General features: G+C 41.7%; 1 protein-coding gene across 1 annotated transcript; it reads right to left on the reverse strand.

Annotated features, from left to right (window-relative positions):
* Positions 1–50,939: 50,939 nt before the first annotated feature.
* Positions 50,940–56,585, reverse strand: LOC311148582 (forkhead box protein F2-like; the record flags this gene model as incomplete). Its single annotated transcript, XM_084185566.1, has 2 exons — positions 50,940–51,109; positions 55,613–56,585. 2 exons carry the CDS (start codon positions 56,583–56,585, stop codon positions 50,940–50,942), a joined length of 1,143 nt encoding a protein of 380 aa, XP_084041692.1.
* Between the last annotated feature and the right edge of the window lie 15,504 nt (positions 56,586–72,089).

Raw genomic sequence — 72,089 nt, forward strand, 5'->3', positions numbered from 1 at the left:
GTCTCTGATCACTACTTTGTTTCCTTTTCTGTCTCCCTTTCCTCCAATCCTAGCCACTCAGATCCTACCCAGATGGTCATGCACCGTCACAATCTTTGCTCTCTCTCTCCCACTACTCTATCCTCTTCTATCTTATCATATCTCCCTTCTGCTAAATCCCTCTCCCTCCTGTCTCCTGATTATGCCTCGTCAACCCTACTCTCCTCCCTTTCCGCATCCTATGACTCGCAATGTCCCCTTTCTTCACGGACGGCTCGGCCCTCCCCTGCTGCTCTGTGGCTGTGTGACTCATTGCGAGCTTATAGAACAGGGCTGCGGGCAACTGAGCATAAAATGGAGGAAAACTAAACTTCCGGAGGACCTATCATCCTTCCACTGTATCTGCTGCTAAAGCCACTTTCTATCACTCTAAATTTCAACCCTAGGAAACTCTTTCCCACCTTCTCCTCCCTCCTTAATCCTCCACCCTATCCCACTACCTCCTCCCTCTCAGCGGACGACTTTGTCAACCACTTTGAAAAGAAGGTTGACGACATCCGCTCCTCATTCACTCAGCCTATTGATTCCACTGGTCCCACTCACACAGAACTACCCTATGCCTTTACCTCTTTCTCCCCTATCTCTCTTGATGAAATCTTGTGACTAGTGAGGTCCGGCCAACAGACAACCTGCCACACTCGATCCCATTCCCTCCTCCCTTCTCCAGACCATCACTGGAGACCTTCTCCCATTCCTCACTTTCCTCATCAACTCATCGATCACCAGCTAGCTAGCTACCTAAAATAGTCCCTTTCCTAAATTAGCCATGGATGGAGATAGGGATTTGGACTTGTTGTTTTACTTAATTCTCCGTACTGGCCAATGATTATAACACCGATTCTGATCAAACCATGAATTCAACCTGGCCTAAGAGGATGGAAGTTCAACATGTAGCTAGATGTAGTAACGTTAGGCTAATGTTAACTAGCTGGCCTGGCGCATCGTTGCCCATGAAAGGAAGTTAGGCTAGCGAGCAAGCATTTTAGCCAGGTAGCCTACGACAACAAAAACTAAAAGCGTGTATGACAGTCATAGACCGTTTAGGCAACATGAAAGAGGAGATTGGCGTTTCTCTACAAAGGGTGAGTCAACATGTTTTTTCTACTTGTATACTCACACACACACACACACACACACATCTACATTTTACATTTTAGTCATTTAGCAGACGCTCTTATCCAGAGCGACTTACAGTTAGTGAGTGCACACAGAAATCAGTGCATGGACATCCACATCATATTTAGCTTATGTTGATTGGACTAAATCGTTTTTGGTATATTTTAGTTGTCACTGTATTAGACTACAGAACGCAGCCCCTGTTTTCTTTGCGACTTGCGGTAACTCTCTGTGGTTCTAAATCAATGGTTGTTTAGCAGTCCGAAAATGTCAGAAACATTAACTTGCTTGACCATGCTGTAGGTCATGTAACTGTTTGTTACATGGAATATATTTTGTGGACTTCACCGGACAGATGTTGCTCTCCGGTTTTGTGATGAAACAAAGGTGTGGTTGAATTTATTCTGCCACTGTGTCTTCTTATTGTCTAGGCTTTAGGCCTATATATCACGGTGTCAAGGCATATTAACTAACAGGTTATAGAGCAAACAACGCAATTATCACAACACATAGGTTGTACAATGGCTTTTTTCTTTTGGCTTCCCCGGTGATTTTACCCACGCAACGCTACTGCTACATTCACCTTGGTCACACAACTACATGAAGCCCCCTTCTTCAAGAGAGACCCAGTTAGGTACAGTATCTCATAAGGTCTGGATGACTGAGCCCACTGCAACTTGTGAGGTGTCACTGCCCCCATGTGTTTTAATTCCTGTATTGCATTCTATAAAAACTCCACAGGTCACCCTGTAAAACTCTCTCAGCACTTTGGCACCCTGTAATGTTACACACACACACACACACACACACACACACACACACACACACACACACACACACACACACACACACACACACACACACACACACACACACACACACACACACACACACACACACACACACACACACACACACACACACACACACACACACACACACACACACACACACACACACACACACACACACACACACACACACACACACACACACACACACACACACACACACACACACACACACACACACACACACACACACACACACACACACACACACACACACACACACACACACACACACACACACACACACACACACACACTGTAGAGCAGGCTTTCTGTTAACACACTATGTCTCCATCAGCCAGAGAATACCCCACTTTGACACCATTGCTCTCATCTGTACCTCCGACTGTATACCCACTCCAAACCCAATCACTCCTCCCTCGCCTCCCCTTATGTACACACACACACACACACACACACACACACACACACACACACACACACACACACACACACACACACACACACATATACTTTATGTGGTCCTTTACATGTGGGATGTGTCATATCTGAGAAAAAGTCAATTTACAATAAAATTATTTATAATCACTGTTCTAACTGCACAAACACCTTTTAACTTGTTGCTATACGGTTCTATCTGCAATCCAATCACAATGCTGGGCTGTCAACAAAAAATTATTGTATTTAAGGTGATATACAATGCATTCGGAAAGTATTCAGACCCTTTCACTTTTTCCACATTTTTTTTTACTTTACAGCCTTATTCTAACATTTATTAAATGTTCCCCTCATCAATCTACACACAATACCCCATAATTACAAAGCAAAAACATGTTTCTATACATTTTTGCTAATGTATTAAAAATAAAAATACGGAAATATCATATTTACATAAGTATTCAGACCCTTAACTCAGTACTTTGTTGAAGGACCTTTGGCAGTGACTACAGCCTCAAGTCTTCTTGGGTATGATGCTACAAGATTGGCACTCCTGTATTTGTGGAGTTTCTCCCATTCTTCTCTGCAAATCCTCTCAAGCTCTGTCAGGTTGGATGGGTAGCGTCGCCGCACAGCTATTTTTAGGTCTCTCCAGAGATGTTTGATATGGTTCAAGTCCAGTCTCTGGCTGGGCCACTTAAGAACATTAAGAGACTTGTCCCGAAGCCAATCCTGTGTTATCTTAGCTGTATGCTTAGGGTAGTTGTCCTGTTGGAAGGTGAACCTTCGCCCCAGTCTGAGGTCCTGAGCGCTCTGGAGCAGGATTTCGTCAAGGATCTCTCTGTACTTTGCTCCGTACATCTTTCCCTCGTCTCCCAGTCCCTGCCACTGAAAAACATCCCCACAGCATGATGCTGCAACCACCATGCTTCACTGTAGGGATGGTGCCACGTTTCCTCCAGACTTGACACTTGGCATTCAGGCCAAATAGTTCAATCTTGGTTTCATCAGACCAGAGCATCTTGTTTCTCATGGTCTGAGAGTCCTTTAGGTGCCTTTTGGCAAACTCCAAGTGGGCTGTCATGTGCCTTTTACTGAGGAGTGGCTTCCATCTGGCCACTCTACCATGAAAGGCCTGATTGGTGGAGTGCTGCAGAGATGGTTGTCCTTCTGGAAGGTTCTCCCATCTCCAGAGAGGAGCTCTCTCAGAGTGACCATCGGGTTCTTGGTCACCTCCCTGACCAAGGCCCTTCTCCCCCAATTGCTTAGTTTGGCTGGGCGGCCAGCTCTAGGAAGAGTCTTGGTGGTTCCAAACTTCTTCCATTTGAGAATGATGGAGGCCACTGTGTTCTTGGGGATCTTCAGTGCTGCAGAAAGTTTTTGGTACCCTTCCCCAGATCTGTGCCTTGACACAATCCTGTCTCTGAGCTCTACGGTCAATTCCTTCGACGTCATTGCTTGGTTTTTGCACTGACATGCACTGTCATCTGTGGGACCTTATATAGACACCTTTCTAAATCATGTCCAATGAACTGAATTGACCCCAGGTGGACTCCAATCAAGTTGTAGAAACATCTCAAGGATGATCAATGGAAACAGGATGCACCTGAGCTCAATTTCTAGTCTCATAGCAAATGGTTTTAATGGATACGTAAATATACTTTTTTTGTCTTCGTTTTTTTCGCTGTGCAGCGACGCTCCCCATCCAACCTGACAGAGCTTGAGAAGATTTACAGAGAAGAATGGGAGAAACTCCCCAAATACAGGAGTGCCAAGCTTGTAGCATCATACCCAAGAAGACTTGAGGCTGTAGTCACTGCCAAAGGTCCTTCAACAAAGTACGGAGTTAAGGGTCTGAATACTTATGTAAATAGGATATTTCCGTTTTTTTACTTTTAATACATTAGCAAAAATGTATAGAAACATGTTTTTGCTTTGTAATTATGGGGTATTGTGTGTAGATTGATTAGGAAAATGTTTTATTTAATCCATTTTAGAATAAGGCTGTAATGTAACAAAATGTGGAAAAATCAAGGGGTCCGAATACTTTCGGAATGCACTGTACTTATTTAGTCACGTAAGAGGAATACATCACAAAACAGTTCTGAGATCTGGGAAAAATACTCATTATTATTGCCTAACGGCAATTACAGCATTTCGCCTCAACTGGCATACGATGCTTCTTCCGTCTACATACACTTGACACATGTCCAAATAGTTTACATTCATTTGGGCATGAAGGCTCTTACAGGGTATCTCACATTACCCAAATATGCGTCCGAAGGGAGAGACTCTGCTTCAAAGAACAAAATAATGGATGGACTGGGCTTCCTCACTCCATCAACTATATGGGTCAGTCAGCGTGCACCAACCACTGCATCTATTTCTTCCATTACATCATTTACACTCACTTCTAGCATCACTCCAGAGATAACCCCCTTGATATGCACCCTGCTTCGCAGATCCACACAAGACACATTCCAATCCAATATCTTTTCAGGTTCCAAGCACGATCCTTCTGCTCCTCGGACACACACACACACAAAAAAAGCCCACTTCTTGTTATCCTCACTGACGCAACTTCATCCAATGCATCTATAATTTTCATTGAGATGTCAAACGGATCTCAGAGATAACGCCATCGATCCAAAACCCTCACTAGGTTTGGATTTACTAGATTCCATGACCACTTTACTTCTCTTATTTCCTTTTTTGTTCGCCACTTTAATTCATTCCATCTCACTCTCATCTCCACTCAGTGGTGGAAAGTACTTAAGTACAAATAATTTAAAGTACTACTTAAGTAGTTTTTTATGGAGGACTTCACTTTTGACAACTTTTACTTTTACTTTTACAACATTCCTAAAGAAAATAATATACTTTTTACTCCATACATTTTCCCTGACACCAAAAAGTACTCGTTACATTTCGAATGCTTAGCAGGACAGGAAAATGGTCAAATTCACACACATCAAGAGAACAGCCCTGGTCATCCCTACTGCCTCTTATCTGGCAGACTCACTAAACACAAATGCTTTGTTTGTATATATTATGTCTGAGTGTTTGAGTGTGCCCCTGGCTATCCGTAAATTAAAAAAATATATATCATGCCGTCTGGTTTGCTTAATATAAGGAACGTGAAATAATTTATACTTTATTTTTACTTTTGATCAGGGGCGCAACTTTGGTTTTAGAAGTGGGGGGGATATAACTTTTATTTATTTATTGTTATTTATTTTTTACCCAGTCAGATAAACACTCCAAACAGCCTACCGGACCGCTCGGAGGCGTCCGCATGGTCCTAAAGCACACCCTTGCCTCGTATTGTATCACATTCCAATTATAAATCTGGGGGGACAGAAATGCAATTTCAGAATGTGGGGGGGGGGGGGGACATGTCAATGAAAGTTGTGTCCCTGCTTTTGATACTTAAGTATATTTTAGCAATTACATTTACTTTTGATCCTTAAGTATATTTACAACCAAATACTTTTAGACTTTTACTCAAGTAATATTTTACTGGGTGACTATTATCTATTAAGGTATCTTTACTTTTATTCAAGTATGACAATTGAGCACTTTTTCCACCAGTCTCCACTCGACACGCAATCAGTTTCAAACCAAACATCCGCTTCCACTATCTTCCATCCCAAACTCAACTTTTCGCTTACCTTTTTGCTGAACTGCCCAAACACACACTCACACAATAATTACACTTTTCAAGTAGCAGAGAAATGTTAGAAGCTAACTGATTTGACAATCACTGGTCCGCTTCCAGCTGCCATGTGGACATTTGTGGTCAAGTCTGCAACGCACACACATTTCGCTCTGCAAATAGGAGTGAAAATCGGCTTCCATAAAGTTGTGCAAACTTCCATTGCATTCCAACAATATTGCCAGATGATCAACAAGAGGCTATGTGTTCTATGGAAAATAATGAGCGACGTGGAAGGTGTGTAGCTTAGTGGTTAAGAGTGTTTTGCCAGGAACCGAAAGGTCGCTGGTTCTAATCCCTGAGCTGACTAGGTGAAAAATATGTCGATGTGCCCTTGAGCAAGGCACTTAACCCTAATTGCTCTGGATAAGAGCGTCTGCTAAAATGGCAAAAAATGTTTTTTTTTTAAATGTGTGTGGAACTAACCTTCCATGGAGTTGTGTTATTATCCAGAGAACACATAGAGCCACGAGTTGATTATTCCTTTTATGCCATGGCTATAATTTAACACATTTGCCGCAAGAAATGTGTTTATTTGCCTCTAGAAATGTGTTCAACATCCACTGAAGTAGCTAACAAGTTTACTAGACAGACAGTAGTTGCCTAGGTAACCAAACAGACTTGCTAGTTTAGCTAACCAAACCATCAGTCCGAGCTTGCTATTATGTTTTCAATTTGACTTTTGCTTTCAAAGGCAGCTCAAACATAGAACATGTAAGAATGAAGTATAGCCGTTGAATTCTAAATATACTGTGCGTTTATACTGTGCGTTATAGGGAAATAATTTACGCTCTAGAATGCCCTTCAAGCAAATCATAAACAAGTATTCAACAATGCCATGGTATAAACAACATTATAAACTGGGTGGTCGAGCCCTGAATGCTGATTGGCTGATTGGTATACCACGGGTATGACAAAACATTTATTTTTACTGCTCTAATTACGTTGTTAACCAGTTTATAATAGCAATAAGGCTCCTCGGGGGTTTGTGATATATGGCCAATATTCCACGGCTAAGGGCTGTATCCAGGCTGTGAGCCAGGCGAGCTATGATACCACAGATGAAAGGGGACTGATACTGTAGCTAGCTAAAAACATCAAGCTAAGGGGTAATGTGATGTAGCATGTCAGAGGAAGATGTGCATAGCTTACGTTAGCTAGCTACCTTGCTAACAACAGCTAACTGTAGCCCATTGGCATTTAGGGTCAATACAGGGCAGGAACATGGATACTAGCTTGCTATCTAATCATAGGATGTAGCCAGCTTGCTTTCAATAATGTTTCAACTCAAACTGGCTAGCTAACGTTAGCTAGCTAGCCAACTCATTTCAACTTGGACAAAGTAATGATAACTAACCTGGATTTGCAAGTTAGGTAGCTAGCTAGCTAGCATTCGGGGCTTTGTCTGCTAACCCAAAACAACATGCTTGTTCTCATAAAAGTTTATTGTGTATTTTCTAGGGCAAAAATAAATGAAGGATGGTACTTGTCTACTACAAATACAGTTATGGCAGCAAATAGCAAAACGTATCAGCAAGCATTCAGCAACGTACACAGCTGGTTGCATAGTAACGGCATCCATCAGCGTCACCGGCTTGAATCTATTATGTAGTTACAGTCCCTCTATTAGCATATAAATATTATATTTTTCTCGCTATACCTTTATTGACTGATTATATTTTATTTCATTCACAGTCTACGTACAAAACCAAGTGGAGTTGTTGTTCAGCAGCGTTGTGAGAACCCCCCCACCATATCAGGAGTTACAGTGGGGATAAAACAAGTATTTAGTCAGCCACCAATTGTGCAAGTTCTCCCACTTAAAAAGATGAGAGAGGCCTGTAATTTTCATCATAGGTACACGTCAACTATGACAGACAAAATGAGAGAAAAAAAATCCAGAAAATCACATTGTAGGATTTTTAATGAATTTATTTGCAAATTATGGTGGAAAATAAGTATTTGGTCAATAACAAAAGTTTCTCAATACTTTGTTATATACCCTTTGTTGGCAATGACACAGGTCAAAAGTTTTCTGTAAGTCTTCACAAGGTTTTCACACACTGTTGCTGGCATTTTGGCCCATGCCTCCATGCAGATCTCCTCTAGAGCAGTGATGTTTTGGGGCTGTCGCTGGGCAACACAGACTTTCAACTCCCTCCAAAGATTTTCTATGGGGTGGAGATCTGGAGACTGGCTAGGCCACTCCAGGACCTTGAAATGCTTCTTACGAAGCCACTCCTTTGTTGCCCGGGCGGTGTGTTTGGGATCATTGTCATGCTGAAAGACCCAGCCACGTTTCATCTTCAATGCCCTTGCTGATGGAAGGAGGTTTTCACTCAAAATCTCACGATACATGGCCGCATTCATTCTTTCCTTTACATGGATCAGTCGTCCTGGTCCCTTTGCAGAAAAACAGCCCCAAAGCATGATGTTTCCACCCCCATGCTTCACAGTAGGTATGGTGTTCTTTGGATGCAACTCTGCATTCTTTGTCCTCCAAACAAGACGAGTTGAGTTTTTACCAAAAAGTTATATTTTGGTTTCATCTGACCATATGACATTCTCCCAATCCTCCTCTGGATCATCCAAATGCACTCTAGCAAACTTCAGACGGGCCTGGACATGTACTGGCTTAAGCAGGGGGACACGTCTTGCACTGCAGGATGTGAGTCCCTGGCGGCGTAGTGTGTTACTGATGGTAGGCTTTGTTACTTTGGTCCCAGCTCTCTGCAGGTCATTCACTAGGTCCCCCCGTGTGGTTCTGGGATTTTTGTTCACCGTTCTTGTGATCATTTTGACCCCACGGGGTGAGATCTTGCTTGGAGCCCCAGATCGAGGGAGATTATCAGTGGTCTTGTATGTCTTCCATTTCCTAATAATTGCTCCCACAGTTGATTTCTTCAAACCAAGCTGCTTACCTATTGCAGATTCAGTCTTCCCAGCCTGGTGCAGGTCTACAATTTTGTTTCTGGTGTCCCTTGACAGCTCTTTGGTCTTGGCCATAGTGGAGTTTGGAGTGTGACTGTTTGAGGTTGTGGACAGGTATCTTTTATACTGATAACAAGCTCAAACAGGTGCCATTAATACAGGTAACGAGTGGAGGACAGAGGAGCCTCTTAAAGAAGAAGTTTCAGGTCTGTGAGAGCCAGAAATCCTGCTTGTTTGTAGGTGACCAAATATTTATTTTCCACCATAATTTGCAAATAAATTCATAAAAAATCCTACAATGTGATTTTCTGCAGAAAAAAAATCTCTATTTGCCTGTCATAGAAAATTACAGGCTTCTCTCATCCTTTTAAGTGGGAGAACTTGCACAATTGGTGGCTGACTAAATACTTTTTTCCCCCACTGTATTACAGAAGGCTGAGGCACCAGTCCCACTTCAGAGTAATGGAGGACACTTGAATCAGGTTGGTCACATTTGATCTAGTCAATGGTCAGAATACTATCTGTCCTGGAATTCACCTAACCACCATAATGTAATCAGTGCTGTATGTACTGTATGTGTGTTTTGTATGTTGTAAGGAGGTGCCACATTCCACTGTGCCAATGGACTACTTCTGGGCCCGAGTGAGTAATGCCAACCAGTCAGTGCCAAACAGGATCTCAGATTGGCTATGTTCAACCGTGTATTTACTGTTGGCTTTCATGACTGTATGGTGACAGTCTTTCTCTCTCTCCTTCCCTCTTTAATATAGGAGCTGGGTCGGATATAGGAGCCAAAATCGCGCTCCTTCATGACCAGTAAGTGTGACGTGAGGGGTTTGGAGCTGATCTACATTGCCATTCCCTTCCAGTGTTGGCAAACCGTGACCTTAGGACTATAAGGGTCTATCTGACATTTTGGTAAAAAATAAGTTATTCACATAGAGTTTCTCTTTAGGTGGTCCTTTACATGTCAATCTTAATGGGTTATGATAGAACAGTAGAAAAAACAGTTCTGAGATCTGAGGGGGTGGGGGGACCCTGTTTATTCTTCAAACATGTCAGGGAACCCCTGTCTTATACTGGACAGATATTATATTTTCACATTGTTATATTAGCAGAACACTGCTTCTACAATATTAGGTGAATTATGGTTTATTCTACATGGAACTGTAACACTTGAAAGTTATTCAAAACACTTTGTTTAGAATATCTACACAAGTTCAGCAATTGCACTCATCCGGGAGGATACTTTGTATTGGTCAGTAGCCTACAGAGTGATGTGCAATAATTAAGGCTACTGGCTACAGTGCCTTGCAAAATAATTCATCCCCCTTGGCGTTTTTCCTATTTTGTTGCATTACAATCTGTAATTTAAATGGATTTTCATTTGGATTTCATGTAATGGACATACACAAAATAGTCCAAATTGGTGAAGTGAAATGAAAAAAATGAATAACGGAAAAGTGGTGCGTGCATACAGTTGAAGTCAGAAGTGTACATACACTTAGGTTGGAGTCATTAAAACTTCTTAACAAACTATAGTTTTGGCAAGTCGGTTAGGACATCTACTTTGTGCATGACACAAGTAATTTTTCCCAAAAAAAATTACAGACAGATTATTTCACTTATAATTCACTGTATCACAATTCCAGTGGGTCAGAAGTTTACATACACTAAGTTGACTGTGCCTTTAAACAGCTTGGAAAATTCCAGAAAATGATGTCATGGCTTTAGAAGTTTCTGATAGGCTAATTGACATCATTTGAGTCAATTGGAGGTGTACCTGTGGATGTATTTCAAGGCCTACCTTCAAACTCAGTGCCTCTTTGCTTGACATTATGGGAAAATCAAAAGAAATCAGCCAAGACCTCAGAAAAAAGATTGTAGACCTCCTTTGTTTGGCCATCGTTATGTTTGGAGGAAAAAGGGGTGGTTTGCAAGCCGACGAACACCATCCCAACCGTGAAGCACGGGGGTGGCAGCATCATGCTGTGGGGGTGCTTTGCTGCAGGAGGGATGGTGCACTTCACAAAATAGATGGCATCATGAGGAAGGAAAATTGTGTGGATATATTGAAGCAACATCTCAAGACATCAGTCAGGAAGTTAAAGCTTGATCGCAAATGGGTCTTCCAAATGGACAATGACCCCAAGCATACTTCCAAAGTTGTGGCAAAATGGCTTAAGGACAACAAAGTCAAGGTATTGTAGTAGCCATCAGAAAGCTCTGACCTCAATCCTATAGAAAATGTGTGGGCAGAACTGAAAAAGCGTGTGCAAGCAAGGAGGCCTACAAACCTGACTCAGTTACACCAGCTCTGTCAGGAGGAATGGGCCAAAATTCACCCAACTTATTGTGGGAAGCTTGTGGAAGGCTACCCGAAACGTTTGACCCAAGTTAAACAATTTAAAGGCAATGCTACCAAATACTAATTGAGTGTATGTACAACTCTGACCCACTGGGAATGTGATGAAATAAATAAAAGCTGAAATAAATCATTCTCTCTAGTATAATTCTGACATTTCACATTCTTAAAATAAAGTGGTGATCCTAACTGACCTAAGACAGGGAATTTTTACTAGGATTAAATGTCAGGAATTGTGAAAAACTGAGTTTAAATGTATTTGGCTAAGGTGTATGTAAACTTCTGACTTCAAATGTATGTATTCACACCCTTTGCTATGAATCCCCTAAATAAGATCTGGTGCAACCAATTACCTTCATAAGTCACATAATGAGTTAAATAATGTCCACCTGTGTGAAATCTAAGTGTCACATGATCCTAGTGTACATAAACACCTGTTCTGAAAGGCCTCAGAGTCTGCAACACCACTAAACAAGGGGCACCACCAAGCAAGCGGCACCATGAAGACCAAGGAGCTCTCCAAACAGGTCACGGACAAAGTTTTGGAGAAGTACAGATCAGGGTTGGGTTATTTATAAAATATCTGAAACTTTGAACATCCCACGGAGCACATTAAATCCATTATTTAAAATGGAAAGAATATGGCACCACAACAAACCTGCCAAGAGAGGACCACCCACCTAAAAATACAGACCAGGTAAGGAGGGCATTAATCAGAGAGGCAACAAAGAGACCAAAGATAACCCTGAAGGAGCTGCAAAGCTCCACAGCGGAGATTGGAGTATCTGTCCATAGGACCACTTTAAGCCGTACACTCCACAGAGCTGGGCTTTACGGAAGAGTGGCCAGAAAAAAGCCATTGCTTAAAGAAAAAAATATGTAAACACGTTTGGTGTTCGCCAAAAGGCATGTGGGAGACTCCCCAAACATATGTAAGAAGGTACTCTGGTCAGATGAGACTAAAATTGAGCTTTTTGGCCATCAAGGAAAATGCTATGTCTGGCGCAAGCCCAACACATCTCTTCACCCTGAGAACACCATCCCCACAGTGAAGCATGGTGGTGGCAGCGTCATGCTGTGGGGATGTTTTTCATCGGCAGGGACTGGGAAACTAGTCAGAATTGAAGGAATGATGGATGGCGCTAAATACAGGGAAATTCTTGAGGGAAACCTGTTTCAGTCTTCAAGAGATTTGAGACTGGGATGGAGTTCACCTTCCAGCAGGACAATGACCCTAAGCATACAGCTAAAGCAACACTCGAGTGGTTTAAGGGTAAACATTTAAATGTCTTGGAATGGCCTAGTCTAAGCCCAGACCTCAATCCAATTGAGAATCTGTGGTGTGACTTAAAGATTGCTGTACACCAGCGGAACCCATCCAACTTGAAGGAGCTGGAGCAGTTTTGCCTTGAAGAATGGGCATAAATCCCAGTGGCTAGATGTGCCAAGCTCATAGAAACATAGAGAGACTTGTAGCTGTAATTGCTGTAAAAGGTGGCTCTACAAAGTATTGACTTTGGGGGGGGTGAATAGTTATGTACGCTCAAGTTTTCCGTTTTTTTTTGTCTTATTTTTTGTTTGTTTCACACCAAAAAATATTTTCTATCTTCAAAGTGGTAGGCATGTTGTGTAAATCATATGATACAAACCCCCCAAAAATCCATTTTAATTCCAGGTTGTAAGGCAACAAATAGGAAAAATGCCAAGGGGAGTGAATACTTTCACAAGCCACTTTATAATTTGAGCTTTAGAATGGCACATGATTCTGTCCGATGGTTTTATATGCTTTAGAATGACACTTCTGGTTTTGGCGGGAAGTGATTTATTCTCGGGATGTAACATATGTAAAATACCGGCAAAATATTAACCTTAGTCTTCACCCCCTTTGATTTTTTTTAACATTTTGTTGAGTTACAAAGTGGGATTGAAATGAATTATTATTATTATTATTATTAATTTTTTCATTGATCTTCACAAAATACTCTGTAATGTCAAAGTGGGAAAAAAATTCTAACATTTGAAAATGAATGAAAAATAAAACACTAATATACCTTGATTAGATAAGTATTTACCCTCTGGGTGTTAGAAACATGTTAGAAACACCTTTGACAGCGATTACAGCTGTGAGTCTTCTTGGGTAAGTCTCTAAGTGCATTGCACACCTGGATTGTGCAATATTTGCCCATTATTCTATTAAAAATTCTTCAAGCTCTGTCAAGTTGTTGGGGATCATGGCTAGACAGCAATTTTCAAGTCTTGGCATATATTTTCAAGCAGATTTAAGTCAAAACTGTAACTTGGCCTCTCAGGAACATTCGCTGTCTTCTTGGTAAGCAATTCCAATGTACGGGAGATCTGGCCTTGTGTTGTATGTATTTGTTCTGCTGAAAGGTGAATTCCTCTCCCAGTGTCTGGTGTAAAGCACTCTGAAGCAGGTTTTCCTCTAGGATTTTGCCTGTGCTTAGCTCCATCCCGTTTCTTTTTATCCTGAAAAACATGATGTTAAGCATACCCATACCATGATGCAGCCATCACCATGCTTGAAAATAAGGAGGCTGTTACTCAGTGATGTGTTGTGTTTTTTTTGCAGTATTACTTTAGTGCCTTGTTGCATACAGAATACATGTTTTGGAGTATTTTTATTCTATATATTTGTATTCTTCTTTTCACTCTGTCATTTATGTCATTATTTTGGAGTCAATACAATGTTGTTGATCCATCCTCAATTTTCTCCCATCACAGCCACTGAGCTCTGTAGTTGTTTTAAAATCACCAATGGCTTCATGGTGACATCCCTGAGCAGTTTCCTTCCTGTCATGCAGCTCAGTACAGAAGGACAACTGTGTCTGTGTGGTTTAATAAATCATCCACAGCATAATTATTAACTTGACCATTCTTAATGGCATCAGACCAAGGCCTTGTGCTCTTAGACCTTAGTGCCACTTTTGACACCATCGATCACCACACTCTTTTGGAGAGATTGGAACCCCAAATTGGTCTACGCGGACAATTCCTGCCTGGTTTAGATCTTATCTGTCGGAAATATATCAATTCATCTCTGTGGATGGTCTGTCCTCTGACAAATCAATGGTAAATATCGGTGTTCCTCAAGGTTCCGTTTTAGGACCACTATTGTTTTCACTATATATGCTAACTCTTGATGATATCATTCGGAAACACAATGTCAACTTTCACTGCTATGTGGACGACACACAGATGTACATTTTGATTAAACATGGTGAAGCACCAAGATTGCCTACCCTGGATGCCTGTATTTCAGACATAAGGAAGTGGATCATAGCAAATGTTTAACTAGTTCTAGGTCCCAACAAACAAAGAGATCTGGTGTTTGATCTGACAATTCAATCAAATTTCAATTCAATGTATTTATAAAGCCCTTTTTACATAAGCAGATGTCACAAAGTGCTATACAGAAACCCAGCCTAAAACCCCAAACAACAAGTAATGCAGATGTAGAAGCACGGTGGCTAGGAAAAACTCCCTAGAAAGGCAGGAACCAAGGAAGAAACCGAGAGAGGAACCAGGCTCTAAGGGGTGGCCAGTCCTCTTCTGGCTGTGCCGGGTGGAGATTATAAGAGTACATGGCCATTAAGGCCAGATTGTTCAAACGTTCATAGATGACCAGCAGGGTCAAATAATAATCACAGTGGTTGTAGAGGGTGCAATAGGTCAGTACCTCAGGAGTAAATGTCAGTTGGCTTTTCATAGCCGAGCATTCAGAGGTTGAGACAGCAGGTGCGGTAGAGAGAGAGAGAGTCGAAAACAGCAGGTCCGGGACAAGGTAGCAGGTCCGGAGAACAGGTCAGAGTTCCATAGCCGCAGGCAGAACAGTTGAAACTGGAGAAGCAGCATGACCAGGTGAACTGGGGACAGCGAGGAGTCATCAGGCCAGGTAGTCCAGAGGCATGATCCTAGAATTAGAGGGACATACTTCAATTCACACAGGACACCAGATAAGACAGGATAATTACACTAAATATAACAGACTGACCCTAGCCCCCCGGCACATAGACTATTGCAACATAGATACTGGAGGCTGAGACAGGGATGGGTTGGGGGACACTGTGGCCCCGTCCGACGAAACCCCCGGACAGGGCCAACTAGGCAGGATATAACCCCACCCACTTCGCCAAAGCACAGCCCCCACACCACTAGAGGGATATCAACAGACCGCCAACCTACTACCCTGAGACAAGGCTGAGTATAGCCCACGAAGATCTCCTCCAACGCACAAGCCCGAGGGGGTGCAAAACCGGACAGGAAGATCACATCTGTGACTCAACCCACTCAAGTGACGCACCACTCCTAGGGACGACATGGAAGAGCACTAGTAAGCCAGTGACTCAAACCTCGTAACAGGGCCACAGGCAGAGAATCCAGTGGAGAGAGGGGAGGCAGCCAGGCAGAGACAGCAAGGGCTGTTCGTCACTCCAGTACCTTGCCGTTCACCTTAACACCCCTGGGCCAGACTACACTCAATCATAGGACCTACTGAAGAGATTAGTCTTCAGTAAATACTTAAAGGTCGAGACCGAGCCTGCGTCTCTCACATGGAAAGGCAGACCATTCCATAAAAATTGAGCTCTATAGGAGAAAGCCCTGCCTCTAGATGTTTGCTTAGAAATTCTAGGGACAATATGGAGGTCTGCGTCTTGTGACCGTAGCATACGTGTAGTTATGTACGGCAGGACCAAATCGGAGAGATAGGTAGGAGCAAGCCCATGTAATGCTTTGTAGGTTAGCAGTAAAACCTTGAAATAAACCCTAGCCTTAACAGGAAGCCAGTGTAGAGAGGCTAGCACTGGAGTAATATGGTCAAATATTTTGGTTCTAGTCAAGATTCTAGCAGCCGTGTTTAGCACTAACTGAAGTTGATTTAGTGCTTTATCCGGGTAGCCAGAGTAGAGCCTTGCAGTAGTCTAATCTAGAAGTGACAAAAGCATGGATGAGCTTTTCAGCATAATTTCTGGACAAACATTTTCAGATTTTTGCAATGTTGCGAAAATGGAAAAAAGCTGTCCTTGAAATATTATTGATATGTTTGTCAAAAGAAAGATCAGGGTCCTTTGGAGGTCAATTGAAATTTGCTTTCGTAAATGTTAGCAACACCTCCGCCTTTGCGGGATGCGTGGGGGGATATGGTCACTAGTGTAACCAGGAGGAGAGGCCTCATTTAACACAGTTAATTCATCAGGCTTGAGCCATGTTTCAGTCAGGCCAATCACATCACGATTATGATCAGTGAGTCAGTGGAGGCTTCTGAGAGGAGGAAGGGGAGGACCATCCTCCTCAGTGAAATTTCATAAAAATAAAATTGTGAAACACTAAAAAAGTTATCCTTTTTAGATAAAACTATACTAAATATATGCATATGTCACCAAATAATTGATTAAATCACACTGTTTTGCAATGAAGGTCTATAGTAACTTCAACAGCACTCTCTGGGGTAGCACCATGGTGTAGCCAGAGGAAAGCTAGCTTCTGTCCTCCTCTGAGTACATTGACTTCAATACAAAACCTAGGAGGCTGGTAGGCCTCACTCCCTTCCATAGACCTACATGGTAATTATGACCACTTCTGGAGGACGACCTCCAACCAATCAAAGCTTTTGCAGTATGAACTGACATGTTGTCCACCCAATCATAGGATTAGGATCAGAGAATGAACCTAGTGTGTGTTGTATTGGGGTTGTGCCACATAGCATTATGATGGGGGGGGGGGGGTTCTATGTGTTGAGAAGCTTGGTGAGTTGGTGACATTATTGGATAAAGATTAAAAAGTGATAGTTGAGCATTTTTGGGATATAGATTATAAATTGTTTTCTTGGTTTTAGAATTTTATTTTTGTGCAATTTATTTCAATTTGCCTTGCTAACTTCAGTAGCAAGTAATCTGGATATAAGGTGAATGCACCAATTTGTAAGTCGCACTGGATAAGAGCGTCTGCTAAATGACGTAAATGTAAATGTAAATGTAGCAGTAGCTAGCTACCAGCTCAAGTGTGCAGTTTTCGCCGCCAACACTACCAACAATTTTGTTGACTTTTTGTTGAAGAACCCCTTTCATTCTCTAGGGTACACGGAAAATGTGCAAATTCAAACCGAGGGTCGACCTCTGCCTGAGATCAGTTTCATGAAGAAGGATGAAAAGGTTCAATACCAATTGGTATCAGAAGTATAGCTGGTTAACAGGGAGCCTTTCATCAAGCGGCCTGTATAGCTGGCCTTGCCTGCTTTTTGGAAAGTCTGAGCCTTGGGCGAAAGGGGGGTATAGTGGCCTGAAGAACATCTATCGTTCAGCTAAAAGCTAAACGGCAAAACAAAAGCAGGGAGCATATAAATGCCCACATCAGACTCAAGCTTCAGGGAAAAAGCTGCATCGATCATGACGAAGGTCTGCATATGCAAACTGAGCAACACAATGAGAAAGTATGAAGAAACAGGGATGTTCTCAAGCGGCTTATCAACACCACTGCGGTTTTGGGCATACAAGAATAGGCTTTTAGAGGACATGACAAGAGGGAAAGTTCTGCTAACAAGGGCAACTACAAGGAGCATGATACGATGCTTTACTTGATGAATATATGGAACTTTCAACTGTATTTTCTGGGATGTCGAAATCAATTCAGAATGATAGCTTCCATCGCACCATCCATTAAACGTTAGATTAAAGAGGGAGGTTGACGCAGGCCATTTTTTCACACGTTCTCAAGTAGGTTTCCACTTTCCTCCAGAATTGATTTAGCAAAGATGATAACGCATAATCACTCCGGACAGACACAAGCAAAAACTCATTAGATAAATGTTGCAGCAGCCTAGGCTACACCTAAACATTAGAGATCTGACATGCTGTATGGGATGAAAATGAGACAATTTTTCAGTCTGATCAACTGTAGGCTACTAATAAGTGCAGCTGCATATACAGCCTATGTGCGCTGTCCATTTGGTCAGGGTAAACGAATTGTTATGTATTTACAGTCCATTTGTGTTTCAGGAGAAAATGTGAATGTCATCAAATTTGGTTTATATTCAAAATTGGGATGGTTAGGCTGCCTATACAGTGGGGAGAACAAGTATTTGATACACTGCCGATTTTGCAGGTTTTCCTACTTACAAAGCATGTAGAGGTCTGTAATTTTTATCATAGGTACACTTAAACTGTGAGAGACGGAATCTAAAACAAAAATCCAGAAAATCACATTGTATGATTTTTAAGTAAATAATTTGCATTTTATTGCATGACATAAGTATTTGATACATCAGAAAAGCAGAACTTAATATTTGGTACAGAAACCTTTGTTTGCAATTACAGAGATCATACGTTTCCTGTAAGTCTTGACCAAGTTTGCACACACTACAGCAGGGATTTTGGCCCACTCCTCCATACAGACCTTCTCCAGATCCTTCAGGTTTCGGGGCTGTCGCTGGGCAATACGGACTTTCAGCTCCCACCAAAGATTTTCTATTGGGTTCAGGTCTGGAGACTGGCTAGGCCACTCCAGGACCTTGAGATGCTTCTTACGGAGGCACTCCTTAGTTGCCCTGGCTGTGTGTTTCGGGTCGTTGTCATGCTGGAAGACCCAGCCACGACCCATCTTCAATGCTCTTACTGAGGGAAGGTTGTTGTTGGCCAAGATCTTGCGATACATGGCCCCATCCATCCTCCCCTCAATACGGTGCAGTCGTCCTGTCCCCTTTGCAGAAAAGCATCCCCAAAGAATGATGTTTCCACCTCCATGCTTCACGGTTGGGATGGTGTTCTTGGGGTTGTACTCATCCTTCTTCTTCCTCCAAACACGGCGAGTGGAGTTTAGACCAAAAAGCTCTATTTTTGTCTAATCAGACCACATGACCTTCTCCCATTCCTCCTCTCGATCATCCAGATGGTCATTGGCAAACTTCAGACGGCCTGGACATGCGCTGGCTTGAGCAGGGGGACCTTGCGTGCGCTGCAGGATTTTAATCCATGACGGCGTAGTGTGTTACTAATGGTTTTCTTTGAGACTGTGGTCCCAGCTCTCTTCAGGTCATTGACCAGGTCCTGCCGTGTAGTTCTCGGCTGATCCCTCACCTTCCTCATGATCATTGATGCCCCACGAGGTGAGATCTTGCATGGAGCCCCAGACCGAGGGTGATTGACCGTCATCTTGAACTTCTTCCATTTTCTAATAATTGCGCCAACAGTTGTTGCCTTCTCACCAAGCTGCTTGCCTATTGTCCTGTAGCCCATTCCAGCCTTGTGCAGGTCTACAATTTTATCCCTGATGTCCTTACACAACTCTCTCTTCTTGGCCATTGTGGAGAGGTTGGAGTCTGTTTGATTGAGTGTGTGGACAGGTGTCTTTTATACAGGTAACGAGTTCAAACAGGTGCAGTTAATACAGGTAATGAGTGGAGAACAGGAGGGCTTCTTAAAGAAAAACTAACATGTCTGTGAGAGCCGGAATTCTTACTGGTTGGTAGGTGATCAAATACTTATGTCATGCAATAAAATGCAAATTAATTACGTAAAAATCATACAATGTGATTTTCTGGATTTTTGTTTTAGATTCCGTCTCTCACAGTTGAAGTTTAACTATGATACAACTTACAGACTTCTACATGCTTTGTAAGTAGGAAAACCTGCAAAATCTGCAGTGTATCAAATACTTGTTCTCCCCACTGTATGTTTTCAATCCAAAATTATTAACTGGAATGAATCAATCAACATAATGGTGATGACAGATGTGAGTCATTTTTTTATAAGGCCTACAGTTGCATAGGCCTGCATGAAGCAAACATGCATAAAGCAAGCTCTGCCCTGTGAGTTCTATTGTCTATGAGTTGTTGTCTAAATATAATTCATATGAACAAGTATGAGGTTGCTGAAGTTTGACAGGGTTTTCACCCCCCCCCTCCCCCCCAGCCAGGAGTTTTTTTCAGTTTTTTTAAAACCATGTGACCTGATTAGGAAAAACTGGTCAAATCATAAAACCTTTTTACAACTGAATAATCACTGTCATACTTTATAATGTCCATAATTTCCCTGGTTAGGTTAACAGATAAGGAAAAACTCCAGGCCCCATGGGGTAAAAATTGCCCCACCACTCTGGGACCTATGGTGCCACCAGTCTGCTTGCAGTTGACAGTTATCGTCAGGTATGTGGATGGTCACGGCTTTATTCAGGAACGTTTATGTGGGCTACTTTGATGTGTCAAGTGGGCGAGATGCACTGTCTGTTTGACTTTGTGAATTTTGAGATGTCTGAGTTTAACTTCATGGAGAAACTTGTTGTTCAAACCTACGATGGCGCAGCTGTAATGGAATGTACCTGCTATTTGTATTTACAGCTAAGTCCCCTCCTGTTCCCTGATGAAGAGGTGATGACCACTCCACTACCATTGTCAACTCTCTCCTGACATGAACTGAAGCCATGTCTCATGTGCCCTCTCATCCACTGGCACATTGAATGTTTCCTCTCGAAGCACTGTGAGTACCCCTATCAATTTTCTCTCATTACTGTCAATCACATACACAAACACAATCACATTATTACACATCAATGATTTTACTCCTTGCTTGGACTAACTCATTCTTAGCTCTTTGGTCTAACTGTGTAGTGTTTTGTGTTATTGTTTTTTGTCTTCCCAGTCAAATCCTGTCCTGCACTGAAGTCAAGCCTCTGCAGACCTCAACTCATGCCTCATACCCTCATTCAATCACTGCTGTGATCCCTTCCCAACACTGTGTAAGTAGCCCTCTCATTCCCATTCCCTATAATATTGTACTATAAATGTCTTTATTAAATACTTTAGGTTAAAATAATTAGTCTTTGACGATTTTTGAAACACACTTGGTCATCTCCATGCGTTCCGCACCTATACGGGTCTCCCATCCTCCTCAATTTTTCAAGTCACCAGCCTCCACTGCAGTGATTAGTTCATTGACTATGACTGCCTTCGAAGTGAGGGATCTAACATTAAGTAGCCCTATTTTAAGATGTGAGATATCACAATCTCTTTCAATGATGACAGGAATGGAGGAGGTCTTTATTCCAGTGTAATAGCTAAGGCAAACTTTAGTTTTGCTCAACATAGATCGAGGCACAGACACGGTCTCAATGGGGATAGCTGAGCTGACTACACTGTGCTAGTGGCAGACTCCATTAAGCTGGCAGGCTGGCTAACAGCCTGCTGCATGGCCTGCACCCAATCTCATTGTGGAGCTAGAGGAGTTAGAGCCCTGTCTATGTTGATAGTTAAGATGAGAGCACCCCTCCAGCTAGGATGGAGTCCGTCACTCCTCAGCAGGCCAGGCTTGGTCCTTTTTGTGGGTGAGTCCCAGAAAGAGGGCCTATTATCTACACATTTGATCTTTTGGGAGGGGCAGAAAACAGTTTTCAACCAGCGATTGAGTTGTGAGACTGCTGTAGAGCTCATCACTCCTCCTAACTGGGAGGGGGCCAGAAACAATTACTCGATGCCGACACATCTTTCTAGCTAATTTACGCGCTGAAGCTATGTTGCGCTTGGTGACCTCTGACTGGTTCATCTTAGCATCGTTGGTGCCAACGTCGTTAACAATATCCCTATACTTTCTACACTCGCCAGTTTTAGCCTTAGCCAGCACCCTCTTCAGATTAGCCTTTATGTCGGTAGCCCTGCCCCCTGGTAAACAGTGTATGATCGCTGGATGATTCTTTTGAAGTCTAATATTGCGGGTAATGGAGTCACCAATGACTAGGGTTTTCAATTTGTCCGAGCTAATGGTGGGAGGCTTTGGCGGCTCAGACCCGTAACGGGTGGAGTAGAGACCTGAGAAGGCTCGGCATCTGACTCCGACTCGTTGCTTAATGGGAAGAACCAGTTGAAAGTTTTTGTCGGCTGAATGAGCAACACCGGTTGAGCATGCCGACAGCATTTCTTTCCAGAAGCCTTGAGAAAATTGTCCGGCTGCGGGCACTGTGTGGGGGTATACAACTATCTGTACTTACTGGTGGCACAGACGCTGTTTCATCCTTTCCTACACTTAAATTGCCCTTGCCTAATGATTGCATCTGAAGCTGTGCTTGCAACATGGCTATCCTCACCATAAGGCGATAGTTATCCTTTATATTATTATCTCAATGGTGGTACAGTCATCTAAAATAAAACTGTGAAGGACCTCAGCGTTATTCTGGACCCTGATCTCTCTTTTTCCAAATAGCATCTTTGTAACGTTGCAAAAATGCTGATTTTGCCTGGCCAGCTCCCCTCTCTCCACTGGGATTCTCTGTCTCTGACCCTATTACGGGGGCTGAGTCACTGGCTTGCTAGTGCGCTCCCATGCCGTCCCTAGGAGGGGTGCATCATGTTGCTATACTCGTCTTGAGTGGGTTGAAACACTGACGTTATCGTCCTGTCCGGTCTTGTGCTTCCTCGGGCTTGTGTGGTGGGGGAGATCTTCGTGAGCTACACTCCGCCTTGTCTCAGGGTAGTAAGTTGGTGGTCTGTTTACATCCCTCTGGTGGTGTGGGGGCTGTGCTTTCGCAAAGTGGGTGGGGTTATATCCTGTCTGGTTGGCCCTGTCCGAGGGTACTGTCAGACGGGGTCACAGTGTCCTCTGACCCCCCTTGTCTCAGTCCCCAGTATCTATACTGCAATAGTCTATGTGCCGGGGGGCTAGGGTCAGTCTGTCCAATCTGGTGTATTTTTCTTGTCTTACCTGGTGTCCTGTGTGGTCTTAAGTATGCTCCCTCTAATTATCCCATCTCTCTCTCACTCTCTTGCTCTTCCCTCCCGGAGGACCTGAGCCCTAGGACCATGCCTCAGGACTATCTGGCCTGACGACTCCTGGCTGTCCCCTTCCCCAGTCCACCTAGTCATGCTGCTGATCCAGTTTCTGCTGTTATGCCTGCAGCTATGGAACCCTGAAATGTTCACCGGATGTGCTACCTTGCCGTGCTGCTGATCCAGTTTCTGCTGTTCTGCCTGCGCTATGGAACCCTGACCTGTTCACCGGATCTGCTACCTCATCCCGGACCTTTTGTTTCGACATCTCTCTCTCTCACTCTCACTCTCACTCTCAATTTCACTCTCACTCTTACTCACCTGCACCTGCTGTCTCGACCTCTGAATACTCGGCTATGAAAAGCCAACTGACCTTTACTCCTGAGGTGCTGACCTGTTGCACCCACTGTAACCACTGTGATTATTATTTGACCCTGCTGGTCATCTATGAAGGTTTGAACATCTTGAAGAACAATCTAGCCTTAATGGCCATGTACTCTTATAATCTCTACCGGCAAAGCCAGAAGAGGATTGGCCACCCCTCAGAGCCTGGTTCCTCTCTAGGTTTCTTCCTAGGTTCCTGCCTTTCTAAGGAGTTTTTCCTAGCTGCTGTGCTTCTACATCTGCATTGCTTGCTGTTTGGGGTTTTAGGCTGGGTTTCTGTATAAGCACTTTGTGACATCTGCTTACCTAAAAAGGGCTTTATAAATACATTTGATTTATTTATTTATTTATTTTTACCCATCTTCCAATCACTGCCCTTCTTTATGAGGCTTTTGAAAAGCTATCAAGTTGAATCTGTGCTTGAAATGCAATACTTGACTGAGGGACCTTACAGATGTTGTATGTATGGGGGACAGAGGAAGGTGTAGTCATTTATGTGATTTGTTACGCTAAATGTTACACCTGAACTAATTTAGGCTTACCTAAACAAAAGGGGTGAATAGCAACAACTATATTTTTGTAATTTAATAATTTGTATTAATTTGTTAACATTTGTAGAATGTCCTTTTTACTTTGACATTATGGAGTGCATATATCAATGACAAAAAAATTAAAACTAAATCCATTTCAATCCCACTTTGTCAAGCAACAAAATGTGAAAAAATCCAAAGGGGGTGAATACTTATGATACCCGCTGTATTTATTACAATATCACCATATCTGTCACTTCAATGTGCCAGATAAAAGTAATGAAAGAAAAACCTCTATATATATAGAAATGAATTGCACAATAATTATAGATTTATGGATTTTCTATGCATTGTGTTCTCTTTATTCTAACCGCCCACCACCCACCCGCCCTTCATCCACACAATATTTCATGACCCTAAAGACACCCACCCCGGGGATTGCGGGTTATGAGTCAACCCGTGCTTCACTAACACACAGAGTGAAGCAAAGTGTCTCATTCAGCCATTTCTTGAGATAACACTTTCTAGCTAGAATAATAAAAAACAACTTCATGAAATGTGTGTATAATGTTTATTTATTCAACAAATTATGTTAAAATGTTCAACAAATTACTTTCATTGTTAAATTCGACCATTTGGGCATGCAATGCCTATTGTGTGCTTTTGACATCAGCCCACTAGCCGAGCTACCTAGATAACATTGGACACTACCGATATCTCATCAGCTGTTTAGACAAACAACCAAAGTTAAACTAACTACTGTAGTTAATTGTTAATTCAGGAATGTGTCTATTATGAAGAACCACTCAGTTTTTAAAATCCTCAATTGGTGATCTGGCCAGCCAGCTAATGAGAAATGTTGCAAATCATATCTGTTTTCTTTCAGGGACTAAACAGGGAAATTGATGCTTTGGCAGGACAAAGCACTTTCCCGACTGGCGTGGTTGTAAGAAATTGTCAAATAGAAATTCCTCTAGCTGTTTTCTGCGCAGTTGACGTTTATTGTCATGAGTCTTGTCCTGGAGGAAGAACTGAGCGATTCCCCCTTAGATAGGCCAGCTGCAAAGTCAAAATTGGCTATATTGTAAAAATTCATGAAAACAAAAATGTGCTTTTTGCTCTTAATTTAAGGTTAGGGATAGGCATTAGGGTTAGCAGTGTGGTTAAGGTTAGGGTTAGGTTTAAAATCAGATTGTATGACTTTGTGGCTGTGCCAGCTAGTGACCACTCTGTAGAGCTGCCTCCAGAACAAGATTAATTACGAAAAACGCTAACCTGCATTTTCTGCTCCATGTAGGCTTGCTTGCTAGCTAGCCAAGTCATTTGTTGTGCATCCTTAGCTAAATTTACTAATATGTTGTTTCCTAGTCAATACATGCTTTCCGTGTCTGATTACTGTCAGTCAATCAAAGACAGTACAGATGAAGATAGGCAGTAACTGCTTCTCCAATAGAAATGCCTGATCACGCTTGTAGGCGATGTCATGGTGATGTTGGCTAGCTAAGCTCATGCACAGAAACATGTCATGGGGTCTAACAGTTGGCTTGCGCCGAACTGCGCATGTGCAGGCCATCAAATCAAAGGCACTCCTTCGATATAACGTTTTTATGAAAATTAAAACATGTCACTTCCATGACGTTGGAGTAATGACATGTTCAACTACTGTAGAATTTTAAATTAAATTAAAATAAATCACTATCTTAGAAAAAGCCCATCAAAAATCTTCAAGGTAAAGAAGAAAATAACATTTAGGAACTTAAGCTGGAATGCGATCTTTGACTTTTGAAGAGAGCCAACAACTACAGGTTAAACTCAAATAAAGTATACTACTTAATGGCAAATAAACCTGCTAAATGTCTTGCAGCTCTCACAAAACGAATACATGCTAAACCAGTTATAATTTTAAAATATAAAGATACAATAGCGGTAATTAGCAACAACAACGTGATTAATTACAATTTTAAAAGCTTCTATCAGAATTAAACAATAGTTGGACGGATCCTATAGCCTCCTTAGACTCAACAAATCTGAAGAAATTATCAGCAGACTAAAAATTATCACTGAAAACAGATCACCCAAGAATAAATATTAGATACTGTTAAAACAAAGCACCAGGAATGTATGGCTTTCGCAGAGAATTCTGTTCAACATTTTGGGACAAAGTAGCTCAATTCAGTATGTAGTTCCATGTATCAAACAGTTATTTCAGTTATATTAAAACGAGGGAAATCTGGAGAGTCCCCTTCTGATTATAAACCCATAAGTTTAATAAATTGTGACAATAAAATAATCACAAATCTTATAAGCAATAGAATGCCAAAAGTCTTGCCAGACTTGATGCATATCAATCAAACATGGTTTATTAAAAATAGACACTTACAAACAAATAAAAAAACGTGTTTCAGTTTAATACAATACGCAAAAAAACAAGATATGGATTTATCAATAATGGCTGTTGATGCCAAAAAGGCATTCGACTGTCTTGAATGGCCTTTTCTCTTCAAAACTTTGGAAGCTTTCAACTTTCCAGCTGAAATAATAAATATAATAAAAATGTTGTATAAATGTCGTAAAGCAAAATAAACACAAGTAATACATTGTCTGATGAAATTGCTTTAGAAATGGCAGAAGACAGGGATGTCCCCTCTCCCCCCTCCTGTTTGCAACGGCAATTGAACCGCTAGCAGAAATAATTATACAGGAGGACCCAAACCTAACAGGTTTCAGTATTGGTAAACATGAATATAAACTAAACTTATTTGCAGATGATCTCCTGATATACCTGACCAATATTGAAAACTCAATGCATCCTTTGCTAAAAAAAAAATCTGAATACTCAAAAATATCAGGATATAAAATGAACGTGGGAAAAAAATGAAATAATGGCAATAGGAAAAAGTAAATAAATAAATCTACAGTAATCCTTTAAGTGGACCACAAAAAATATTAAATAGTTAGGAATGCTTAATAAGTGACAACAAACAACAAATATAAAAAGATATCTGTTTTCCATTACTCAACCATATGAAAGCAGATCTAATTAAATTGAATAATCTTCCCTTAAATCTTACAGGGAGAAAAAAACGATTTAGAATGGCATGGCTGCCAAAGTTTTAGTAATTATTTTCGGTAATACCAATTACCCCACCGAAGACATTCTTTAAAAAAGTATACTCGTTCATAAAGACTTTATATGGGCAAATAAAATTCATAGAATGAAAAAGGAAAGTTTTACATATTCTCTACCCAAGGCTTTTACTTGCACCATATAGTTAAATGCACTAAGGAGGAACAATGGGTACATATCGAAGATGAGCATGGACAAAGCTAAGAACATTAACAACTTCACAGTTAAGAACACTATAACAATATGGAAGAAAATAAAATGTATTCTACAATAACCAATATCACTTCCTAAAAACACAACCTTATGGAACAATCCTTGGATATCTTTTCAGAATTCATAAATAAATTGGTCCACGTGGAAAACTAAAGGCATAGAAACTGTAAAAGACTTGGTAACAGGAAATGTATTTATTTCCATGACAGAATTATAAAAGTAATTTTGGACTGACCAATGTAGATAGTTTCAAATGCATACAACTTAAAAGTTATTTTGATTTGAAATATTTTGGACATCAGAGCAACCTTGAGAGAATCTTATTTGAGTTAGAAAAGGATGTTCATATGTGACCGACCACCTCGATTCGGTCTTATGTACAGTGGGGGAAAAAAGTATTTAGTCAGCCACCAATTGTGCAAGTTCTCTCACTTAAAAAGATGAGAGAGGCCTGTAATTTATTTTCATCATAGGTACACGTCAACTATGACAGACAAAATGAGAAAAAAAAATCCAGAAAATCACATTGTAGGATTTTTAATGAATTTATTTGCAAATTATGGTGGAAAATAAGTATTTGGTCAATAACAAAAGTTTCTCAATACTTTCTTATATACCCTTTGTTGGCAATGACACAGGTCAAACGTTTTCTGTAAGTCTTCACAAGGTTTTCACACACTGTTGCTGGTATTTTGGCCCATTCCTCCACGCAGATCTCCTCTAGAGCAGTGATGTTTTGGGGCTGTCGCTGGGCAACACAGACTGTCAACTCCCTCCAAAGATTTTCTATGGGGTTGAGATCTGGAGACTGGCTAGGCCACTCCAGGACTTTGAAATGCTTCTTACGAAGCCGCTCCTTCGTTGCCCGGGCGGTGTGTTTGGGATCATTGTCATGCTGAAAGACCCAGCCACGTTTCATCTTCAATGCCCTTGATGATGGAAGGAGGTTTTCACTCAAAATCTCACGATACATGGCCCCATTCATTCTTTCCTTTACATGGATCAGTCGTCCTGGTCCCTTTGCAGAAAAACAGCCCCAAAGCATGATGTTTCCACCCCCATGCTTCACAGTAGGTATGGTGTTCTTTGGATGCAACTCAGCATTCTTTGTCCTCCAAACACGACGAGTTGAGTTTTTACCAAAAAGTTCTATTTTGGTTTCATCTGACCATATGACATTCTCCCAATCCTCTTCTGGATCATCCAAATGCACTCTAGCAAACTTCAGACGGGCCTGGACATGAACTGGCTTAAGCAGGGGGACACGTCTGGCACTGCAGGATTTGAGTCCCTGGCGGCGTAGTGTGTTACTGATGGTAGGCTTTGTTACTTTGGTCCCAGCTCTCTGCAGGGTTTGGTTCTGGGATTTTTGCTCACCGTTCTTGTGATCATTTTGACCCCACGGGGTGAGATCTTGCGTGGAGCCCCAGATCGAGGGAGATTATCAGTGGTCTTGTATGTCTTCCATTTCCTAATAATTGCTCCCACAGTTGATTTCTTCAAACCAAGCTGCTTACCTATTGCAGATTCAGTCGTCCCAGCCTGGTGCAGGTCTACAATTTTGTTTCTGGTGTCCTTTGACAGCTCTTTGGTCTTGGCCATAGTGGAGTTTGGAGTGTGACTGTTTGAGGTTGTGGACAGGTGTCTTTTATACTGATAACAAGTTCAAGCAGGTGCCATTAATACAGGTAACGAGTGGAGGACAGAGGAGCCTCTTAAAGAAGAAGTTACAAGTTAATATTGCTTGTTTGTAGGTGACCAAATACTTATTTTCCACCATAATTTGCAAATAAATTCATAAAAAAATCCTACAATGTGATTTTCTGGATTCTCTTTTCTCAATTTGTCTGTCATAGTTGACGTGTACCTATGATGAAAATTACAGGCCTCTCTCATCTTTTTAAGTGGGAGAACTTGCACAATTGGTGGCTGACTAAATACTTTTTTCCCCACTGTAGCAACATTTGAAATGGTGTTTTTTACATTGGATAAAAGTAGAGACTCAGAACTAGAAATGGTATATTACTGCAGTTGAGGAACAATGGGGTAGAATTTCTGGTTTGAAAGTTGATAAACTTGTAACCCCACATTTGAGAAAATGGCCCTTGAATGTTTTGGTACCCCTCCTGGAGAGCTCTTCTTTGTCTACACCCATTCAACATCGTTCACACCCTCTTAAAACCTCTTAAGGATCTGACCCTTTTTTCAATTTTTGCCTAAAATGACATACCCAAATCTAACTGCCTGTAGCTCAGGACCTGAAGCAAGGATATGCATATTAATGATACCATTTGAAAGGAGACACTTTGAAGTTTGTGGAAATTTGAAATTAATGTAGGAGAATATAACACATTAGATCTGGTAAAAGATAATACAAACAAAAAAATATGCGTTCTCATTTATGTTTTTTGTTACATCATCTTTGAAATGCAAAAGAAAGGACACAATATAATATTACAGTTTAGGCGCAATATAGATTTTGGCCACTAGATGGCAGCAGTGTGTGTGCAATGTTTCAGATTGATCCAGTGAAACATTGCAATACTGGACTATTTTGTATCAAGTCTGCCCAAATGTGCATTATTGGTCAATTGATACCTTTTTAAGTACATAACTATAGAGAACATACACAAATGATATGGTAATACAAAATGTAAGTTTACACACTCCCAGGAATGTCATAAATGATGGATCATTAGCTTATACACTAACTTTCACATATATAGATAGCCGGGCGGGGTGGGTGTGGAGCCAGAGACAACATGGGTTCAAACTGTAGAACCCAGTTCCTACATTTGAATATAAAAATGGATTTTATCAAACAAAACTATGCTACATTTTATCTCTGGGACCCTTAGAATGACAAATCAGAGCAAGATTACTGAATGTAAGTACATTATTTACCTTCAGAGATGAATGTATCAAACCAGTTGCTGTGATACGTTTTTTGTTGTTGTGCACTCTCCTCAAACAATAGCATGGTATTTTTTCACTGTAATATCTACTGGAAATTGGACAGTGCAGTTAGAATAACAAGAATGTAAGCGTTCTGCCCATATAAGACATGTCTATGTCCTGGAAAGTTTGCTGTTACTTACAACAGTCATGCTAATCACATTAGCGCACGTTAGCTCAACCGTCCCGTATACGGGACACCGATCCCGTAGAGTTTTATTTTTTTTATTTTACCTTTATTTAACCAGGTAAGACAGTTGAGAACAAGTTCTCATTTACAACTGCGACCTGGCCAAGATAAAGCAAAGCAGTGCAATAAAAACAACAACACAGAGTTACATATGGGGTAAACAAAACATAAAGTCAAAAATACAACAGAAAAGATATATACAGTGTGTGCAAATGTAGCAAGTTATGGAGGTAAGGCAATAAATAGGCCATAGTGCAAAATAATTACAATTTAGTATTATCACTGGAATGATAGATGTGCAAGAGATGATGTGCAAATAGACATACTGGGATGCAAATTAGCAAAATAAATAACAATATGGGGATGAGGTAGTTGGGTGGGCTAATTTTAGATGGGCTGTGTACAGGTGCAGTGATCGGTAAGGTGCTCTGACAACTGATGCTTAAAGTTAGTGAGGGAGATAAGAGTCTCCAGCTTCAGAGATTTTTGCAGTTCGTTCCAGTCATTGGCAGCAGAGAACTGGAAGGAATGGCGGCCAAAGGAGGTGTTGGCTTTGGGGATGACCAGTGTGATATACCTGCTGGAGCGCAAACTATGGGTGGGTGTTGCTATGGTGACCAATGTGCTAAGATAAGGCAGGGATTTTCCTAGCAGTGATTTATAGATGACCTGGAGCCAGTGGGTTTGGCGACGAATATGTAGTGAGGACTAGTCAACAAGAGCGTACAGGTCACAGTGGTGGGTAGTATATGGGGATTTGGTGACAAAACGGATGGCACTGTGATAGACTACATCCAATTTGCTATTTTGTAAATGACATCGCCGATGTCAAGGATCGGTAGGATAGTCCGTTTTACGAGGGCATGTTTGGCAGTATGAGTGAAGGAGGCTTTATTGCGAAATAGGAAGCCGATTCTCGATTTAACTTTGGATTGGAGATGCTTAATGTGAGTCTGGAAGGAGAGTTTACAGTGTAACCAGACACCTATGTATTTGTAGTTGTCCACATACTCTAGGTCAGACTAGCCGAGAGTAGTGATTCTAGTCGGGTGGGCAGGTGCCAGCAGCGTTCGATTGAAGAGCATGCATTTAGTTTTACTAGTGTTTAAGAGCAGTTGGAGGCTACGGAAGGAGTGTTGTATGGCATTGAAGCTCGTTTGGAGGTTTGTTAACACAGTGTCCAATGAAGGGCCAGATGTATACAAAATGGTGTCGTCTGCGTAGAGGTGGATCTGAGAGTCACCAGCAGCAAGAGCGACATCATTGATATACACAGAGAAAAGAGTCGGCCCGAGAATTGAACCCTGTGGCACCCCATAGAGACTGCCATATGTCCAGACAACAGGCCCTCTGATTTGACACATTGAACTCTATCTGAGAAGTAGTTGGTGAACCAGGCGAGGCAGTCATTTGAGAAACCAAGGCTATTTAGTCTGCCAATAAGAATGCGGTGGTTGACAGAGTCGAAAGCCTTGGCCAGGTCGATGAAGACGGCTGCATAGTACTGTCTATTATCGATCACGGTTATAATATCGTTTAGGACCTTGAGCGTGGCTGAGGAGCACCCATGACCAGCTCGGAAATCAGATTGCATAGTGGAGAAGGTACTGTGGGATTTGAAATGGTTGGTCATCTGTTTGTTAACTTGGCTTTCAAAAACCTTCGAAAGGCAGGGCAGGATTGATATAGGTCTGTAACAGTTTGGATCTAGAGTGTCACCCCCTTTGAAGAGGAGGATGACCGCGGTAGCTTTCCAATCTCTGGGGATCTCAGACATTACGAAAGAGAGGTTGAACTGGCTAGTAAAAGGGGTTGCGACAATTTAGGAGGCTAATTTTAGAAAGAAAGGGTCCAGATTGTCTAGCCCAGAGGATTTGTAGGGGTCCAGATGTTGCAGCTCTTTCAGAACATCAGCTGTCTGAATTTGTGTGATGGAGAAGCGGGGGGGGCATGGGCAAGTTGCAGCGGAGGGTGCAGAGCTGGTGGCCGGGGTAGTGGTAGCCAGGTGGAAAGCATGGCCAGCCGTAGCAAAATGCTTGTTGAAATTCTCGATTATTGTAGATTTATCGGTGGTGATAGTGTTTCCTAGCCTCAGTGCAGTGGGCAGCTGGGAGGAGGTGCTCTTATTCTCCATGGACTTTACAGTGTCCCAAAACGTTTTGGAGTTAGTGCTACAGGATGCAAATTTCTGTTTGAAAAGGCTAGCCTTTGCTTTCCTAACTTCTTGTGTATATTGGTTCCTAACATCCCTGAAAAGTTGCATATCGCGGGGGCTATTCGATGCTAATGCAGTATGCCACAGGATGTTTTTGTGCTGGTCAAGGGCAGTCAAGTCTGAGGAGAACCAGGGGCTATATCTGTTCTTAGTTCTGAATTTTTGGAATGGGGCATGCTTATTTAAGATTGAGAAGAAAGCACTTTTAAAGAACAACCAGATATCCTCTACTGACGGAATGAGATCGATATCCATCCAGGATACCTGGGCCAGGTCAATTAGGAAGGCCTGCTCGCTAAAGTGTTTTAGGGAGCGTTTGACAGTGATGAGGGGTTGTTGTTTGACCGCAGACCTGTTATGGACCCAGGCAATAAGGCAGTGATCGCTGAGATCCTGGTTGAAGACAGCAGAGGTGTATTTAGAGGGTAAGTTAGTCAGGATGATATCTATGAGGGTGCCCATGTTTACGGATTTAGGGTTGTACCTGGTAGGTTCCTTGATCATTTGTGTGAGATTGAGGGCATCTAGTTTGGATTGTAGGATGGCCGGGGTGTTAAGCATATCCCAGTTTAGGTCACCAAGCAGTACGAACTCTGAGGATAGATGGGGGGCAATCAATTCACATATGGTGTCCAGGGCACAGCTGGGGGCTGAGGGGGGTCTGTAGCAAGCAGCAACAGTGAGAGACTTATTTCTGGAAAGGTGGATTTTTAGAAGTAGGAGCTCAAACTGTTTGGGCACAGACCTGGATAGTATGATAGAGCTCTGCAGGCTATCGCTACAGTAGATTGCAACTCCGCCCCCTTTGGCAGTTCTATCTAGACGGAAAATGATGTAGTTGGGGATGGACATTTCTGAATTTTTGGTGGCCTTCCTAAGCCAGGATTCAGACACTGCTAGAACATCAGGGTTGGCGTAGTGTGCTAACGCAGTGAATAACTCAAACTTAGGGAGGATTCTTCTGATGTTAACATGCAAAAAACCAAGGCTTTTACGGTTACAGAAGTCAACAAATGATAGCGCCTGGGGAGTAGGAGTGATACTGGGGGCTGCAGGGCCTGAGTTAACCTCTACATCACCAGAGGAACAAAGGAGGACTAGAATAAGGATACGGCTAAAGGCTTTAAGAACTGGTCTTCTAGTGCGTTGGGTACAGAGAATAAAAGGGGCAGATTTCCGGGGGTTGTAGAATAGATTCAGGGCATTATGTACAGACAAGGATATGGAAGGATATGAGTACAGTGGAGGTAAACCTAAGCGTTGGGTAACAATGAAAGAGATAGCATCACTGGAGGCACCGATTGAGCCGGTCTCCGTGTGTGTGGGGGGTGGAACAAAGGAGCTATTTGAGGCAGTTTGAGAGGGACTTGGGGCTCTACAGTGAAATTGTATAATAAGAGCTAACTGGAACAGCAATAGGCAAGGCATATTGACATGGGAGAGAGGCATAAAGCAATCACAGGTGTTATTCAAGAGAGCTAAGACAACAACTGGTAATGGCGATTAAAGTTAAACAGATAAACAGGACAGGGTACCGTGTAATCGAACAGTCCAGCAGGCATCAGCTGTGCAGCTGAGTGATCATAAGGTCCAGTGAACAGCAATATGTGAGTCTGAGAGCAGTTCGAATTGGTGCTACAGCACAGGCGAGCAGGAAGCACGGCTGTTGAATTGCGTGTGCTAGCGGGCCGGGGCTAGCAGATAGATCTTCGTGGTTGTCGCAATCGGAAGCCTGTTGAAACCACAGACGATTACGTCGGCAGACCAGTCATGATGGATCGGCGGGGCTCCGTGTTGACACTAGGAGGTCCCGTCCGGTTGACAGAGAGGTAGATACCTGAGAGATGGGCCTTCCTCGAGGCTAGCTCAAGGCTGATTAGCCAACAACAACATCCATTAGGTTGCAGCTAGCTAGTTGCGATGATCCGGTGTTAAAGGTCCAGTGATTCAGTGATTCCGGCAGAAAATCCGATATGTTCTGGGTCGATAACGTGCTGTGCAGACAGTGCAGACTAGCCGATAATAGTCCAGGCTAGAGCTGGCTGGTAGGTAGTGCAGGCCACGGACAATGGTGAAAAACTGCTAACGGTGACTAATAGCAAGTAGCTAGTTATCTGGCTACTCCCGTCCGGTAGACAGAGAGGTAGATAGCCGGGATATGGGCCTGGCTCGAGGCTAGCTCAAGGCTAACTGGTGCTTGCTTCGGGGGGCAGTGGTGATTAGCCAACAGCAACATCCATTCGGTTGCGGCTAGCTAGTTGCGATCCGGTGTTAAGGTCCAGTTATTCAGTTATTCCGGCAGAAAATCCAATGTGTTGGGTAAAAACCGCTAACGGTGGCTACTAGCAAGTAGCTAGTTAGCTGGCTAGCTAGTTTCAACTGGAGATTCTAGATAAAAGGTAAGTAATTAATAGAATCCATCCACATTGAGAGTGGCGGGTTGCAGGAAAGTATATTTAGTAGAAGGATGAAAAGTGTGATAGGGAAATATATACGTAAAAGACAAAAAAAAACAAAAAAAAAAACAGGCTATTTACACGGACACACTACAGAGTACACGAACGCACTGCTACGCCATCTTGGTTAATAACTTTGTTTACACAGAATGGTCATACAATAATTTCCTACGACCGACAAACACTTCTGGATCATGAATCGGAAGCTACACACTTATCTCTCAGCCTCACAGATCTGGAATGCTACATTCGCTCCATTGTTCCCCACACAGCGGGCTTACCTGTTGCTGCTGACTGAAGGCAATGCCGGCAACTAGGAAGAGGAAGGAAATGGGGACTCCAAGCTAGGCTGAAAAGATGGGCTACACAGCCTCCTCTTCCTAGTATCCTGATGGCTAATGTCCAATCGCTGGAAAATAAAGTTTGTGAACTCAGAGAAAGGCTTCAATCGCAGAGGGACATCAGGGAATGCTCTGTCTTTGTTTTTACAGAGACATGGTTTATGGACAATACACTCGACTCGAACGGCTGCTTTTGGTAAGACTAGGGGGGAGGTGCATGCTTCCTCATCAACAATTCCTGGTGTACCGATGTTGAAAACATCTCGAGCTCCTGTTCACCAGACTTGGAGTTTCTGATGCTAAAATGCAGAGGGAATTCACGTGTGTTATTATCACAGCTTTGTACATATCGCCACAACCAAACACCTAGACGGCACACAGCGAACTGTACAAGAACATTAGTCAGCAAGAATCCTCTCAACCGGAAGCTGTCTTTATTGTCGCAGGTGATTTTAACCAAGCATTTAAAAAACAAATTCTTCCAAAATATCACCAACATGTATCTTGCCCCACGAGAGGAAACAACGTGCTGGACCTTGTATATAAAAACATCCGTGACTTCCCCACTTTGGCCAATCAGATCACGTCTCTCTGTTCCTACTCCCAGCCTACAAGCAGCAACTCAAGAGGGAGCCATCAACACAGAGTGAGGCGCTGGAAGAGGACGCAGACTTAATGCTGCAGGACTGTTATGAGAATACTGATTGGAATATGTTCAAAGATTTATTTACATTTACATTTTAGTCATTTAGCAGACGCTCTTATCCAGAGCGACTTACAGTTAGTGCATACATAACATTTTTTTTGTTTTTTTTTATTTGTTTAAAAAAATAAAAATATCATACCCCCGTGGGAAACGAACCCACAACCCTGGCGTTGCAAATGCCATGCTGTACGAACTGAGCTACATCCCCTGCCGGCCATTCCCTCCCCTACCCTAGACGACGCTGGGCCAATTGTGCACCGCCCCATGGGTCTCCCGGTCCCGGCCACCCAGGACTCATCCATCAACATTGAGGAATATACATCAACAGTCACAGACTTCATTTGGAAATGTGTTCATGATTTGTACCAACAACAACAATCCGGACATTCCCCAACCAAAAACTTTGGATGAACGGAGATGTCTGTACGATGCTGAGAGCCCATACTGTAGTATTCAATGTCAGCAGAACAAACCCTGATTACTTGGTGGCAAGCAATCTTAGCAAATCCATTAGGGACGTAAAAAGACAATACAGATTCAAACTTGACTTGATGTTCGACAACTCAGACTTGTGACACATCTGGCAAGGACTACAGACTATCATGGACTACAAAAGCAAATTCAGCTGTATGGTGCCCACCAAAGCCTCCCTCCCAGACGAGCTTAGCTCGCTTCGAGGCAGACAATACCGAGCCATCCAGGAACACTCTCGCCACTCCAGGTGCTTTCGCTCTCCGAGGCTAACGTGAGGAAAACTCTCAAAAGAGTGAAATCTCAAAAAGCTGCTGGTCCAGATTGCAACCCTGGCCTCATCCTCAGAGTGTGTGCTGACCAGACATCTTCAACCTGTCCCTGTCCCCGGCTGTAGTCCCCACATGCTTCAAGGAGACCACCATCCTCCGAGTGCCCAAGAAAAACAATGTTACATGCCCTAATGACTATCGCCCCATCACACTCACCACTGTCATCATGAAGTGCTTTGAGAGGCTGGTCATGACCCACACCAAGGCCAGCATGCCAGGCACACAGGACCCACTCCAATTTGCCTACCGCTCCAACAGATCCATAGAAGATGCCATTTCCAACGCGATTCACATGGCTGTAACACATCTGGACAAGATGAACACCTATGTGAGAATGCTTTTCATTGACTACAGTTCAGCATTCAACACTATTTTTCCCTCCAAGCTTTACACCAAGTTCATCGCCCTCGGTCTGGAAACCACCCTCTGCATCTGGATCATATACTTCCTGACTGGCAGACCATAGGCTGTGAGGATTGACAACAACACCTCCTCCACACTGACTCTTAACACAGGGGCCACCAGGGGTGTGTCCTCAGCCTTCTGCTGTACTCTGTGTTCCCTCATGAGTTTGTGTCGTACATTACTTTGCACGACGCCAACTCCATCATCAAGTTTGCTGACGACACCACGGTTGTAGGCCTGATAACCAAAAACGACGAGTCAACCTATAGGGTGGAGGTAAGTGAACTGACCTTGTGGTGCCAAGACAACAACCTCTCCTTCAATGTCAGCAAACAACCGCAGCATCATCAAGGACCCCAGACACCCCAGCCACAAGTTGTTCACTCCCTTACCTTTGGGCAGACGGTATCGGAGCATGAGGTCTGATACCAACAAGCTCAGAGAGAATTTCTATCTACAAGCTATCAGACAGCTGAACAGACACACAGATAGCAGAGACAGTTTCTATCTACAAGCTATCAGACAACTGAACAGACACACACACACACACACACACACACACACACAGCCACACACACACACACACACACAAACATGCTACACACACATCTCCACTGCTTCTACCAGCCTGTTATTATTATTGCTAAATATTGCACAATTTAAACAATTGCCCCACTATCCCCCCTTCCCCAAAACATGTGTCAATATTGGACTATAAGTTGTGCCTTCCTGTATTATACAGTCGTGGTCAAAAGTTTTGAGAGTACTGGTCTTCACAAAGTTCGCTGCTTCAGTGTTATGAGATATTTTTGTCAGATGTTACTATGGTATACTGAAGTATAATTACAAACATTCCATAAGTGTCAATGGCATTTATTGACAATTACATTAAGTTTATGCAAAGAGTCAATATTTGCAGTGTTGACCCTTCTTTTTCAAGACCTCTGCAATCCGCCCTGGCATGCTGTCAATTAACTTCTGGGCCACATCCTGACTGATGGCAGCCCATTCTTGCATAATCAATGCTTGGAGTTTGTCAGAATTTGTGGGTTTTTGTTTGTCCACCCGCATCTTGAGGATCGACCACAAGTTCTCAATGGGATTAAGGTCAGGGGAGTTTCCTGGCCATGGACCCAAAACGTTAATGTTTTGTTCACCGAGCCACTTAGTTATCACTTTTGCCTTATGGCAAGGTGGTCCATCATGCTGGAAAAGGCATTGGTTGTCACCAAACTGTTCTTGGATGGTTGGGAGAAGTTGCTCTCGGAGGATGTGTTGGTACCATTATTTTTTGCTTTACTGTTGGCATGACACAGGACTGACGGTAGCGCTCACCTTTTCTTCTCCGGACAAGGTGTTTTCCGGATGCCCCAAACAATCGGAAAGGGGATTCATCAGAGAAAATGACTTTACCCCAGTCCTCAGCAGTCCAATCCCTGTACCTTTTGCAGAATATCAGTCTGTCCCTAATGTTTTTCCTAGAGAGAAGTGGCTTCTTTGCTGCCCTTCTTGACACCAGGCCATCCTCCAAAAGTATTCGCCTCACTGTGCGTGCAGATGCACTCACACCTGCCTGCTGCCATTCCTGAGAAAGCTCTGCACTGGTGGTGCCCCGATTCCGCAGCTGAATCAACTTTAGGAGACAGTCCTGGCACTTGCTGGACTTTCTTGGACGCCCTGACGCCTTCATCACAACAATTGAACCTCTCTCCTTGAAGTTCTTGATGATCCGATAAATGGTTGATTTAGGTGCAATCTTACTAGCAGCAATATCCTTGCTTGTGAAGCCCTTTTTGTGAAAAGCAATGAAGACGGCACGTGTTTCCTTGCAGGTAACCATGGTTAACAGAGGAAGAACAATGATTTCAAGCACCCTCCTTTTAAAGCTTCCAGTCTGTTATTCTAACTCAATCAGCATGACAGAGTGATCTCCAGCCTTGTCCTCGTCAACACTCTCACCTGTGTTAACGATAGAATCACTGACATGATGGCAGCTGGTCCTTTTGTGGCAGGGCTGAAATGCAGTGGAAATGTTTTTTGGGGATTAAGTTAATTTTCATGGCAAAGAGGGACTTTGCAATTAATTGCAATTCATCTGATCACTCTTCATGACATTCTGGAGTATATTCAAATTGCCATTTTCAAAACTGAGGCAGCAGACTGTGAAAATTAGTATTTGTGTCATTCTCAAAACTTTTTACCATGACTGTACTTATGCTAAGATGTTTATTCTATTCTACTGAGCCATTTACTTTATTTTCACATTCTTATCTTTTAATATTTATTATTGTTGTTGCATTGTCGAGAACGAACCTCCAAGTAAGCATTTTGTTGGACGGTGTATACCATGTGTATCCTGTACAAAACTTGAAACAATGGGTTTTGAGAAGTAGATGAGGAGTGAGGATGAAAGAAGTTGAGATCTTCCCAAGGACTTGAGGACTCTGTCTAGAGGATTATGTAACATCTTATCTTATTGAAGTCAATCAAATGTGAGCATTAACACCAATTGGTTTTGCAGCAGAGGAGCAAATGAGACATAACAAACATATAAAATCTACATACAAAACGATACTGAATAATAATGGCCTATTACATCAGTCATGGGATGATAGCCATCAATGTAAATATGTACAATACCTAATGATCAACATTAGCAGCAGCACAAAATTATAGCAATAGTACAACGTTACATAGTCATGCTAGGGCAAAACCCAAAAATGTCCACCCCTTGTGGTCCCCAGGACTGAGTTTGGAAACGCTGTTATAGGTCTTTGGCTGACTCAGCAGTCAGATCAAACAACTCAGAGAGCTTGACTAGTGGGGAGTTGTAGCAAGGGCCAAAAGCAGTTGGTCAGTGGTAGAACAGGCTAAGTGGGGTCATGGTTCTAGGTTGACTCAGTATGGACAGATCTGTAGGAATAGAATAACAATATTGAGTTAGATGTCAACTGGGCAGCACACACACCACTTGTTACACAGAACAAGACATTTGAAATAGCATGTTATTAAACTATTTGATCGAGCTTATAAAACAGGAGTCACTCAATAAAAGGAGGCAAGCGAACCCCATGCAGGAACCCAAGCCAATAGCACACGGTTGCTGTTCCTAATGACTTGTTAACTCCTTCCCTGTGTGTGTGTGTGAATGGATGACAGGGTGTGTCAATGTGTGCGAATCAGTGCATGTATTGTTTCTGCACTTGAATGTGCCATTGTTATCCAGTTTAACATATCCATAAGCTTGATTAAGTTGTCAGATGTTTACTTTTAATTGGTAATTTCATACTTCAAAACATTTTATTCATAACAATTATCAGATTACCTTGAGCCATCATCATGCCATGGCCTGTACATTGTTACACAACTAAACCCTCACGTTATTATTAAATTAAATCAAATCAAATTGTATTGGTCATATACACATATTTAGCAGATGTTACTGCTGGTGTAGCTAAATGCTTGTGTTCCTAGCTCCAACAGTGCAGTAGTACCTAATAATTCACAACAATACACACAAATCTAAAAGTAAAAGAATAGAATTAAGAAATATATAAATATTAGGACGAGCAATGTCGGAGTGGCATTGACTAAAATACAGTAGAATACAGTATATACATATGAAATGAGTAAAACAGTATGTAAACATTATTAAAGTGACTAGTGTTCCATTATTAAAGTGACCAGTGATTCCATGTCTATGTACATAGGGCAGCATCCTCTAAGGGTCAGGGTTGAATAACCGGGTGGTAGCCGGCTAGTGATGGCTATTTAACAGTCTGATGGCCTTGAGATAGAAGCTGTTTTTCAGTCTCTCGGTCCCAGCTTTGATGCACCTGTACTGACCTTGCCTTCTGGATGATAGCGGGGTGAACAGGCTGTGGCTCAGGTGGTTGATGTCCTTGATTATCTTTTTGACCTTCCTGTGAAATCGGGTGCTGTAGGTGTCCTGGAGGGCAGGCAGTGTGCCCCCGGTGATGCGTTGGGCAGGTTGAGGGCGGTGCAGTTGCCGTACCTCTCAATGGTGCATCTGTAAAAGTATGTGAGGGTCTTAGGAGTCAAGCCGAATTTCTTCAGCCTCCTGAGGTTGAAGAGGCGCTGTTGCGCCTTCTTCACCACACTGTCTGTGTGGGTGGACCATTTCAGATTGTCAGTGATGTGTATGCCGAAGAACTTAAAGCTTTTAACCTTCTCCACTGCGGTCCCGTCGATGTGAATGGGGGCGTGCTCCCTCTGCTGTCTCCTGAAGTCCACCCTCAGCTCCTTTGTTTTGTTGACGTTGAGGGAGAGGTTATTTTCCTGGCACCACTCTGCCAGGACCCTTACCTCCTCCCTGTAGGCTGTCTCGACATTGTTGGTAATCAGGCCTACTACTGTTGTGTCATCTGCAAACTTGATGATTGAGTTGGAGGCGTGCGTTGCCATGGGTGAACAGGGAGTACAGGAGGGGGCTGAGCAATCACCCTTGTGGGGCCCCTGTGTTGAGCATCAGCGTAGTGGAGGTGTTGTTTCCTACCTTCACCACCTGGGGGCGGCCCGTCAGGAAGTCCAGGACCCAGTTGCACAGGGCGGGGTTCAGACCCAGGGCCCCGAGCTTAATGATGAGCTTGGAGGGTAGGGAGAGATGTAATATGTCCGTAAACACTCCAGCCAGCTGGTCTGACCAAGCTCTGAAGACGCTGCTAGGGATGCTGTCTGGGCCGGCAGCCTTGCGAGGGTTAACATGCTTAAATGACTTACTCACGTCGGCCACGGAGAACAAGAGCCTTAGGGGCCAAGACGAATTTCTTCAGCCTTCTGAGGTTGAAGAGTCGCTATCAGGTTAAAAGTAAAGTAGAGTAGAGTATGAGTAGAATAACTTTTATTTAACTGGTAACATTGCCCAACCCCTCAACCCAATGGTGCAACGCAATACAGAGATAGATTGAACTGACAGTAATCAGACACGGAATGCATGTATTGACTAGGAAACCACATATTAATAAATATAGTTAAGGATGCACAACAAATGACATGGCTAGCTAGCAAGCAAGCCAACATGGAGAAGAAAACCGCTAGCTGAATTTCTGTTTTCACCTTTTAGCTATTTTCCATATCAGTCGGTAAAGAGTGCTTTGCCCTGCCAAAGCATCAATTGCCCTGTTTAGTCCCTGAAAGAAAACACTCTTGCAACATTTCTCATTAACTGGCTAGCCAGATCACCAATTCAGGATTTTAAAACTGCAAGGTTTTTCATAATTGAAAACATTCCTGAATTAACAATTAACTAGTTAATTTAACTTTGGTTGTTCGTCTAAACAGCTGACAAGGTCGCCTGCCTTCTATCAGTAATGTCCAACGTTAGCTAGCACACACTCAGCGTTGCATGCCCCAATGGTCGAATTGAACATTGATATGAAAGTCCTTTGTTGAACATTTTAACATCCTTTGTTGAGGATTTCATGAAGTTATTCTTTATTATTCTAGCTAGAAATCTTTCTCCCAGGAAATGGCTGAATGAGACACGTGACAAAGATTATCCCAATGAATGGAGATAGTCGACTCTCATCTGAAGCCACGTTTGTATTTTATAATACATCGACAGGCGGGAAAAAAATTAGCCAAATTCTGTAAGCACTGAATACAGATCCACAAGCACTTATTGAATGTGAATATGATATTCCACAGTTGCAAATGTTATGTATTTCAGAACATTTGTTCAAATTGTAGTTTTATTTGTTAGCTATGTTGAATATATTTACAGGTCATAGATTTATTCATGACTGATGGTGAATATTTGTTAAATAGTTTTACATATTCGCGGATTATGGTTCAATTTGTGAAATGTTGTTACATATTCATGTATTATGGTTTAATTTGTGAAATATTTTTAAATATTTACGGATTATGGTTTAATTGATGAAATATTATAAGATATTCACAGATCATAGTTTTATTTGTGAGTTATGTTGAATATACAGTTGAAGTCGGAAGTTTACAAACACTTAGCTTGGAGTCATTAAAACCCGTTTTTCAAACACTCCACACATTTCTTTTAAGCAAACTATAGTTTTGGCATGTCGGTTAGGACATCTACTTTGTGCATGACACAAGTTATTTTTCCAACAATTGTTTACAGACAGATTATTTCATTTATAATTCACTGTGTCATAATTCCAGTGGGTCAGAAGTTTACATAAACTAAGTTGGCTGTGTCTTTAAACAGCTTGGAAAATTCCAGAAAATGATGTAATGGCTTTAGAAGCTTCTGATAGGCTAATTGACATCATTTGAGTCAATTGGAGGTGTACCTGTGGATGTATTTCAAGGCCTACCTTCAAACTCAGTGCCTCTTTGCTTGACATCATGGGAAAATCAAAAGAAATCAACCAAGACCTCAGAAAAATAATTGTACACCTCCACTAGTCTGGTTCATCCTTGGGAGCAATTTCCAAACACCTGAAGGTACCATGTTCATCTGTACAAACAATAGTATGCAAGTATAAACACCATGGGACCACGCAGCCATCATACCGCTCAGGAAGGAGACGCGTTCTGTCTCCTAGAGATGAACGTACTTTGGTGCGAAAAGTGCAAATCAATCCCAGAACAACAGCAAATGACCTTGTGAAGATGCTGTAGGAAACAGGTACCAAAGTAGCTATATCCACAGTAAAACGAGTCCTATATCAACATAACCTGAAAGGCCGCTCAGCAAGGAAGAAGCCACTGCTCCAAAACAGCCATTAAAAAGACAGACTACGGTTTGCAACTGCACATGGGGACAAAGATCGTACTTTTTGGAGAAATGTCCTCTGGTCTGATGAAACAAAAATAGAACTGTTTGGCCATAATGACCATCGTTATGTTTGGAGGAAAAAGCCGAAGAACACCATCCCAACCGTGAAGCACGGGGGTGGCAGCATCATGCTCTGGGGGTGCTTTGCTGCAGGAGGGACTGGTGCACTTCACAAAATAGATGGCATCATGAGGAAGGAAAATTATGTTGATATATTGAAGCAACATCTCAAGACATCAGTCAGGAAGTTAAAGCTTGGTCGCAAATGAGTCTTCCAAATGGACAATGACCCCAAGCATACTTCCAAAGTTGTGGCAAAATGTAAGGACAACAAAGTCAAGATGTTAGAGTGGCCATCACAAAGCCCTGACCTCAATCCTATAGAACATTTGTGGGCAGAACTGAAAAAGCGTGTGCGAGCAAGGAGGCCTACAAACCTGACTCAGTTACACCACCTCTGTCAGGAGGAATGGGACAAAATTCAACCAACTTATTGTGGGAAGCTTGTGGAAGGCTACCCGAAACGTTTGACCCAATTTAAAGAATTTAAAGGCAATGCTACCAAATACTAATTGAGTGTATGTAAACTTCTGACCCACTGGGCATGTGATGAAAGAAATAAAAGCTTAAATAAATAATTCTCTCTGCTATTATTCTGACATTTCACATGTGTGGACAGGTGTCTTTTATACAGGTAACGAGTTCAAACAGGTGCAGTTAATACAGGTAATGAGTGGAGAACAGGATTGCTTCTTAAAGAAAAACTAACAGGTCTGTGAGAGCCGGAATTCTTACTGGTTGGTAGGTGATCAAATACTTATGTCATGCAATAAAATGCAAATTAATTACTTAAAAATCATACAATGTGATTTTCTCTCACAGTTGAAGTGTACCTATGATACAAATTACAGACCTCTACATGCTTTGTAAGTAGGAAAACCTGCAAAATCTTTCCCCACTGTATATACTGCATTCTATTCTATAATATTAAATTATATCTTAGTCAATGCCGCTCTGTCATTGCTTGTCCATATATGTATATATTCTTAAATCCCACTCCTTACTAGTTTTGTGTGTATTGGGTATATGTTGTGAAATTGTTAGATATTACTTGTTAGATATTACTGTACTGTCGGAGCTAGAAGCACAAGCATTTCGCTACACCTTCTATAACATCTGCTTAACACGTGTATGTGACAAATACAATTTGATTTGATTTGATTTTAATGGGCTTCCGTTGTTTCATCAACCCCCAATGTGCTCTATGGATCTCAGCCATCAATCTACTCTCCATGAAATCGCGTCTGGAAAACCTGACCGCTGAGTTTGCAAAGATCCTCCTCAAACCAGGCCCCTGCCGGCACATGCTGCCTCGGATCGCTCCTTCATCTCTGGTTGTGTTGCCCGATCCTCAACAATGTTGGAATCCTTCAGGTACAGGACCAAGCGCTTCCAAAGCAGCGTGTTGCCATACATGACTAGGCTGCTCAACCAGTGAGGTAAGGACTGCTACTTCTGTCTTACCCTTAGCACTGACAGTTTTCCAAAGACATGTATTTTAAAGTTGTAGTTTTTATTGTGTTGATGATTTTCTTGTGCATAGTGTATTTATGTAAATTGTGTCATAATTTAGCATCGGATTCCATTGATGCGTTTAGACAGGCAGTCCAATTCTGATATTTTTTTTCACTAATTAGTCTTTTGACCATTCATATCAGTTCTGAAAAAGATCTGATGTGAAAAGATCTGATGTGATTGGTCAAAAGACCAATTAGTGGAAAAAATATCAGAATTGGGCTGCCTGTCTAAAGTGGCCGATGTATTGTCGAATTTGTGAAATAAACAATCCTATATCGAACCTTGGGCTCCCGAGTGGGGCAGTGGTCTAAGGCACTGCATCTCAGTGCTTGAGGCGTCACTACAGACCCCCTGGTTCGATTCCAGGCTGTATCACAACCGGCCGTGATTGGGAGTCCCATAGGGTGGCGCACAATTGGCCTTCTTAACTGACTTGCCTTGTTAAATAAAAATAAAATATATATTTTGGCCAGTAGATGGAGCCAGACTCTTATTTTCAGTCCTCCATCCTTACTACAGTCGGCTCACATTTACATGTTAGTCATTTAGCAGACGCTCTTATCCAGAGCGACTTACAGTTAGTGAGTGCATACATTTTTTTTTCATACTGCCCCCCCCGTGGAATTGAACCCACAACCCTGGCGTTGCAAGCGCCATGCTCTACCAACTGTCATTGTTAGCAGCAAGGTACGCTCATTAATTAAACTTATCATAATATATCCACCCAAAGGATGCACAGTATCTACAGTGGGGAAAAAAAGTATTTAGTCAGCCACCAATTGTGCAAGTTCTCCCACTTAAAAAGATGAGAGAGGCCTGTAATTTTCATCATAGGTACACGTCAACTATGACAGACAAATTGAGGAAAAAAAATCCAGAAAATCACATTGTAGGATTTTTTATGAATTTATTTGCAAATTATGGTGGAAAATAAGTATTTGGTCACCTACAAACAAGCAAGATTTCTGGCTCTCACAGACCTGTAACTTCTTCTTTAAGAGGCTCCTCTGTCCTCCACTCGTTACCTGTATTAATGGCACCTGTTTGAACTTGTTATCAGTATAAAAGACACCTATCCACAACCTCAAACAGTCACACTCCAAACTCCACTATGGCCAAGACCAAAGAGCTGTCAAAGGACACCAGAAACAAAATTGTAGACCTGCACCAGGCTGGGAAGACTGAATCTTCAATAGGTAAGCAGCTTGGTTTGAAGAAATCAACTGTGGGAGCAATTATTAGGAAATGGAAGACATACAAGACCACTGATAATCTCCCTCGATCTGGGGCTCCACGCAAGATCTCACCCCGTGGTGTCAAAATGATCACAAGAACGATGAGCAAAAATCCCAGAACCACACGGGGGGACCTAGTGAATGACCTGCAGAGAGCTGGGACCAAAGTAACAAAGCCTACCATCAGTAACACACTACGCCGCCAGGGACTCAAATCCTGCAGTGAAGATGTGTCCCCCTGCTTAAGCCAGTACATGTCCAGGCCCGTCTGAAGATTGCTAGAGTGCATTTGGATGATCCAGAAGAGGATTGGGAGAATGTCATATGGTCAGATGAAACCAAAATAGAACTTTTTGGTAAAAACTCAACTCGTCGTGTTTGGAGGACAAAGAATGCTGAGTTGCATCCAAAGAACACCATACCTACTGTGAAGCATGGGGGTGGAAACATCATGCTTTGGGGCTGTTTTTCTGCAAAGGGACCAGGACGACTGATCCGTGTAAAGGAAAGAATGAATGGGGCCATGTATCGTGAGATTTTGAGTGAAAACCTCCTTCCATCAGCAAGGGCATTGAAGATGAAACTTGGCTGGGATTCGTAAGAAGCATTTCAAGGTCCTGGAGTGGCCTAGCCAGTCTCCAGATCTCAACCCCATAGAAAATCTTTGGAGGGAGTTGAAAGTCTGTGTTGCCCAGCGACAGCCCCAAAACATCACTGCTCTAGAGGAGATCTGCATGGAGGAATGGGCCAAACCAGCAACAGTGTGTGAAAACCTTGTGAAGACTTACAGAAAACGTTTGACCTGTGTCATTGCCAACAAAGGGTATATAACAAAGTATTGAGTAACTTTTGTTATTGACCAAATACTTATTTTCCACCATCATTTGCAAATAAATTCATTAAAAATCCTACAATGTGATTTTCTGGAAAAAAAAATCTCATTTTGTCTGTCATAGTTGACGTGTACCTATGATGAAAATTACAGGCCTCTCTCATCTTTTTAAGTGGGAGAACTTGCACAATTGGTGGCTGACTAAATACTTTTTTTCCCCACTGTATGTACAGTTGATGTATGAACTGTGATGTGATTTTTGTCTGCAGTTTTATTCAGCATGATGCAACACTGATATGCATGTCAATCTCTCATGGCTCAAAGTGGAGGAGAGATTGACTTCATCACTACTTGCTTTTGTAAGAAGTGTTGACAAGCTGAATGCACGAGCTGTCTGTTTAAACTACTAGCACACAGCTCAGACACCAATGCATACCCCACAAGACATGTCACCAGAGGTCTCTTCACAATCCCCAAGTCCAGAACAGACTATGGGAGGTGCACAGTACAACATAGAGCCATGACCAGCTCATTTGTTTATGAGTTCGGTAGAGGTCTGGTGACATGGAAGACTTTCCGCTGCGTAACCAGGCAGGCGGGCTCAGGCTGTAGATGGCGCAATGAGACAACACAAAACATGGAGAAATGTAAGCACTCAAATTCATAGACAGATATTGTTTTGTTTTGAGAGGCTATACAGTGTTTGTTTACATTTACATTACTTACAAACATTGGAGCAAAACAAGCTTATATTTTGGGTTCTGATGGGAACGACAGTTGAACTAAGCTCATGAGTCATTTATAAGTTATATTCTTCAAGAATCAATGGGTATATATAATTAATTTTCTTTGTTTACAAACATTTGAGGAAAACAAAAAAGCTTATATTTGGGGTTCTGATGGGGTATGACAGTTGAACTAAGCTCATGAGGCATTAATACGTTATATTCGTCAATTTCTAAGTCCAAAAATTGATGTAGCAACTACGTATTCTTGCGTTAAAGGGGCAATCCTTAGTTGCTACATCTATTTTTGGACTTAGAAATTGACGAATATAACGTATTAATGCCTCATGAGCTTAGTTCAACTGTCATACCCCATCAGAACCCCAAATATAAGCTTTTTTGTTTTCCTCAAATGTTTGTAAACAAAGAAAATGTAAACAACCACTGTATAGCCTAAAAACATGACAAAAACATGATTAAAACTATAATTTTGATATAATGTATGGTCAGTCCTTGCATCCATAGCGTAGTCTATGGATTTGAGAGTGGTTGCACTCAGCTTTTTACTGAAACCATGACCGGAAAACACTTTGTTAATGTTTAATTAAGGATTGCCGGTTTAAACAGAAATTAACTACTGTACTTAAACTCATCAAGTCTTCGGAAATAGTTAATAAGATTGTATTAAACATTAGCTGCCTTTGCTCTCATGAAGTATATGGGTGAATATTGATATTGCAGCTCAGTGTCTGTGAAAACGACATTCAGCGAGTTGTGTAGCTGTAGGCCTGTTTCATTTCCCCATATTGTTGCTATACCATAAAATAACATCCTTAGATTATCATCCCCCTTTTTTTCAAAATATGTAATGTTCCGCTTCAAAATAATCATAATTTTTCCACAACATTAATGTCCAGTTATTAAATGGGAGTGTTGTATAACTTACCTAGATACTGTAATTGACTTTTACTTTGCCTTTTTACTAATGGCTTTTACGCGCAGTTATGTTACAAAGTGTCATCCTACCTCTTCTAATTACAAACAAGGACGTTGAATTAGGTTTTTTAAAGTAGGCCTGAGAATGCCAAATAATCGAATTTACTCTGACTCAACTCAAATCTCAAATTAGTTAATCACAAATCTCCAGAAATTATCAACAAGGATAATAGGCATAATAATAATAGTAAATACTGGTTATTATTAATATGTTTATATTGATGAATTCTGGTTAATGGTTAAGGTTAGATATGGGTTATGGTTACGGTAAGGGTAGGGGTTAAGGTTAGGGTTAGGGTTTAGGGTATGGACGTACCAAGGATACCGAATATATGCAATGTGTTGCACAATAGAGGAAGAGGCAAAACGAGAGGTTTTACTCCGCCCAAGATCTGTTCACGAAAATAAGCCAACGAAGTGAGGAATTTTTGAATGGAGGTCAATGAGAGTGTCGAATTTGGTCAGCAAAAATATTGTATTTCTAATATGTTTGACTGTAAGCTTTTTAATGCTAAAATGAATGGTTGAATGTTCATTCGAGTCTTGTCAACCTCACTCTCTAACCGGAGCTGAATTTGCGGTTAACATCCAATCCACCGACTACAGTCTTTCAATCAACAGTGGGCTACACTACAACTCTCCTCTAACCTGGTATTACCAGCCACTACAGTCCATTTGTTGCAGTGTATTTATATTTCTTAAAAATGTTACTTATATTTCTGAGAGAGTCAAGCAGGCAGGTGTAGCCTAAAATATATCAGTTTTATTGAAGCACCTTATGACAAAATTAAGCGAATCTCAAAGGGTATACAATAAGTGCAAATTTGTTGCAATTTGTTATAAAAATCTTTGTGTATGCGTAGGCTACATTTACTTTTATAGAACAGAGGCCTAGTTACATAAAATAGAGGCTATTTGTTTGCGCAACTAATGACAGCAAACACATGAGTCATTTTGAAACTTCTTTTGAAGAAAACCTTGGTTTCATTGTAAGAAGATTTGGTGCCTTCCTTAATTTCGTAAACAGTTGTTGCATAATACTGTCCTTCATTTAGGCTCATCAAGACGGTGAAGGCCACTGTAAATATACCATGATGTGAGAAGTTTTCCGGCTTCTCGGAAATAGGCTAGCCTATTGTCCCTATTATTCATTCTGATCAGAAAGATTAGCCAATTTAATTGCCATTTAACTGTCTTGGAATCAGTTTAAATTGTTTGATTTTGTGTTGATCAGATTCTCATCTCCGGCGCACGATTTGGGCTCCTTACGCACACTCCATGACGTGCTCACATCACACACGGTTTGACGTCTTGACAAAGGCTTTGGTGATGTTGGTGATGATGATAGTAAGATCCGCTGGCTGAAGGACGAAACGAGGAGATACCGTTAAAGTTCAGGAGAAAATCCTTCCTGTCACACATGGGTGAGGAGTGGCTCTGGTAGCGAGGGATCCCCACTGGAGAAAAGGAGAGAACAGTGAAGAACTCGTTTTTACTAAATCAATCAAAAATAAATGGACATTTAAACAAAAAAATAACCCAGTTAAGTCTGAGTTTCGTTTCAGAATATAGGATAAAGCCTTAATTATTGTGGGTTTTTACAAATAGGAATTCTGTAGCCTAAATATTATATCTAACAGAAGCATTCATGCATTAAATTGACTTTCTATATAAAAAAAATATATATATTATTCAGTGTATTGTCTATACACTGTAATGTAAAACTTTAAATTACATAGTAATTACGGTATTATAAACTAAAATACTCTGAAATGTTTTACTGCAGCATACTGTAAATGATGGTCCATTGTGGGGAAATGTTTTGGGCGGGGAAAGAATCACTGTATATGGTACTGTAATTCCACCCCATACCGTATCTTTGGCACGCCCAAAACCTTTTGACCACTAGTGGGTGCATGGTATTGTTTCTGGCTCATTAACATATTTTGAGGCATGCCTTGTAAGAGGCTATATTTTTTGGTACCTGTGAGTGAGAATGCTGTACCAATTTAACTCCTGTGGTTATAGTGCCCCATCAATTTGTATAGGAGACAGTAGAATGGCAGCAAATCTTAAACATTAAATGGTTGGGCATTTTGCCATGTCCTTTTGGTCTGTTTTGCCCTGTAGACGCTGCTAGGTTGGAAGCCTTTGTTAAAGGTCCAGTGCAGCCATTTTTATCTCAATATCAAATAATTTCTGGTTAACAACCTTACTGTGATTGTTGTTAAATTAAAATGGTCAAAAAGACACAGCTTAGCAAAAAGCAATTTCTCAAGCAATAATTTTGCTAGGACTTTCTGGGAGTGGTTTGAGTGGGGAGGGGAAAAATGAAAGTACCTGTTATTGGCAGAGGTTTGGCACTTCTTATTGGTCTATTAACTAATTTGCGGCATGGTGATGTCACCATGGAAGGCCAAAACTCCCTTCCACCAAAACAGGCTGAAATTTCAGGCGGCCTTTCCAAAAAGCTTTTACACTAAAAGGACATCTTTCACAATTTCACAGTATTATTGCAACCTCATAGTGTGGAATATGTATGCCTTAAACACAGGAAAATCATGTTTTTGACTAAACTGGGCCTTTAAGGCCTCTAGAAGTACAAGTGATATAAAACACCAAATATTAGTTAATATACTGTAATGTGTAAACACTTTACCTTGCAGCCAACTTGCTTGCACCAATCCCTTGTAATTACAGTAAAATACTGTAATACAAACCCCTCCCCTGAATGAATTTCATCCATTCATTCCAATTATGGAAGCATCTAGTTTTTACAGTATAATAGTACATTTTATGGTATTGTACTGTCATTACACAGTACTTTCTTTGATGCCGTATTTATATACTGTAATACGAAATGCCGAATTTTACTTGCCACTGTGCTGCCTGTAAACTACTGTCAAATTCACTGTAAACCATTTACAGTGTATGTAATTAGGCATATACCGTTTAACTATGTTTGAGTTGACACATCTTGGAATAATTTGGCCAGTAAACAATGTGAAGACTCCCACAACTCCAGATGCAGAAATTAATTTCATTGAATCTATAGATCAGACCTCAACTATTACGGCAGGGACTTGTTAATTAACTACGTCACGAAACATCCCTACCTCTGCATTTAGATATATTATTTATACTGTAAACGATATATTCCTCACTGTAAAATCGCTCATATTCTACAGTTCTATGGTCACTTTTCTATTTTGTATAATATATGTGAACTTTGTCAATTAATCTGTCTGTTTCGACTATATTCATTGTCTATTGCTAGCAGCACCAAGTAAAATTCTGGGTGTGTATAGACTACTTAGCGAATAAAAGTGATTCCGCGTATGTTTCGTAGACCTGTGATAACGTATTAATTGATGAAGAGGCAGAGAATTGCTGTACTTTTTAGTATAGGTAAAATAATGGAAATGCTCCCATGCTCCCCTCAGTATATCCATTCACGAGAATACCACTAACATTTAATTGAAAATCAAGAAACTGCATGTGTTAAGCCTATTTCCTCTTTAAAATATTCACATTTAACCATGCAATGATTTTAATGTACAATAGCTTATTTTGGAATTGTGCAAATTAGAGGCACAGAGCGTAGGCCTACACAAAATAGCTGAGCAAATATATGCTATGGATGCAACAAAAAGTGTACATTCGAGCAGCAGTCTTTAATTCAGAAATTAGCCTAATGGAAAACACTCAAGACTTGACTTCTGAATCCTTGCGTCTCTAATGTTTGTTTAGCTGAGTTGGTATACTTTTGCATTAGTGATAGTTTAATTATGTGTACACATATATTTGTCATTTAGCAGATGTCTTATCCAGAGCAATTTACAATTAGTGCATTCAATCGTATCAAGTACTACATTTTCCTTAAGTATTTAGCAGCAAAGTCTGTTTTAAATTGGGTGGGAAGGGGGGCAGCGTGATACTTTTTTAAGGTGGGCTACTCTTCAGAGGTGTAGGGCAGGGAAGATGAGCAGGGACTCCGCTGTCCTGACTTTAGGGTGGAAGCTTGTTCCACCATTGGGGTGCCAGGACAGAGAAGAGATTTGACTGGGCTGAGCGGAAGCTGCCCTCTCGTAGGGGTGGGAGGGTCACGATTATATTTAACCTAGAGAAAAGTTTAGTCTTACATTTCCAGTGTTTCGTCTTAAACCAGATAAAGTTAAGTTAGTTAAAAGTTATTTGATAGGCCTATAATAACCAAACAACGTTTTTGTTTCAGTGCTTTCTACACCAATTGGCCTCTATATCGGTCAGAGATTTATGAAAGATGATTTAGGTAACGGTGCTTATGTTTGATTGTCCGTTTCTCTTGCGGGCCATAGACACGTTACACTGTTTATCCCCGAGAGCTGCAGTACCAACATCACACGTGTTAATTCATAATTATATGGCCTTAAATCATTTTCAGACAAATTATGACATCTGTAAAATTAGAACAGCGGTCCTTTGTCATAGATCTGTATACGCAAGGCCAGCAACACAATCAGAGCGAGAAAGAGGGAAGAGAGGGAAAGGGGAGCGAGAGCGTGAGCCTCATCAAGGTCATAAGGACTCCAGATGTGAGGCATGCACGCGCAATGTCGGTGTTTCTGTCCAGGGGACTGCAGGCCTCTATCCTGAGGGTGCTGCCCTTGCGTCCCATTTTCAGAGACAACACACTGGCGGTGACTGACAATCGTTATGGGCCGTGTAGAGCCCGGTGAGCACAGATAAAGGCTTGTCTTCTAAATAGTTATGTGAAGTCGTAAAGTTTAACAAGCCTTGGAGTCTCCTGCGAGGTCTAGGCCTATTAGTTAGTTGAAATCATCTGCAGTGTGGTCCGACTCGCACAGCCTTTGTTTAGATAACCCCTGAGACCCCTCTGGCTTTAGAATAATTCCCCTCAGAAATCCATTGGACTTTTGTTAAAGCGTCGATAAATTAGAATCATGTAAAACAAGGTTAACATGAACTAAACGACATAGATGTTAAGGCAATCAACTGGCCGAGGGAGCGATGTGTAAAATCTACACAAAGGGGGCTACAGTTTCAATTATACCCCATTGCACCAATCTCCTTTCTAAACATGTATGTAAACAAGAACACAGCCCCCACATTATTCTTCCTAAGGCCTAGCCTATATTTCAGCAACATTTGTAACTATTTTGTTAATTTCAGTTCTTAGAAACTCTGTTTGCCCTTACATTTCCCAACTCATCTGAAGTGTCCTTCTAATTACCCATGCAGATTTGTAATGGTCCCTCAAAGAGGATTATTTCAGCCGGAGTCATTCAAAATGTTACCTTAATTCCACAACATAATATAGTGGGAAACTAATAATCTTAAATCCAATCAAATTACTTTAGCCCACAAAATATGGAAGCCATTTTGCCAGAAGACAAATTGAAATGTGAAGGAAATGCATCCACGTCAACCAGTCCTTTAAATTAGGCCTAAATTATATGAGACCTATCCATCTCCAACAGAGTTTTATAGATATATTACGAATGCAAGGTATTCCATATTTAGGCTGCATCAAACACACTAGACTACCGGTGGTTATTTTCTTTGCCAAAGCTTTGTTTAATCTGCCTATGTGTCACGTAGCCCAAGTAAGAATGATATTCTCTATTGACTATATGAAAGGCCAACTATACTTTTCACATACAAATCGAGAATTTTATAGGATATTACGCATTGCGTAATTGTTGTGGTTTTAGCCTCAAGAAAACAGCCTGACCAAAGAGCAAACTTGAGTTAGTAAATTGTCAACCTGCAAAGGTTTGTTTGCCATGTGTGTAACAAATGCACTACTTGTATATACCACTTTTTATAGGACTTGCTATGCTTGCCCAAGTGTATTTGGAATGGCAATATGTGTATGCTTAAACTCCCTATTACGCATGACATTTCAAACTATTTATTAACGCGTTATGACTTGACTCACACAGCATTTATTAGCCTACCTGAGATATCGGCGGTGTCCCTGGCGTTCTGGTGGAGGTAGCTCTGCTCCAGGGAATAGGGGGACATTCCGGAGTTTAGCCCAGAGGACGCCGAGCTGCTGGAGACCAGAGGCTGCTGCTTGATGTACGGGGAGCCGCCGGGAGACGCCCAGTGTCCGGCGCTACTGGCGTATGGAGAATGACCGTCCAACGCGCTGGCCATAGCCGTGGACGAGTGCACAGGGCTGCTGCTACTGTCCGGTCCACCGTAGTCCCCGTTGGACGTTACCGGACAGCTGGCCATATATGTGGACCCGGGGCTCGGGGACATGTGAGGTACGTGGTGGCCGCCGCTCATTCCGTCGTAGCCACCGGCCATGGAGTTGGTCATCATGTCCAAGTTGTAACCGTTGCTATGACAGGCCAGAGACCCAGAGGGCGCCTGAAAATCAAAGTTCTGCGGTAAAATGGACGTACCGAAGCCTATCCCGTTCATCATCCGGTAAATGGGCTTAAGGGCTTGGCATTTTCTCCGGAAGCCCCTGGGTCTGCGGCGGAACGAACCCTCTTCAAACATGAACTCGCTTGCCGGGTCGATGGTCCAGTAGTGGCCTTTCCCCGGCCTGCCTAGCCCTTTGGGCAGCTTGATGAAGCACTCGTTCAGGGAGAGGTTGTGCCGGACGGAGTTCTTCCAGCCCTGATAGGACCCTCTGAAGAAGGGGAACCGGGCCTGGAGGAACTGATAGACCTCACTGAGCGTCAGCCTCTTGGTCGGTGAGCTCTGTATCGCCATGACGATGAGCGCAATGTAGGAGTAGGGAGGCTTCTCCGGTCGCCTCAGGCCGGAGCTCGCCTTCTTGCCTTTGGCCCCGGACGAGGAGCTGTCCACCTCTGCCTGTGGGCTCATCATGGCGGGGTGCAGGACGCCTGAGTCTGGGCTGGACCTCAGGGGAGGCGGCGGGTCCAGCTGCTGCTGAGAGATCTCGGTCGTCATCTCTGCTCCACTAACACACAACCGCGGCTTAGATGAGCTGTGACCTTACCGGAGAGGGGAAAGCGGAGAGCGAGATATGGAGCAACAGATCTATAAAAAAAAAAAACTGATGTCGCTTCTTCTCAACGTCCTCTACAAATCACACAAGCATTTGGTCTTCGGAATTCCACAAAAAGTGGTTGGAGAGGGAAAATCCTCGTTGGACTCTCCTATTTCGCAGAGAATGTGCAGCGAGTGGACAGTGTCAGAATGTGGGAGAGACGGTGTGGTGCAGAGTATCCAGTGAGGGCTCGGTATAACCCAGCGTTTTGCGGGGGTTCAGTCCGACCGAGGCTTCGGTATGGTTGGTTGTCACGGTGGCGGTGAGTGCAGCTCTGCGGCGCACCGGGTGGCCATCACCCTCCTTAATCCCTAGGGGAGGAAACACGAAGACTACTCGATTTACTGTGCGCTGCCGCTCAGCCAAACAAAATGCGACCACCTATCATTTCCTAAATCTTACCCCCCCCCCATCCCCCTGTAATCAGTAACGACTAGAGCCCCCCCCTCCCCCCCCCCTCCCCTTCCACTGCCAAATCTGGCTCCTGTCCAGTCGTTGCAGCAGATTCATGCCCCTCGCTCTCCATTTCTCCATTCCTCCTTCCCTCTTCCACCCTCTCTCTCCTTCCCCTGCTCTCACTCTGACATATCAAATAGGCTACATGCAATTACGCCATCTATCAAACCTCCCCCAGATGTTCCAATCAACAGCGCCACACGGAACGCGCACAAGGTATAGAACTCCGTCGCTAACACTCTTCTTGCATGTTCTTACCATATATTCAGATTGTTGCTAACTACATTCTAGAAACATTTTCTGTAATGATGAGGGTATAACTGTATAGGCCAGGGGTATTCAACTCTTACCCTACAAGGTCCGGAGCCTGTTGGTTTTATATTCTACCTGATAATTAATTGCACCCATCAGTCCCTCGGATCTTATGGTACAATTGTTTTTTACCATGCAACAAGATAATGTTAGATATCAGATCCAGTATAGGCAGCGACACATTGAACTGTGCATAGAACTAACTGTGTAGGCTCATATAAATCATATACATCTCGTGAAATTAGTCCTATCTCGTGTTTGCCTAGTTCTCTCAGACCCAATCGTGAGAGTCACTAAGGAACCGATCCACATAGAAAACAAACTGTCGCGCGGTACTGAACCGGGGAGGGGAGAGGAAGAAGTGGTGCTCTTTCTCCGGAGTGCATGCGTGTGTAAGCGGGGAGTTCTTCTGAGTAAATGACTTTGACATGAGTGGAAGCAGGCTTTTTCCATCAAGCCCAACCCTGGATACCACACACAGCGCTCCAGTTTCAGTTTACCGATCGGGCTCGAGCCGGTCCCTGGCAGGGAGATTCCCCTGGGCCCCGCGTTCATTAGAGCGAGAGAACCGAAATTAGGGGCACGGGCGTCGACAGCTTCCTCCCTTATGAAGACCGATCATAATACAGATTTGTCCAACATGATGAAATTATTTAGTCTTAAAAGATACTATAATCAACATCAATAATGACGACAATGAGAGAAATAGGATTTATTTCCATACAGAAAGAACAAAACTTGACATACAAATGCAGATAACATTTCCATCCCATTAAGAGTTATTGAACTAATGATACTATTTATTGTAGGCCTGTATCATGCAGGCAGCCCGTTTAATAGGCTATTTATACTGTGATGACTTGTCGTTCATTTCGATATCGTTGTCTGAGTTTGATAGGCTACACTTTCTCGTTTTTCATTCTGCCACCCAATGTTATGAAAATAACACATTTTGGGTTCATTTCTATATAGACGAATATTAAATAACGCAATAATTTCCAGTAATTTATTTGCCTATTACTTTATTGTATAGGCTTCGTTTTTGTGAATAGACTGACTATTATATAGGCTAGTTGTTTACGTTTATAATCAAGATTTACAGTTTAGTAGGTCTATAAGCTATACAGCAATATACAAATAGACAATCTTTGTCCAAAAAATGTTAATGGGCTTAAAAGAATCTTACAACGTAAGATTTAGATGATCAATCTTTACTTGGGCCTATAAATCACATCACAATTCCCCCTGTGTATTTACATTTACATTTACATTTTAGTCATTTAGCAGACGCTCTTATCCAGAGCGACTTACAGGATGCCTCTTCTCCCTCATTTCATTTCTACCACATGGATTTGGTTTAGACTGAGCTTTACTTTATATTGTGCCGCTGAATTGAAACGATGAGAAGGAAAGAGTGAACAACTGTAAACAACCTTCGATCAGAATAGAATAATCTTACAGCTGGGCCTAATGGGTTTCATTTCTGCGTTTACGATATGAACTTCTTAACTTGGGATAGTAGAGCTATAGAAAATAGACAGAAAATAGTGTAATAATCTAATCGGCTCCTCACCTCTTTGTGTATGTGCCACCAGCAATAACGTTTGCGCTTCACAACAAAGGATTTGCGGATAAAATCATTTCCCCACCACAGGCTAGGATTACATCCAATTAGCGACAGATTTTCATGCGCATTTTTCCACCAGAGATGTTTCCATCGAATTGGCTTGTTGTAGATGAAAGGCTGTGCGTGATGACGTAGTGCACATAAAAATACATTTAGCCGTTAAATTCCCATGTACAGAATAAAAAATACAAGTTAAATCTGTTTCCATCGCATTTTCAACTCTACTGATGGTTTTCTCACAAAACATGTTGCGTTATATAGCGAATGTACTCACTCTGATATTGGCACGTGCCAACAGCGCGCAGATTGTGGCTAGAGCGCACGTATAGCCTACAAAATGAGATTTTTATGGGGGGGTTTCCCTAGTCGTAGTGCGAGGACCACACACCACATTTCGTGACTCCAGATTTACTTCGATATAATGGTTATTATATGAATAATAGGGGCATAATGGCGTTTCCACCACCATTGCCGCGTAATTAATTTTACCGACACAAAAAGAACCCACCATGTCGAACAAACAAATTATCAGTCAGCATTGATAAAATGACATCGAAACTTCCTGTTTCTATCACACCTGTCATGATTTTTTATTAATAAGATATAACTTTACTTGCATAAAAACTGTGGATGGGAACATGGTTACTCTCTTAGAAAAAAGGTTCCTTTTATAGGGTTATTTGATCAGAACCCTAGAGGTTCTTCACTGAACCAACATGGTTCCAGATAGAAACCTGCATGGTGCCATTTATGAATTATGGCTACTTACTATTAAATAGTAATATTTTGAGCTAAGGATATTTTTAATATACAAATAATGTACAAACAAATACCGGCATCGTTTTTAGAATTTATTGTCATTATATGCAAACATAATTTGGAAATATGTACTGGTGGGAGGCATCTCATTGTTTGAATGATGATCCATGCCAACCAGTGGCGGTCAGTGTCTTTTATGATGACAGAGGACGATTTATTTTTCTTCTCATGAGCATGGCCTTATATCTATTACAGCATGTTGGATGATTGTCATTCACATTCCATTCATCCAGTTCAATGTAACAGCGATAGGTTTAGGCTACTACATGATACTCACATTTTCCCTATACCCATCATGAGTTTGCTACAACCTATGAATGAAAGTTTACAACGTAGGTGCACACAGGTCAAGAGAACATTTTGAGATGACAGACAGTGACACATGGACAGACAGTGACACATTCAATACCACCTTGCACACTCTTGCCTGCATCTAGCTTAGCTAGGGTGTAATCATTAGTCCAACCGTTTCTGTTTGACAAATTCAGGTATTTTTATCCCCATTTCCATTTAAGAAACGTTTTTCCACAGAATTGGCAGAATGAATACACCCCATATCATGCATAAACAGAGTTCACTTTCATAGCAGCCACGTTGTATTTCTTCTCGCCTCTATGCACTCTCTTCCTCTCACCTTTTCCCTTCTTTTGTGGACTTCAATGGACAACACATCAGCTGTATGTGACCAGGCAAAAAAACCTTTCCAAGCCAAACCATGTCATAACCACTACACACAGCCTACATCGTTGTCCCCATATTAGCTAAAGTAACGTCCTAGTCAACATAGCTAATATAACTAATTCATTAGTAAACCCGCTACAATCATGCAGTAATGTTACAGTGTATAGTCAGTAAGCAGTTACACTGGCAGGCCCCGGTGGCAATAAATTAATAAAACCAAAAGCTTACCTTGACTTGGAAGAATTCCAGTATTGTGTTGGATAGTCATATCCAGCTAGCTAACATAGCATCCCTCTGTTTGAGCCGGGTGTTTGAGTAACTAAACTAGCCATCTGCATTTGCTAGCTAAGTAAGTGAAACTGAAAGTGAAAGTGAAAAAAAAAAGACGAAATCTCTCTCTCTCTGTCTCTCTCTCTCTTGCTTTCTCCTTCAATTTTCAAGAAATTAATTTGTTGAAAACGGTTCAACTATTGTCTTTCTCACCACATTTTATGCACTGCAGTGCTAGCTAGCTGTAGATTATACTTTCAGTACTAGATTCATTCGCTGATCCTTTCATTGGGTGGACAACATGTCAGTTCATGCTGCAAGAGCTCTGATAGGTTGGAGGACGTCCTCCAGAAGTTGTCATAATTACTGTGTAAGTCTATGGAAGGGGGTGAGAAAAAATAGCATCCTAGGTTTTGTATTGAAGTCAATGTACTCAGAGGAGGATGGAAGCTAGCTGTCCTCCGGCTACAGAATGGTGCTACCCTACAGAGTGCTGTTGAGGCTACTGTAGACCTTCATTGCAAAACAGCGTGTTTTAATAAATTATTTGGTGACATGTGAATATATTTAGTATAGTTGTTTGACAATTTTTATTTTTATGAAATTCACTGAGGAGGATGGTCCTCCCCTTTCTCCTCTGAGGAGCCTCCACTGATGTCAACTCTGGCTGACTTCTTTATAATACAATATACTTTGTCCATTTAGTTACAATGAACAACAAAAATGTGTCTTCTGCTCTGTTCTCAACTCCCCCAGAAAACAGACCTTACACATATAGTTGAGACTAGCACAGGTTCAAGCTGTATGCAGCGCCCCTGGATGAAGAGCGTGTTGTGGGGTTAAGGGCCTTGCTCAAGTGCCCAACAGTAGCGGAATGTTTTGAGGATGTGAACCCAGCAGCCCTCCAGTTGTCAGATCAATTCTGCCTGTTTTTTTTCCAGCGCCCGGCCCAGGATTCGAACCGGCCACAGGTCCAACTCCTTAGCCGCTGGGCTACCTACCTGCTTGACTGGTTCCAGAGAAGCACGGAAAAATAAGGAAAAACATGTATTAATCTTCAGAAATAAGCATGAGTTCATCTGCCAAAATGAAGAAAAAATGCTATGCAGACATAATTATTATGGAGAAGAACTTATATGCAGTTGTCAGCAGCAGCTGAGAGAGGGACCCTCTTCCTCTGATAGTTCTGGGTTACTGCCAGACTGAGCAAAATATAGATAGTGTTAAAAGTAATGTAATGATTAACTAGGCTATTGAATCATCAAGACTTATTATACATAATTTATCATAAAAAAGCTATACATGCCTCTGTCATCAACAGTGTCCTTTTTTGTTGTTGTAATTTTTACGCCCCTTTCTGCCCAATTTTGTGACTACGATCTTGTCTCATCGCTGCAAATCCCCAACGGGCTCGGGAGAGGCGAAGGTCGAGTCATGCGTCCTCAGAAACATGACCCGCCAAACCATGCTTCTTAATACCCGCTCGCTTAACCCGGAAGCCAGCTGCACCAATGTGTCGGAGGAAACACCGTTCAACTGATGACTAGTCAGCCTGCAGGAGCCCGGCCCGTCACAAGGAGTCACTAGAGCACGATGAGTCAAGTAAAGCCCCCCCCCCCCCCGTCGAAACCCTCCTCTAACCGAGACTACGCTGGGCCATTTGTACGCCACCCTATGGGACTCCCAGTCATGGCTGGTAATGACGCAACACTGTGATGCAGTGCCTTAGACCGCTGTGCCACTCGTGAGGCCCCAGCAACAGTGTTCTAATGGCTTCATGAAACATGTTGCTGGGGCCTCCCGAGTGGCACAGCGGTCTAAGGCACTGCATCACAATTGGCTCTCCTCAATTGGCTCCACACTCCACACTGAAATAAAACAATTAGCTAATTGCCAATGTCAGGCTGTGTCTGTAGCTCTATTTGGCATATCCCATAATACAAAATTAAATGGATTTGAAAGTAGTTTGTAAAGTGGCTAATTAAAGTAACCTAGCTTTTTCTGTTTAGCTTGCTATAGCTAGCTTACAAAAGTGCTCAAATTTGAACATTTACACTTTATTTATCTAGCCTATAGTCTCATGTGACCTTTGCTTCATATATTTGAATTAAATACTTAACTTTTGCTTACCTTAAAGTATGTGTTTATTGGTAGGCTACTTGCAAGTTGGTTCAACCACCGTCCTCTTGCGTCATCATGCTGGAATGGATTGGCAGTTGGTTTTTGAATTGGAATGGCAGTTACATTTTGAGTTCACCAAAATGTCTATATAGAACCCCTTTTGTATTTAAAAAAAAATCTTAAGCACTTTTCCACTGGCACTTAAAATTAGGGCCAAATTCTAGCTGGCTCAAATAGAATTCTCATTTGATCAGGGTTGAGGGAAACCAGGGCAGTTTCACAACTAGTGCCTGCTGATCACAGCTGGATGCTGACATCACATTTGGCTAGCTCGTCTGGGCATGTTCCTGTTAGCTAGCACATGGAAAATTAATACTGCTGTAGTCAGACATGACACAAATTACCACCATAGCTGGATACTTCATTTATTTTAGCAGAACACACATTTTTATGAGAACAGTCAGCTCTTGAATGCTAAGTAGCTACCTAATGTTAGCTTGCAAATCAGAGTTGAAACTAGCTAGCTAATGTGAGCTAGCAGGAATTCTAGCTGGCCAGGTCGTATTGAAAGCTAGCTAGCTACATATCAAATCTGTCGTTGGGTTTGCTTGCTTAGCTAGCTAATAGCCAATGCCATGGCAAGCAAGGAAGGAATTAAACTAGCTAGCCTGTTATGCTAGCGACGATGCTAACCATTTAGCTAGCTAACTTTAGCAAGCTAAATACATGGCTCTGAGTCTGGCTGGCACTTGCAGGAGTATGGGGTAACGTTAGTGAATTCAATTCTTCAACATCTTGCTAGCTACCAACATTTGCTAAGCCAGCTGCACAGTCACATATTGGCTACCTAGCAACATGACATCATTTCTCATTTCTGGAGGCAGTGGAAACGCAATTCGAGCAAGCCCACCAAGGCCAGCCCAACCGGGTTGACTTCAAAGTGCCAATGGAAACTGGCTTAAGAGTGTAGGCCAGGGTCCCCCCACTTGGAGCAAAAAAAAAAAAAAAAAACATTTTGGGGTGGAGTTTTCATTGTTGGACATAAGACTGTAAAAACACAAAGAAATTAGCTCCAAGTGAATTTAATTAAAGAAATCTGTTCCCAAGTTTTCCCATGCATAATAGAGACACGTAAGTAAGGTTTGAAATGAATATGTTTTAGTCAAGCACAGCTGTTTGGGCTTCTTGCTGTCAATTTGCAGTACTTATGTTCCGGCCCCCCGACCATCCGTGCAAGAAAAGATCAGCTTGCGGCTGAATCTAGTTGATGATCCCTGGTGTAGGCTATGCTTTTATTAAACACATTATTTCCTCTTGCTTCTAGCTAGCATTTATGCTGAACAAAAATATAAACATGACATGTAAAGTGTTGGTCCCATGTTTCATGAGCTAAAATAAAAGATCAGACATTTTCCATATGCACAAAAATGTATCTCAAATGTTGTGCACAAGTTAGTTTGCATCCCTGTTAGTGAGCATTTCCCCATTGCCAAGATAATCCATCCACCGGACAGATGTGGCATATCAAGAACCTTGTGCTGAGGACAATAAAAGGCCACTCTAAAATGTGCAGTTTTGTCACACAACACAATGCCACAGATGTCTCAAGTTGAGGGTGTGTGCAATTGGCATGCTGATTGCAGGAATGTCCAACTGAGCTGTTGCCAGATAATTTAATGTTAATTTCACTACCATAAGCCGCCTCCGTCATTTTAGAGAATTTGGCAGTGTGTCCAACCGGCCTCACAACCGCTGATTAAATCTCCCTACCATAATATCTAAGCCAATATGGCACCAATCTCGATAAAAATGTGCATATCAGCTTGATTAGAGGTACACGACACTCCCCGCCTCTCGTCATGAGCCATCCAGCTGTTATCGAGAGCCATATACCAGATTTTTGAACAGGGTTGCTAGCAAATTATTTTTAAGAATATTTTTTTGCGCCTACCTAGCTCAAATTCTAGACGTCGGATTAAAACTAGACTATAGCGTCCATAAAGTGACCATTGGACCATTGAACAATGCCGTATTGACTAAATTTGTAGGTGCAACAGTTTTAATTAAATGTGTGAGTGGCGCAGTGGTCTAAGGCACTGCATCGCAGTGCTAGCTGTGCCACTAGAGATCCTGGTTCGAATCCAGGCTCTGTCGTAGCCGGCCGCGACCGGGAGACCCATGTGGCAGCACACAATTGGCCCAGGGTAGGGGAGGGAATGGCCGGCAGTGATGTAGCTCAGTTGGTAGAGCATGGCGTTTGCAACGCCAGGGTTGTGGGTTCGTTTCCCACGGGGGGTCAGTATGAAAAAGAATGTATGCACTCACTAACTGTAAGTCGCTCTGGATAAGAGCGTCTGCTAAAATGTAAATGTATAGCTCGTGGTATTCAAGCTGAGGTTAATCAATAAATGCAAACAGATATTTTGATTAGCTAACTAGCTAACATTGTGTAGTCCAGCAGCTAGCCTCAGTAGCTAGCTAACACCAGTCAGCTGAAGGCTAGCTAGCTAACAAATAGGCAAATAAAGGTATCTAGCCAATTAATGTGGTTTTGTGTTGATTAGGTAACATAACATTATACCAGTCAGATGAGAGCTAATGTTGGCTAGGTAGCTAACCAACAAGTGAAGAACACTAGCTAGCTATATTTGTCCAAATAAGGTTTTTCACATAAGGCTGAAGTCATCATGTGTAAACTGCTGATCTAGACAATTGAGTGTAATCGGAGCACAAACTAATATGAACAAATAAACTAGCGAACATCCTTGGCTGCTATGATAGCCAATTTAACTTTAGCTAGCTAAGTAAGATTATCGAAAGTAAGATTGTAACATTAGCTAATGTGTATGGCCAGTTCATGCACCACAATAGAGCATACAATCTTACACAAAACATAACTAGTTATGTTAAGTTTAAAACCACCAAACTTTGGGAAACTGCCAAGCTACTCACGTTCATTTGCATAGCACAGACCAAGACACGGTAAGATGAGGTAGCCAGATACTGCAGTTAGCTACGCTACATTTCCATGAAGAACAACCAAGACTACACAAACCATAGCCGAGAAAACAAATTGTTTGTTAAACAGTAAGCTAGTTATGAACCACGTATAATAAATGGTTGAATCCCAAACGCACATGTAAACAGAAACTTAGTTGTGCATTCTAGCTAGCATTAGACTCGAATGACAGCATTGCTGTTTCAAACATTTGTAGAATAAATTCCAGCTCTGGCATAAACTTTCTCCTGCTGTCTTGTCATTCATATAATCCACATTTGAGCTGACTGATCAACAGTGTCAACTTACTTTTCAGTTTGTTCGCAGAAAATCTGAAGTCGCCATGCAAAAGTAAAAAGTCAGGGGGCTGCACACGGTACACCAGGGTAAAACAACATCACTCAGAATCACTGCTTGCCTGACATTCCGTGTGCCGGCCTGGTCTCATAGACTAGATGTAACATGGTAAATGTAAAGCCGGGACACTGAAATTATGATATGTTACATTTGGTATGGTTACATAAGATGGGTTACTTAAAACCCTTTCCTGCAGTGAAATGAACAAATAGCCCTCTAGTGGCCTCATGGGTGGAATGTTATGAATATGTTTCATTATTTCATAATTATTAAACATTATTTCAAAACACCTGCTGAAAAACCGATGTTTCTATTTCAAACGGTTTTGTTATATTTCAGGCTTCTGTGATGTATATAAAGTGTAATATTGGTTTTCAAAATCAAAATGTAATACATTTCAACTCTATCTGACATGGTATAGGTGTTTTCTTTATTATTTTAAGACCATGTGTGTGAGCTGTATACTTTTGTTTCAAAGTAGATTTGTTTGACTACCAAGAAACACTCTGTGACCCTGATTTAGCCCACTGCAGTAAAAGGCTTTAAAACAAAAACGAGGGTGGTAGGTTGGGGTGGAAGGATGGACGTATAACGCGAATGTCTAGCAACCCAAAGGTTGAGTGCTCCAATCTCATCATGGACAACTTTAGCATTTTAGCTAATTACCAACTTTGCAACTACTTACTTTGCAACTATTTTTAAGTTACTTTGCAACTACTTAGCATGTTAGCTAACCCTTCCCCTAACCCTAAGCTTAATCCTTTAACATAACTCCTAACCTTAACTCTAACACCTACCCTAGTTAACTTTAGCTACCAAGCTAACATTGGAATTCATAACATATCATACGTATTGGAAATTCGTAACATATTGTACGAATTGAGATGTGTAACATCATACAAAATGGATGATGGATATGAATACATACCATAAGAAATGTAACGTATCATACTAAATGGAGTGTCTCGGATTTACATACAGAATAACATGAAATGCTATGAGATCAGGTTGTAGCAGCGTACAGTCAAAAGAAAACTAAATGCTTGTTAACTTGGTTAACTACTTGATTAAATGAGTCTATTTTTAACAAATCATCTGTTTTAGACTTATATTTTAACCAAGCAAGATAAATAAACATGCAATCACTACTGAGTAAATTAACAAAATCATTTTGGAACGAATGCTTCCAGACATTTTGAGCCAGGAGTAAAATCAACTCATAAACTTTTCTCAGCTGGTAATCATGACAGTTTGAGGTACCGCAAAGGAAAGATGGTGATAATGCTCATTGAAATTCTGCTAATGATGGAGAACAACAAATCGCGATGAGGTATCGCCAGCTGTGAAATGTATAGCACACTTCAGACAACCATGGTGAATGTGACTTTACATCAAATGTTGCAATGGTAAAACGTTTCATATCATTTTCGCCTGACACGATCACTTTGCCTACTCTTAATTATTGCCTAATATGTTGGCATGCATAACCTGCTTTTTTTAAAACCAATTCCAATATTTTGAATAATGTGATATGTGGCATTTTGCAATGAATCATACTGTATAATGGTTTAAAAGTTCCACACACTCGTCACTCCCGTTAAACAACTCTAAATCACTTTGGCACAGTAGGCATCAAATTACTTTCCGGTAATGTTGCATAAAACATTAGACCATTCAATCATTTTTACCGAACACAAATGCTTTCAATTGCCCACTTATAGTCATGACCAATTTAGGCATATTTTTTAACAATGTGATATTCTGCTTGAAATAACATGTAGGTTAATGAAATAATCGAAATAAAAATGTGATTGTTTATTAGCCTAGTGGTTATAAGTATTTAGGCATATATGAATTAGGCCTCATGAAATCATTGTCAAAAGTGCAAGAGGTACTTGCATGTAGGTACATACTATTTATGAGTTGATCATAGAGAAATATCAAAACATTCTTTCAACTCCAAAGCAATTATCTGTCTATGGTGCAGGAAGCACTGACTCGCTGCCTTTTTCTATAATCAAGACACCTGCTGGTAACTCTTAACTGGTTGGGACAGCTCATTAGGTGTCCTAAATATCTGTCGACTAGGTGTGACTCTTATGACTAAAGAGGCTTAATGCATAGGTTTAATTTTGACCCATAAGAGTAGGAGTAAAATGTCTATATGCTCAGCACTTATGAACAATTGTCTACTGAGACGCTTTGTGGATACTGGCCCAGCTCTTAGACTCTCAAGGAAGAGGTTATTGCCCTAATCCATGAGATGCATGCCATCCCTATGGTACTGCCCAGGGAAACAGTGCTTAATGGCAGAGTGGCGGATTGTGGAAATGCAAACACCAGCTGGTTGACAGAGTGCCTGGCCATCTCTATGCGCTTGTTGATGTCTTCCTCTCACTGGAACATCCAACTCCTCCGCTGTGGGATCTCAGAGTAGACCACCGTCGTTCCGGGGAACATTTGGATTAAGACCTTCAAATCATCCCGCATCTGACGCACCAGGGCTGTCCCCTTTGTGTGTCCCAAGTTGTTTCCACCGAGGTGGACGACGATGATATATTCACGGTCACACCTTGACTTGGCGAGAGAGAATATTTCAGAACCCTTCCATTGAAAACAACTCATCCATATTTCGCGCTCCTGTAGTCATCAACCAGCTACATTGTGAAATTGCATAGTAAGTATTTGTTTCAGTCTTTGTTTCCTTGCTCTCGCCAATTAGTTTTGAGCAATGATCAGTAGGAGTATGAGCTGGGATCTTATCAATAAATAAAATGCACAACATTGTGAGGGTTCACAAGGAGAGCATGTGTTAAGCTATATTATAATGTTGTATAATAATGTTGCATAATCAACTTCCGGTGTAAAAACCATGGAAATGTAAAAACAAACTAAATGTAGGCATTGAGAAGGTTTGAATCCTAAGCAACCTGCTTACACATAGTTTGAAGTACAATACCAACATAGTTACTGTAGTAGGTCAAAGCTGTGCGCTGGAAAACCTTGGTAGAGCATGGGTGGAATAGGCATTGTGGTGCTCATGTGAATTTCCTTTCTTTTTCGGCTTCAGACCATTGCCTATCCTCACTTAAAACAGTTTTTGTTTTTAATTGCTTTATGGTCCCTGATTATTTATACAAAGGCATACATCATTCAGATATTAGTTAATGAGAAATGTGGCTCATTCTGTTTATGAATTTCGGCTATATTTAATGTGTAGGATATTTTTGGAAAATTGAATGCAGTGGTCTTAATTACATTCAGGAGCGCAACTTTGGTTTTAGAAGTGGGCAGGACATAATATATATATATATATATATATATATATATATATATATATATATATACACTACCAGTCAAAAGTTTGGACCCACCTGCTCAATCAAGGGTTTTTCTTTATTTTTACTATTTTTTACATTGTAGAATAATAGTGAAGACATTAAAACTATGAAATAACACATATGGAATCATGTAGTAACCACAAAAGTGTTAAACAAATGAAAATATATTTTTTATTAGAGCTACCAGCCTCAGAAATTGCAGCCCAAATAAATGCTTCACAGAGTTCAAGTCACAGACACATCTCAACATCAACTGTTCAGAGGGGACTGTGTGAATCAGGCCTTCATGGTCGAATTGATGCAAAGAAACCACAACTAAAGGACACCAATAAGAAGAAGAGACCTGCTTGGGCCAAGAAACACAAACAATGGACATTAGACCGGTGGAAATGTGTCCTTTGGTCTGGAGTCCAAATTTGAGATTTTTGGTTCCAACCGCTGTGTCTTTGTGAGACGCAATGAGGGTGAACGGATGATCTCTGCATGTTTAGTTCCCACCGTAAAGCATGGAGGAGGAGGTGTTATGGTGTGGGGGTGCTTTGCTGGTGACACTGTCTGTGATTTATTTTGAATTCAAGGCACACTTAACCAGCATGGCTACCACAGCATTCAGCAGCGATACGCCATCCCATCTGGTTTGGGCTTAGTGGGACTATCATTTGTTTTTCAACAGCACAATGACCCAACACACCTCCAGGCAGTGTAAGGGCTATTTTACCAAGAAGGAGAGTGATGGAGTGCTGCATCAGATGACCTGGACTTCACAATCCCCTGACCTTAACCCAATTGAGATGGTTTGGGATGAGTCGGACGGCAGAGTGAAGGAAAAGCAGCCAACAAGTGCTCAGCATATATGGGAACTCCTTCAAGACTGTTGGAAAAGCATTCCAGGTGAAGCTGGTTGAGAGAATGCCAAGAGTGTGCAAAGCTGTCATCAAGGCAAAGGGTGGCTATTTGAAGAATCTCAAATATAAAATATATTTTGATTTGTTTAACACTTTTTTGGTTACTACATGATACCGTATGTGTTATTTCATAGTTTTCATGTCTTCACTATTTTTCTACAATGTAAAAAATAGTAAAAATAAAGAAAAACCCTTGAATGAGTACGTGTGTCCAAACTTTTGACTGGTACTGTATATATATCCAGTCGGATAAACACTCCAAACAGCCTACCCTACCACTCTGAGCTGTCGGCATGGTCCTAAAGCTCACCCTTGCCTCATTTTGTATCACATTCCAAAGAGAAAACAGGGGGGGGGGGGACAAAAATACAATTTCAGAATGTGTGTGTGTGGAGGGGGGGGGGGGCATGTTATTAAATTAAATACTTACTTATTATTGTTTCACTATATATATATATATATTGGATTTGTTGTGTTGTGATCATAATAAGATATATAACAAAAATGTATAGTTGTTTTTCAAAAATACATTTTGAATAGGCCATACACTACAGGCTACACAGCCTTTTCCTCAGAAACACAGGCCTGCTAGTTGTTGGATTTTCTCGTATAACCTATACTTTTATCTCTCCTCACTTATTTTGATAAGTGCCTACATCTTTCCTGAGTCTTTTTATGTAATTATTTTTTTTAAACTTAAAATATAGCTATTTCCAACGTATTATAACGGTAATGTCGCTTCCTATCCAGGTCAGCCCAGACCTTTGTGCTGAGAGCACCGGGATCTTTCTCTAGGAGGACACAAGCGGTTCAGTGGCTGGCAGACTGATGGACTGTTTTGACTTCCTAACATTGTGCCTGGAGTGCAGGTCTAAAACACTGGACTAGAACTACAGCATATTCAGTCTCTATTGCTCTCAGACTCAGTCATGTATTTGGTTTATTAGGATACGCCATCTCTTAGTTAGTTTCTGTTCCACAACCCAGAGAGCGAGGCCTAGTCCATAGAATGAAAACACAACGGTACATTGACGGGGAAGGTTCACCTGTTATGACCGTCAGTGTTGGTGCTCTGCGCAGCGTACAGGTGTGCTGTTCCGGTGTTTCACCTGCAGGTTGCAGCATTGTTCCTGGAAAGGGTCTCATACCTGTCACCTGGACCATGCAGACTGCGTTTCTCTGGTTGCGTTTACACAGGCAGCCCAAATATATATTTTGACCAATCAGATCAGCGCGGGAAAAGATCTGATGCGAAAAGATCTGCTATGATTGGTCAAAAGACCAATTAGTGGAAAATAGATCCGAATTGGGCTGCCTGTGTAAACGCATCCTCTGAGGCATCAGGATCGTACAACAAGTGTGCATGATTGAGGAGGACGGACAGGTAGCCTAATATTTTGATTGCCATATTTGTAGAAACATGTATGGCCTAAGCAAGAATGTCTTCCGTTCTTTTTGATTGCCATTGCCTTGATTGCCATTGCATTGATTGCCATTGCCTTGCACGCTGAAGAAGG

Source organism: Coregonus lavaretus, assembly GCF_964263955.1.
Source record: "Coregonus lavaretus genome assembly, chromosome: 21".
NCBI lineage: Eukaryota > Metazoa > Chordata > Actinopteri > Salmoniformes > Salmonidae > Coregonus > Coregonus lavaretus.